Here is a 65666-nt window from a genome sequence, read left to right as displayed (position 1 = left end):
AACTCGAATGAGCAAAGTATGACTCGAGTTTTAAGGTCAACTTTAGTAGAACAAAATAACAACTAAAAACCTAGAATGTTAGCTAATTAAAATGTTCTACCAAAGTAGAACTAAAAAAGTAAAATAAGTAGGTTAAATCCTTATTACGCTATTAGACCCTTTGCTACACAATTTACCTGTCGTCCCAAAGGGAAAATGCCTGCTTTACCTGGGATCCAAGCGGTTAAGAGGATTTAACCTACTTATTTTACTTTTTTAGTTCTACTTTGGTAGAACATTTTAATTAGCTAACATTCTAGGTTTTTAGTTGTTATTTTGTTCTACTAAAGTTGACCTTAAAACTCGAGTCATACTTTGCTCATTCGAGTTCACTCAAAAAGAGTCTTATACTCTTTCAAGGTGAAAGAACCTCCTCCAAACCTTAAACTTTAACTTTAACTCTAAAAAGAGAATCTTACGCTATATATACTGGCATTGCCTTTCGAAGCAATTTTAAACGTAATCTGCCTAGAATGATCTTGGAATCCTTGGCTGAAACCTTGGTAGACCGTGCTAATTTCTGTAGAAACCCTCCGCTATCCGAGTGATTAGTTGCGGACGAAACCATGGCGAAAAAAAAAAACCTTTAGAATGCCTAAATCCTGGGCCGCTAAAACAGTCACAAAATAAAAATAGGCATAGAGTTAAGATAAATAAAGAGCTTTGTACTAAAAGCCCGATTGACTGAACTGGTGCTTCTAGCATTCGGTGCTCGACTCTAAATCAGTGTCGATACAATAGAGATGAAAAAAGTGATATTTACCAGTATATTCTATATATAGGCTGACCATGGCTCGCCACAATCACTTTTAGTTAATATAGTAAAATAGTTTAAAAGCAAAAATTTCCCAGTATATACTTTCAAGAAATTTTAAGAGTTTACTTTGAACAATAAGAGAATCATAATAACACATCAGTACTCTAACTTAATCGTAGTACTTCAATATATTTAAAAATTTTAATTGAAATCGAGTACACAATACTATTATTAACTACTAAGTATACGAACCTAAAACCACAACTCGGAAATGCAATTTTTAAAAGTGCAACGCCAGTTAATTTAAACAACGGGTGGTACCGTAGTGTAAAGCTGCTAATTAGGGTTTATGGTTGAAGATGATAATTAATACTTTACTGCAATTTTTAAATGTATAAATGCTGAAATGATAATAATTAACCGTTAAATGTATATTAAAATGCAGGTTAAAAAAATTGACAGACTTAAACGAGCATTCCTTCATCGAAAAGATTTTATTCATACTCGCGTACTTTTTCTCCCAACCTTTCTTGTGATAAACAAGTTTTCATTATAAGAATATGTTGTTAAAACTCTATATTCAAGTGAACAAGAAACATAACTTTACGCCACTTCCCAGTATTCACCCATCCAGCTTTGCGCGATCTGTTAAGGTTATGCATTTCATAATATTTCATCCACAAACTCTCGAGCACGAGCAGGAAAGCAGGAAATGCGGTATTATTGTTACGTTAGAAAAATGGACTGGGGCAAGTCTACCAGCTATCGTTAAAAAACTTTTTTCTAGATATTCACATTAGAAAGTAATGAAGTTTCTAAAAACAAAAAGATTATACCGCCCTCTGGAGGTGCTAAGTTGCCCTATACCTTTTTAATAGAATAAATCTGACTGTATATGGTTTTTTTTAAAAGAGCATCTTTTGTAATTATACAGGATCAAGGATTACTTCAATCAGAGTCTATCAGTCATGAAGGCGATCTAATAAATGAACACTCTATTTCTTCTTCAACTCTTCGAAATAAAAATAATTCTTTTCTTCGACTATTAGATAGTTACTCTATGTTAACGGAGAAACTTTGGTATGATGTTTATATACCCAAGCTGGTAAGTTCCGTTTACGAACATAATTTAATCAAATAATTTATACTAAACTATAAAATTTGAGGATTCTATTGTTGTTACAAAAAAAAAAGTTGATTTTGTTCGTGAATGGCTACTTGAGAAAATGAAGAAAAAACAAGTCAGAAATAACTATATTGAACCATAAATATTTTGTTTGAAAACATATATAAAACAAAGGAAAAAAAGGAATTTCTTTGGTTGAGCGGCCCTCCTGGCGGCGGAAAGTCTACTCTGATTAAAGCTTTAGCTTCCCAACTCTCTATTGAAGTGTGTAGCTTTACTCATGCGGTTCAGCTTAGTAGTAAAAAAATCAATTCTTCAGATCGCGAATTTGGTGAAGTTACTTTCCTATAAAATTTTAAAGTTTATATAAATAATTATGTTTACTTAATTAATAAAAATATTTTTATTATCGTTAAACACGTTTGATTGTATTATTTATTGAAAATTAATTTGTATACATACAGAAAGGGAGTTAATGTCATATTTTTTATTTAATTTTTAAAAGTTGCCAGATTTCTGTTGTTTAGTAAAACTTAATTTTTAAAGCTTTTCGCTCTTCACTTGCCTGCTTTGCTGAATTTTTAAAATCTCACGAACGATTTTCATCTCTCGTGAAAGATGACGAAAATCTTTTAGTAATTAACTTTTAATATTTGTCTTTTTAAAATTTTAAGGTAAACTTTTTTGATTTTAGACTCTTAAAATTTTATTGTTCGATGATTTCCCAACTCTTCATTTTGAGAATTGCTTTGAACGTTTCCGAACGAGTGTTTTTAATTTTATTAAGTAAATTTTGTTTTAATTTTTTGTTACATAGTTGCTGCAATATTGTTTAAAATTTAATTTTACTAATTTTTTAATTTCACAGTAACTTTCTACAAAACTTTTTAGGTCATCCTCGCATCCTTTAATTTTTATAATCAGCGACGGTGTATTTTCTCAATCAGATCTTTATAAAATGTTTCCACTTACCTGGCGGACTACTAGGATGGTCGTTGAAGTTAGGTTTTCTGTTTTGATTCTACTTTCACTATTTACTTTATAATTACTTTTTATTTAGCAATTAAGTTTCTAATTATTTTTTAATTTTTTGAATCCGTGAATTTAAATTAGATTTAATCCTGTTTCCAAGACTGTACTGAAAAAAACGTTAAGGAGTTTTGGTAAAGATTATAATCTAAAAATCCCCGTCGATCTTTTGGATGAACTTTCTATGTTCGGCGATGTTCGAGCTGCGTTTGCCACTCTTCAGTTTTTACTGATCGGTAAATTTTATTATAAAATTTATTTCAGCTATTCGGACGTTTACGCGTTTATTTTTTTTGGCTCAATACGAATAAAACTGTACGTTAATTTGATATGTTAATTAAATGGGTTAATTTTTTTTAAAAAAAATTTAAGATCCTTTAGTACATTGTACTATATTTTTGTTATTAATAAATAAATATAAAATATTAATAATTTGAGAATTTTAAAAGTTATAGAATAATAAAAAATCAAAATAGACTTAAAGAAAGTTATTTATTCAAATAAAATTTATACTTTAAAGAAAAAATTAAAAATTATAATTTAGTAACGGGGAAGTATTATAAAAATTTTAAAAATAAATATTAAATTATTAATACTAATTTAAATATTATATTAAAAAATTATATAATATGAAAATTTAAATAATAGAAAAAAGATTTTATTTATATATAATTTTGTATAAATAAACTTTTTTTTCTAAATTATAATTAAATTTTTTTTCTTAAGCGTTATAGTTAAGTGCGATCCTTATTTTGAATTCTCTATAAATTTCAAAATTGACTTGCTCTAAAAAATTTTATTTAAATTAAAATTTTGAATGTAGGCAAAAATTTGAATGCCGAGCTAGAAGATTCTCGTCAAAGTCTCGCTTTTTGGTTTTTTTTACAACTTGAATTTTAAATTTAATAACGTCCATGTTTCTTAATTTCATAACAGTGGAAGGACTTTAAATAAAACGCTTTATCAGCTTTTGGGCTCGATACTTCACGCTAAACGTAACCTTTTTTTTACTTTAGAAATATTTTATATAAAAGTAGCTTGGAGAAAATTACATCTTTCTTTTCTACATTTAAAAAAAAAGTTTTTAGGCATCTTTAATTACTTTTTAATTTTTCATTCTTAAAATCTTTTAAGTTGGCAGTTATTGTACTAAAAGTAATTTTTAAAGCAGCTTTTCTATATCACGTGCCCCTTTTTAGCTTTTTTTTGTTTATCTCATAAAATAATACGGTTTTATAAATATCTTTACTGTCATGTCTATAAATAACTGCAGGAATAGAACCCAGCGAACCTCCAGTTTCCTTCTTTTTGCGACCCGAATTGGCACGCAACCCGCTGAAGTTGGACATCGATGTTCTCGCAATTTTTTTTTATAATAAACCGCTTTTTATGAAAGTAATTTAATATAAAGGAGGCGCTGAGAAATATGAGTGCGTCCCCGGAGAACCTCTGCTTGCACTTGCATGAAAATATGTGCAACTTTTCGGACGACATCGAGTCCCTGTGCAAAGCGGCTGATTACTTGAGCCACGCGGATATGCTCGTCCAATGGCAGGTTATTGTTAGTGGCATCGCTCTTTTTCACTGGCTAATAATTAACCCGCTAGCACAGCTTTTCGCGACTTATATCTCTTGAGGTGGCCATGAGAGGGACGCTGTTTGCAAATAGAACGTCTGGAAGGCCCCGCGGATGGGTCACCGTCCGACCACCTGCCTGGTACAGTTTATTAATTGGGCCTCTTTCCTGTTTCCACAAATGTTTTGGTGCATGACTAGGTACGAGAGCACGCGGAAGGCTGTCGAAAATCACATGCTCATCCTTGACACGTGGCAATATTCTTTTTCAGAAAATTCGAGTTTGTGCTATCATATGTCTGCGTAACGAGTAAACTTTACTAAGTTTTTATTTTGTGTTTATCAGATGCTGTTCTGCGCAAGAAACAGCTCTTCACTGAGCTTGCCCCTTTCGGCGGCTTGCTTTCACGTGCTCCGGGTAGTCCGCTTGCTTGTGCAGCTACTTCATCATTTAGCATTCTTTCTGAATTTGCGCAGTTTCTGAGCACTTTCGTAAGTTGACCTCCTTCTCGAAGTCTTGGTGTTCGGAATGCCACGAATCCGAGAGCGAGCCCGCCAGTACGGTTTACCCCCTCAAAAGGGCACAAAGCCAGCGCAGGGCCAGCAGAGTCTTATTTCTAGTGGACGATGACATCGAAGAAGTTTAAGTAAACATTGCAGGTAGAGGTCGGTCTTTATTGAAGAAGCGCAGAATAAAGGAGATATCATTTCCCCCTTTTTAGCTCTGCTAACTTTTTAGGGGAAATAGCGAAGTCCAGAATACGCAGTGATGCCTCGTTGTTGGCACTTGCACCGACCACAATTTGGCTGTGCGAACACGCGACCCTCCATATGATGCCTCCTCCCTCCAGCTGGAGCAGTTTGCCATAACATTCTCCTGGTAAAAAGAAAGAAGCATGCTTGGTTAGGAGTGCGCGTGGAGCTCAAGAGCGCATGAAATGCCTGTTTTCACGCTCCACAGCCGTAAAGATCCGTCCATTGCGCCGCTCACTATTTTAACGTTGTCGAACCATAAACACGTGATTGCATTCTCATGGCCATTGAGGACATGCAGGGTTTGGCCTGTTCCACGTTTGTATGCTTGAAATAAGAAAGAGAGACATTAGGAGTACCTGTTTTGACGTCCCAAAGGCGCAGCGACTTGTCTGCATTCCCGGAGAGCAGAAGATTTCCTCTGAGTTGCAACAGCCCCACCAGAGAAGAATGCCCGGAAAGCACGCTTAAGCACTTCCCCGTCTCCGCGCACCAAACTCGGATTGTAGTATCCTGCGACCCCGATACAATCGTCGATCCTTTCATTCTACATTTCATAATCACAACTTAAAAAAAAAAGTATTCAATATAAATATATATATTAAGTACTGTAAAGAGTAGACCCTATTAGTATGCCCAGTCAGCACATGCAAGCAGCGGCCACTGACTGGATCCCAAACGCGAAGAGTGTGGTCATAAGAGCCGCTTACTACTATCTTCCCGTCAAACTGAACGCATCGGACGGATTGTGTGTGTCCTCTAATTTAGATCATTACATAATCTGGAGGGGAAATTTTTATTGGTATACCTGAGCAGAAGCAAACACTCTCCGCTTAGTATATTCCACACTCGTACGGTGTGGTCCCGACCCCCACTCACCAGCATGTCGCCTGAGGCATCCAAGCACCGGACAGTAGATGTGTGTCCATACAGTACGTGTAAACATCTTCCTTCCTGAGCGTCCCAAATCTAAAAATATTTAAGCTCAAAGAAAAAATTAATCGATATAATAATCGTAATTTTTTACTCTAATTGTTTGGTCGGTCCCACCACTAATTACTAAATTCCCTTCCACGTAGCAGCTCCAAACTCCACCCGTATGGCCTTCTAAATTGTGAATTAATTCTCCAGTCTCAGTTGACCAAATCTAAAAGATTAAAATCCTTTAGTTGTGTAACAAATAAGCTCGACATTTCCGTACTTTTATGGTGAAATCCACAGAACCGCTGATGATTCGGTTTCCATCAAGCTTTATGTATGTTATAATTTCTTCTCTAGGATTAGTGCGTGTTTATTAATTTTTTTTACTAGTCTACTATTAATAAGACCTATGTCCCAATAACTCGCGGGTAAGAAATCTTTTGGAGTACCAATTGGTAATAATTGCGTATTCTTGAACGCACAAGGTTTTCCAAGAATTCTATGTGGAATTATAAAGGATAAAAAGCTTTTCCATAAATGAATAAGAACTATTTACGTTAGTAAGTTTAGTCTGAATGGGTAGCCCCCCACCGTTTTCTGAAATTAATTTTTCATAAGCAGATTTCCAAACCCTTTATTTAGGTGAATATACATTAAAATCTAGTCATATCTGTAAAGCTGAAAGATACCATTCACAGTTAGTTAATGCTGCCCACAAATGATTCACTTGAGAACTGTAAATTAAAGATTTTACCTCCAACTTGGAAATTAGGAAGAGAGCAAGATCTTTGGGAAGCTCAGAAATGAAATCAACTTTTCGTAAATTACTTAGAGTGGTATTAATGACCTTAAGACTTTCTGAATCACATCTAAATTTAAACACTTCAATGACATTTCGAAAATTATTGTGAAAAATAAACAAGGTACGTCCTTAATATTTTAATGTTCTAGTTACCTGAATAATAATTCGTGTATAAAACTGATTTTATCCCTAACGTCTAAGTTATCGAAGTCTTTAAGCCAAACTCTTTGTTCTTAGCGCAACATAAAAAAAGTTAGTAAGCTATTAACTATATAAATAATTAAAACACCGTAACATGGTTTCTTATACAAACGCCTACACTTCTTCCTAATCCTTTTCAAGTAGGCTTTTCTTAAATGGGGAATAGAGGACATTTCAAACTATTTAATAACATTTCTTAGAGCACAAAAATGACAATGAACAAAAAATTTATAAATCACTAATTTTGGAACACTTTATTTGTAAACCTTGGTCTCTCCTGGAGCTCGATCGGGTTCATTAACCGAATTTTCGAGCATTCGAAGTGTAAACGCAACAACTAAGATTTAAGTTTAAGTTAAAGCAATCAAATAGGTATTTCTCTTTCTTCTTTAATTTTTTAACGAGGAAGTTAAATAACATCCACCACTTCCAATACTTTTTTCATCCTTTTACATACTACTTTAGAAATAGATCTTACTCATTCTCGGAATCCCAGCACTCTGTATTTAGGGCGCTGAATAGCAAATGCTTAAGCATGCATACACATTTACCTTCAGGCCTCACCTTTATCATAAATACAACAAAAATTCATGAGGCTACCGCGTGCGCGGTTTTATGTTTAGTAACTGAGCCTTTTAACGGTAATTGATTGGTGTTCTTAGAGTAGTGATAGCATTGCGTTGAACTCAAGCTGGAGGTCTTTATGTAAAGCATTGCTAGGAACAAACCGCGACGATCCCATTATGACGCGTAGCAATTGTTTTATTACAATTTAAACGCTTACGCTATTGCCGGCGAATAGTAGTCGCAGGCAGCAGATTCGAATAGCATTGCATACACAATACATGTAGCTGTCGCTTGTGGCGGAAGGAGAGTTCGCTTTTTTTTGGCATAATGTAAAAAATACAGACTTCAACCCCCGCTATGACTTCGCCTCTACATCGATGGAGGTCCCCAAGTATATTTTTAGGGGTTTTCACAGAATTATTTTGGCTTATATCCGCCTAAGACCATTTAGTGGGCTACCTAACACTTAAATATCATATTAAGTCCCATCTTCACGTATTATATAGGTCGCTTCCACCCTGTTTCTTCTGAAATAATTAAATCACACTTATTTTTTATAAAATTGTTCTTTATTTTATAGTTCACTAAATCTGGCTAGAACGTTAAAGGGCATTGATAATCTCTAAGGTGATCATCCTAGTAAGTAGTTGTTTAAGAATAAATGTTAGTAAGACTACATTTAACAATTAAGGGCGGAAAAATGTAAATGATGATTTCTAGCTAATATTATAAACGGATGTTAGCGATTTTGCGTTTAAAGAGGGGACATTTAGAGAGGCAAAGATAAATTTAATGACCCAAACTGAAAAAGTACATAGAGGTAAACTGTAATTAGCTACTGGCTTGATTTGTGAAAAAAGTTTCTAATAACTGAGATAGCAGTATACAATAAAATTTATCTTCCCCAGACTTTATTCAATATATTAAAAACGGGGATTCCATTTTCTAATGACTAGAGTTAATAGATCATTAAATACATGATGTTGCTATTTTATTAAAGTTTCTTTGTTGATTAAGGGCTTATATACGTTTATATCTTTAAATTAATAATAAAGATTATTTAATAAAATAAGTTTCTTATTATTCTAGTGACCATAAATCAGTATAATAATTTTTTAAAGCAAATTTATACATTACATCTAAGTCAGTGAACTGAGCCAAAAAAAAATTTTTAATGAAGAAAGCTGCTCAGTTGTTACAAAATATCAAAAAGAAAAAACCCAAACACGTACGTAGGCAGGCCCACTTGGCAAAAAATATTATTAACCTTTCTAAACGTAACACCAGATACTTACACGTTCCATATCATAAACGTTTAGAATAATTCGATATTAAAAAACTCTTAAAAATGTTTTCTACAGGGTCTAAAACTGACAGAAAAAATACTAAAATATTTTGACAACCAATGGTTAAATTCGACTATCTGTCAACCTCCAAAGATCAAGTCCTGGTAATGCTTAGTTGCGCAGTGCAGCTTTCATGTTTACTCCTCTATCTCTTTTTAAGCACATCGATTGTCCGTACCATCTTCACGGTCTCTGTGATCGTCCGCTATGTCAGTTTTCGCACCTTACCACCTTCGAAAATTCTAATAGTAAAAAAAAATTGAAAATTTCTTCTAAGAACGAGTGTCCTCCGCCTCTTTCACCGACCCCCCTCTCTAAAACAACTTTGCCATTTCTTACCCAAACTTTGGAAAGCGATAATAATAATAATAACGATAACAATAATGATGATAATGATGACAGCAATATAGTAAATAACAAAAATAATAACTTAGATAATAATATTGATTGTAATAATATTAATAACAGTAGTAATAGTAAACTTATTGCTAGTACTACAAGCAATAATATAGTTATTAGCAATAACGATGATAATAATTACAGCATTAATGATAATAAAATAAGTAATAACCTTATCAATAATGATATAGATATATGTACTGACAATATTATAACAGCTAGTACTAACAGCAATAGTGAAACAGATAGTAACAATCGTGTTGATATTAGTAGTAATAATAATAATAATCCTGTTACTAATATAATTACAAGTTATAATACCGAAAATTATAATAACTATGGTTGTTCAAAAATTATTAATAGCCACTCAACTCTTTCACCTTTAAAATCTCCCACTTTGCCTGTTTTTACTTCTTCAATATCCATAAAACCGCAAGTATCACTCATCTCAGGAAGCAAAGTTAAGTATGGTGTAAGACAGAAATGTTACGAAAAAATTATTGAAATTTTAAAAAAACAAAATCCTTGCTATGGTAACTCGTTTTACACATAATATTTAATATTATTTCACCGTTTTTTTCTATAACTATTACGCTTGCTTAATTTATGCTTTTCTAGATGTACAAAAAATTTATCAACTAGCTTTGGAAAAAGAGTTAAAGATATACAATAAATCTTCACGATATAATTATAATCTATTGGCCTCTACCTTGTTTGAGGAATTGTCTAAATCCGAAATTTCCGCGAGTCTCTCTCTATTTCATGTGTTTTATTAGAGAATTATTTGAGTCAATAATGGTCATGTTATAAACTTTAGATTTGCCAACTAGCAAAAAAGTGCGCACAAAGTCGGTTTATAATCGATTCTTAAACTACGTTCTCACGGCCGAACAGCTTGAGGATAATAATTTCCCCACTTATATAAAAAGGCGTCTTGCTCTCAAAAGTGAGAAAGAAAAATCTAGAATCGAATTCATGGGCAATAATTAGTTATTAATTTTTAAAAATGTTAATAAATTATTATAAAATATTCAGATAAGGAATCTACTGAAAATCTCTTTTCGAAAGAGCCTCGAGATTGCTCTCGTTGTCACAAAACCTTCAGCTATGCCGAGGTCTCCCAAAGTTGTTTATACCATCCTGGCCCGCTGTACTTTAAACGAGGTCTCCTTAGTAAAAACTTTTTTTTTTTAATTAGGTTTTCTTTATTCCTGATTTAAATATTTCTTATTAGCTTGCATAATGTGTTTGATAGTAAAACTTTTCTTTCAATTTACGTTTTTGGGCTACTTAATTAAGGTTTTTTGGAGTTAGGGTTAAGGTTAAGTTGATTGACTTTAGTTAACTTTCTGTATATACGTACATATGCTACTTGTTAACCTTTAAAAAGAACTTGCTCTACTCTTGTATGAATCGTCCTTGTTATGCTGCCTTATGAAGTAAATTTTAGTTTGCATTTATTTGTAAATTAAGACTGCTTAAACAAGCTTTTTCATATTGTTTAATTATAAATTTTTTGTTTCTACGTATACTTTTTCTTAATTTAAGTTGAAATAAATATTTACAGACTCTTTAATTTTTTTATTTAATATATAAATTCTAAAAACTATCTATTAGGTATTTTAATAAAACAAATACATTAAAAATGCCAAATTTATAAAATTTTTTTTTTAAAATTTGTTTTTATAATTCGAAATTTTTTACTATTTTACTTCAATTCATAAACTATAATTAGAACTTTTACATAGAGTTATAAATTTAGCCAATTATCTCACTTTTATTATAAGGTATATTTTAATTATTTGTTTATATACCCATAGATAAACTAAAAGGCATCCGTGAATTTCGTTATGCTTGTTGCTGCGCTGGTAAATTTTTTTCTGTCATTGAGTAAAGATTTAGAAGTATGGCTGTGAAAAGCTACAGCTATACGTTATTAAGACAAATTTCAGAAGATTAATAAAAATATATCACGTTATAAGGAAAAAATATTAAGTGCTTACTAAAAAAAATATAGAGAAGAGTAGCTTCAACTAGCACCTTATTGGTATTATTGTAGTGTTAGCAGTATTTGCATTATTACTATTATTTTTAGTATTTTCTTAGTGCAGGATATGAAGGGATGCCGGTTTTCAAACTATCATGTGTGGGAAAACAGCAATCCGGATTACTCTGAATTTGTATGTACCGAGAAGAGGCTTCTAGAGAAACAAGAAGGTTGCGTACTTTTTTATTTTAGATTATGTTTGTTTTTTATATATATAAGCAGGTGCCTGCAGAGTTTTTGCCCTCGATTGCGAAATGGTTTTCCTAACTTTTTCCCTCTAATTTATAAAAGTAGCACACTTACGGAATATTATAATTTTAAGTGCTACACCCGTAAAGGCAGTGAGCTCGCTCGTATTACGATTCTGGATGAGTTTGAAAATTTAGTGTACGATAAGTTGGTGCTTCCTGCAGAAGAAATTATTGACTACAACACAGAAGTAATATATACGCAATTTCTTATCTATAATAAAAATTTGAAGAAAATTTTAGTTCAGCGGCATAACTTCTGAGCTCCTTGAAAACGTCACCGTGAGGATTGAGGACGTGCAGCGGGAGCTACTCGAATTTATATTCTCCGATACAATCCTCGTTGGTCACTCTTTGGAAAATGATCTTCTTGCTTTAAAGGTAAAGTTAGCGGTAGGTTGGGAGATGCGTTTCGATGTATACTAAACTTTTTCAGATGTGCCATGAACTTGTTATTGATACGAGCATCCTATTCCCTCATCCCCACGGTAAACAATAATTTTTTAAAAAGAAAAGTTAGTTAAGTTTATAAAAGGACAGCCTAAAAAAAAGTCATTAAAGCATCTCGCTGAAGAAATTTTAAAGAAAAGTATACAGAATCGAGGAAGTTTCGGTCATGATTCTAAAGAAGTATAAAAAAATTAATTTTAACTTTTTATAAGATTAATAGTCATTTTGGTTATACCAAGGACGCCCTCGCGGCCTTTCAGCTTGTTATGCATAAGTTAAAAGAAGATTTACTGGAAGAAAAAAGGAAAGAGATAGCTAATAAAAAAAAGGCCAATGCTAAATAAAGTTTATAAAACAACGTGCACCCTTTCCTCCTTGTAAGTTTTTTTGTCTGTATAGACGAGCCGCGCAGACGCCCCCAGATACTCAATCTATATAACTTCTCTTTTTTTTCGGCGATACTTTAGGGGAATTGGCTTAAAGCACTTCCAATAGTGGAGTAGGCCTGCTTCAAGACTCCCTTGTAGCTTTAAAATATTACCACGGTCAACAAAATAAAATAAAATTTTTTACTTTATTATTCAAAAGAATTTTAAGGGAGCCTAAAGTGGGAGTCTTTTAACATAAGTTTATATAAATGTTCGGCTAACTGAGAAATACGGCACAGTTCTTTGGCCATATAGCGCGGCTTTCTGTTGTCTATATAAAAAAGGATAGTAGAGTAACTAATAGACGTATATCATAATAATTGTAAAGATGGGACAGAAGAGTCTGCTAAAATGAGAGTAAAACACACTCTTTGTGACATTGGTAGCTTAAGTTTATAATTAAAGGACTCTCTTTCACCTTAAGTAATTATCTACAAAAAATTAAAACTATATGTCCTAATAATAAATGTTTTATGCCCTATTTTTATAGTGCAAATGACGACATACCTCCCCCAAGTAAAAAATTTTTAAAGATCAAAAAAAATTAGCGCCCCTAATTTTTACCCAAAACTAATCAACACCAGCAAAGGCGTCTGCTGAATTAATAAATGCTGAGGACGAGCCGTGGCCATTTTGGCGCGAAATAATGGCCTCTTAATCGGCTATATCTGCAACGGTTAGGCGCACGTGGAATAAAGAATGCTTAGAAAGGGAATTTAAAGGTTAAAACTAAAATTCTTAAGTGGAAATTTACTTGCACAGAAATGGAAACGTTGCTTTCATTCCTTCCATGCACTTTTTGTTATTTACCTCGTTTTATTATTGTTAAGAGTAAAACCTATCTTTATACGAAAAAAACGCAATTAATATAAAATTTAGTGTTACTGAAAATTGACAAACAAATATATCAGTCTTTCAAGTAGAAAACATTAGAACTTTTACTGTGTTACGCTTTTGAGAGTAATTCTTATGAATATTCAAACTCGTACCACCCAGAAAATAATTTTTAGAAATAGAATTCACTTAGCTTAGCAAAGCGTTAAGTATAGGATATAGAAATATGAACTTATGGAAAAGACAACGCTTTATATCGGATAAAAGGGGCGTATTGTTGGCTTCTAAAATTTGTGATTCCTCAAGATGAACTGTTATTACCTAAAGTAATAGAATTATAAGTTTTCAATTTTATTTTTTTATTATATGTATAATATTGCATATAGTTCTAATAGAATAAATTATATAAAGTCATAATTTAGAAAAGAAAGAAGTAGAGATATAATTTATTAAAGGAAGGAAAAGCCAGCAAAAGAGAATTTTGTTAATACTGCAGCTAAATACAGATCTCACATAACAGAAATTTTATTTTTAGTTATATATAAATTTCAAGCTACTATAAAAAAATCCTAGAGTAAACCTCCTGCTTTGCTCACTAACAAAAAAAAAAATTAATTTATTGTAATAAAGATTTTCTTGGTCTCTGTAATAGATTAACAGTTTTTAGAAAGAAATTTCTATTGGCTTACTTGATATGAAGGTTATATAAACTGCCGAACATTATTATATGATAACATAAAAGAAAACAAGTTTTCTGTATATTTTGTGGTGTTATTCTGGTTACTATGATAAGTTAACTGCTATTACTATTTATTAAAGTGTTTTTTATTATAATTATTATTGGTATGAAGAATTATTATTATAGATTGCTATTATTGCTATGAGGATACCTCAAGTATTCACTATCCCTTAGAAACTTAATCTTCTACAGTTCAATTTCTAGATGTAGTGCATAAAATGAATTTAGTAGTTGTAACTTTTTTAAGTTAAAAAGGTTCCTTGCACATTTTTAGTTCTTTCTATCAAAAATTTTTTAACTTCAAGTAGATAAATTTTTGCCTTACAAATTCTGTATTTTGTAACCGCGTGCGCAGCCAAAAAGTTGGTAATCTTGTATAGTGTTTGCAGAAGTAGAACCTATTACGAACCGTCCAAGAAGTAATATATAAAGTAATTTTAAAAACAAATTTAAAAGTATAAATTTGATATACATATATATGTAGGTTGGTATTTATATAGCTAATAAATAAGTTTGATCAATAAAATAGGTTTGAAGTAACGGCAAACTTTTGTGCACAGCCATTTTAGGGATATAATAAAATAAAATATAGCCTTAATTGTAACTAGTAGCAGTAGCTAATAAATTACTATATTGTCAACTGTATCCTTTTAATCATATTCTCGCCACTATTAAGAAACAAGCTATAAAATGATTATAACTGTAAGTCAAGGGGATACTGGGCATTACATATAAACCACGAAAGGATTTGTGATCACAGTAAGGATTTGTTTTAAAACCTTGTAGCCTTTTTTTAAGGCGCACAAAGAGGGACCAACAAACTAGAGCATGCGCCATAATAGACGTATAAAGGAGTTATATGTATTGCTTTTATTTATTTATATTTATATCGTTTTGACAAACCACAGTAGTTATAATTGCTATGACTTAAACTGCTTAATCTAAGTTTTCTCACAAGGAGGTTAAGGAACAAGGCCACCCTAACAAATTGAAGAAGACCTCTCGTGCCTTCTCTCATAACGTAAAGACAGAGACGTCTTTGTAATTTGAGCGTTTACCGTTTTTTACACCAAAATCTTAAATAATATTATATTATCATCTCTGATAATTATTCTAAAGTCATTACACACTCGCTTTTCTAAGATATACCCAAAAGATTGTTTAGGTCATTTGTAATTTGAAAAATGTGCAGGGGTATAGCACAAGAAGTTAGTTAGCAAACTGTTGGGTGTTCTTCAACTTGAGTAAAACATTTTGTAGCGCTCCGTTTAAGGTAAAATAAAAAAGATTCAGTTTCACATTCATGGAGTTAAGAATTTCGCACAAAACAAGGTGCGCCTGTAAACATACTAAGGAGATTGATTAAATCTGAATTCTGTTTATAAGGCCAAGTCGAGGGGTGAGAGAGATGTGAAACTAAAGTCTGAAAATAGCTTTACAAGTTTATTTTTCAAGATTCAAAGGCTTCTTTTGCGTATAAAAGGATAAAAAACCGGTTATATTCTTTTTTTTTTAACAAAATTAATAAATTTCAATTATGCCTGAAGCTAATTAAACGCCAAGGTATTACTTGACAGCACCAATGGATAGACATTTGCTATAGCGTTAAAGCTTTAAATTTCCCCTTTTTCCTTTTTTTAAAATGATCGCATAGTATTTTGGAGGGTTTACCGTATTTTTTCACTTTGCAAACCATTCTTGAGTGTATAAAGATAGGAATTCACATATTATAACAGATGGCAGCCTCGTTAAAGTATATATAAAGCCGAGGAGACTTTGTTGGAAGAAGCCCTGAGGGAAGACAGTTTTAAGGATTCTGGGGTGCAAAGGAACGAATACAGCACGCACATAAGGTATTCTGGAAGCTTGTATATAATTAATTTATTAATGTGCTTCATGCCGGTTAAAATCTAATACCATAACTCTTGATTTTTTGTAATTAAAAGCTTTTTATTGCTCTCTACGACCCTTAAAAATTGCTGTGTTGTAGAGTGTCCTCCTAGAAACCAACTGGTGTGAAGGGGACAAGATTTGTAGGATTTGTTTAAAAAACCAGGCTAGGCTAAGCTAAGAACAGTGTTACATACGGTGCAGCTTACGCTCATTAGAAGCGATTATGGCCGAAGGTGAGACTACCGGCGTTGTGGCTCGAGTTTTTTGATTTTTTGTATTTCATGGGATTGAGAAACTGGCTGCCGGGAATTACCAGGAATCTGCTGGAATATTGGTATAGGATTATTTAAACTTTTTTTCAGGTATAAACATATTTTTGGTCAGTAGAACTCTGAGGCTGCTAAGCATTACCTTTTATTTATAAAGCATGTAATAGTCTTCATTTTTCCCGTTATAAGTGTACTTTCTATCAGTATACGTTAAATTTTTATGATAACAACGTGACCAGCAAAGAATATTTTCATCAAAATTAATAAATCTTGATATAAAAAAAATTAAAGAGGGACAAAACATAACAAAAAACATGTTGCTTACATAATAGTCATAGTATCGAAGGCGGTAGGCTTAAATTTAATTATTAGGTTTTTATATAGGAAACTCTTATTAAGAGAGAATTAACTAGAAAATTTTTTATTATAGAAGTACTATATTTCGATAGCAATTATTTTTTTCCTTTATTTACAAATAAATCTACTAACGTACAACTATAGAGAGATACTTTGACTCGTAAGTACCTTGTTTATTAAACTAAATATAAAGTTAATATTTATAAAATGGAGGCGTCTTCCTAGTTTCATATATAATTATAAGCATATCATCGTAACATTAACAAAACAATAGGCAAACTGTATTAAAAAATACTTATATATTATGAAGACTTTGCAACTCAGAAAAAAATGAATCCTTTATCGAGTAAAGAAGAATATTACTCAAATCTTTGATAGTTAATACTATAAAGGATTTCATTCAACCACAGTTCTAATAATTTCACTTAAAATCGCATATATTTTTAAATTTTTTAGGGACGAAAAACATTGTTTTTCCGATGGCTGTAAGTTGTTTTATAAACAATTTCCTTTATTATACATTACAAAAGCATTTAGCCATAAAATTTAATAATAAACAGTGATATAAAAGTTTTTCAATTCTATTATTGCGCCAACCTTTATTGATGAGATAGAAAAAATTCCTAATTTATGAAGTAAAATTCAAAGTGAATAAAAGCTTCTGAAAGGCAAAGGAAAAAAAATCTAAGTAATATACTATTACACCTCAATGTTACTAAAACTATACTTTTATTTGTTGTTATATGGTTAAAAACGGTTTTGAAGGTTGTAGACTTACAGAAAATCAAACTTTTGAATCCTTTAAGTATCCTTTGGTTTGCATCTTAATATCTTGGCGAAAATTATTACGAAATCGATGATAGTTTCAGTATAACTTATGAAAACACACATATTCACAAACATGCAATGCTACTGAGCTCTTTAGATTAAAAAACATGAAAAATAAATGACCAAAATCAAAATATTATTTTAACTTCTGAATTATTTTTAGCTACAGTTATTAAACTTTACTACTAATATTAAGAGTTTTACTGCAGCCTTGACAAAATTAATCTACTGTTTATATAAGATAATATCTTACAAACTTTCCAAGTCGGTTGCAACATTTTCGCTTGAAAAAACTTTTTAAATTGCAATTTGATAGGTTCCTTTTCAATTTCCGTCACAGTTTAGAAATTTTTTTTATTGTGAAAATGACTTTTGTGTAAGCATAAAAATATCACTTTTAGCTATTAAGCTTCTCATGCGCTTTATTAAAAAAGTATTTTAAACTATGCTAGAGATTAAGCAATTATTACAAAACGTAATCAATAGCCTTTGTTAAAAATTTATTCTTAACTTGGGCGCAACCTCCAAATTGCAAGTATTTAATGTATATATAGAATGCCGTGGTTTTTAGTAAACAATTGACAGCCTGAAGGGGCGCAGCACTTGGGGAGAAAATGAGCGATAAAAAAGTAGAATCATCCAGGATAACATAGTTGCAAACAATAAGTAACAAGGTTAAACAGTTATAGTGTTTGAAATTTTCTTGTGAGCTGCAGATATTTACAATACCCTGTTCGCCTTATATACGAAATTAGTATTATAACTTGCCCACTAAACATTATTAAAGTTCAATCTCCTTACAGTCCTACACTCTAAATGAACGCCAAAAAATAAAAGAACAAGTCCTCTTTATTTATTAAAGTTAAAATAAATATATATACCCAATTTTAAAAATAATCTTGATAGATTTAGTCTACAAGTTAAATTAATTAAAACGCAAAGCGCATACCCTCAGTTGGATGTAACCAGTCCTCTTTAACTGCGCAAAGTGAGTGAATCATACCAACCATATTTAGAGTGCTGAAATAACTTTACTAATGTTTTTTAAATTTTTTAAGATTTTTTGTAAGTTATGATTAGGAATTTCTGTGGTTTTTTTAAGTTAAGCATTTAAGGTTAAGGTTTTAAACTTTAAAATTTACCTCTTCACCCATACTTTTATAGGTTTTTTGATTAATTTTTAAAAGTGCCTATTGCGTATATTGGATTTAATCAATTACATCTCGACTAAATAGTATAATCGCAACCTGTATTCAAATAATTCGCAATACCAGCATTTAACATAACCTAATAACGCATAATTTTTTTTAAAATAATTTTTATTTCTAAATTCAACGCGTTATAAATGACAACTTACTTTGTATATCTAAATGTAACTCTGCTCTTAACACCTGTGGCGTTATGATAACGAAAAAAACAAAACATACCAGCTATTTTTTTTATTTTAAAATCAAAGCTCTTTGAAGCAACTTTTATTCTAATTATATTTGTAATTTTCTGCGAACATCTGTAAATTTAAGATTGTGTCATAAAGCTGTGAAATGAACTCAGGTAGTTTCTAATAATATAATTACTAAACAATTAGGTGGTATTACTAAGATGCGTTCTACTTGACGATCTGCTAGTTAAATAAAAAGAGAAATTAAGGTTGCAATTGCCTTTCTGTGGGCTTGCACAACTAACTGCGCACACAAAGAAAATACTTGCAGCAACGCGTTTCACTCAATAGCAATATATTTTAAATAGTACAGAGAAATAAAATAAAAAAAAGAGCTTTGTTTTCTCAATTTTTGTCTTGTTAAAAAGAGCAATAGAGTTTAGTCGAATGAACTATCCTCTGTGCGCTCACAAAAATTTTATCAAAATTATGTAAAAGAATTGCCGATCAACTGTTTTAATTTTTTAAATTTAATAAAATGTTTTATATGCGAATTTTATTCGGTCAGTAATAATTTTTAGTATAAAATATGGTGCATCTTAGACTGAGCAAATTATATGAACTACTACGATTTATCCTCTATACGCTGTGATTGATTAAATATAATATTGGCCAACTAATATTCATTTCTTAATTTAAGTTGAATCCGTAGTCACTGCTCCTTTCGCAGGTAGCTGGCTTTGATGTATACAAAAAGATAAATTAATAAGAGCAAAAATTATTTTACAAAAGTAAAATTTAAGACTTGCGACTCAATACGTTACTTAACCCCTCCTTTTCACTAATCGGTAAAGCGGAAGGTCTAAAAAATAGTGAAAAGGTAATAATTAGAGTAACTACGACCATAAGACAATATAAGAATGCAAGTCGGGTAAGGCTTAGGCTGCCATGGTTGCAAGTATTACTGCAAAAACCTATGTCGGCCGAGCAATACTCGCGACCCCGACATTTATCGCCTACTCTAGACCCTTTCGTTACTTCGACACACTCTCTTACGCTTTCGTGAGGACAAGAAATCACCTAGAACCCTTTTAACCACTTTCAATGCTACAACTATTTAGTGAGAGCAACAAGAGAATTACTCCTCTCACCCTTAAGCTTTTTGCAGGGGTTTTTTTAATTATCACACTCATCACCAAGAAGTGTTAATACAGCTGCTCTATCGCCGGTCTTCGATCTGCAGTTGACGTAAAAGAATAATAACAACGCATGAACCGTCAACAATTTATTTTACAAGTTTGCAAGAAAAGTCCTGCATTACGATAATTATTAGTTAATTTATAGACAAATTTTTTGATCATGCCCGAGACTAAAATTTAATTCTATACTAATTGGCAGACTATTAAGGTAGAATGCATCGTACTAAAACATGAATTTGTTTAATATTTTTATCATGTCAACTATGTGCATTTTTAGTTAAATGATTTCTAATGAGGAGTCACGGATTAAATGAGCACTTAAGTAAAAGTTTGAGTTAAAGACTGCATATACTTAATGCGTAAGAGTAAGTTATACTAGTTATAAACATGTTAAAAAGGAACAGGGTAAGGTCTTATACGTTTTTAACACTCTCATAATTTCACTACTGTTTGCTTATTAAAACTGTAGCGCCTTTGTTGTCAAGTAATAAAAAAATAAGCAAAAAAATCCTTTTTTTCTTGAATTCTTATGTACTATACTCAAGAGATGTTGCTATTATCAATGTGTTATTGCAGCAGGTATCTTATGCGCAGTTACTTGTGTGAAGATATTGCAGTCATAGGTTTAAGATTATTTGACCTGATTTTACATAGAGGAACACCGCATTTTTTTTTCCGCACTATGGAATACTAAAACTCCATCGACTGCTTATAGCCCATCTGAGACTTCGCAGTAGCGTTAGCTTCTCTAAGTCGGGTTCGTTACCCTTTCTTTTTGCTGTTTATAAGGTTTAATATTTTAACTCTTCTTGAGTTAAGACTGACAAGCTGTTTAACAGTATACCCGGTACCATAAAAATAAACTTTTCTGCAGAAGTTGGAATACGGTCCTTGTTACCTCACTTATAGCACTTCATAGTATATTTTTATTCTTCTATATCTTTAACGTTAATTTACTTTTTGTAAAAAAGACGACCCCTAAAATAATCTGTACCACTGGCCTACCTTAATTTATTAAATTTTGCTTAAAGGCAGCCCTTACCTTCTAACTAATAAAATTCTTCAGCATTTCAGTCAGCCTCTTCTAGTCACTAGTTTTGTTTAACTTATCCTATTCTATTCAGGACATGTTACCCTCTTAGCGTCTTGGAGAATTTCTTATAGGTTGATAGCATTAATAGCGCATTCTCTAACTGCATGCATTTCTCTCTGGAGCTTTCCTCTAAAGCAAATTATAATACCATCTTTAGATCAAAAAGTCATTAGGGTAAACTCTCCCATTTCACGAAAACAAAATAAAATTTTTCTCTAATTTTAATTTAGTTGTAAAGTAATTTGTATCTTTCCTGTTTGCTTTGTCTTAAGTACTTAACGATAGGTTCAAATCAAAAAAGTAAACAAAGCAAAAGCAACTAACCAACTTAAGAGAACTCCCATATTACAAATATTAATATAAAAACTCATTATTTGCGCGTTCAAAGTTTAAAGAAACATCAGAATACGTTATAAAGTATTGCGTTATCTTCTTTTTTCAACAAGGCTATATAAAGAAACTTTTCCTAGACAGATTAGCTATGTAATATAACAACCGGATTTCATAAATGAAAGGGAGCCTATATCTGGTTCGTATATACCCTGTTTTCTTGTCATTTTTGGCTTTGTGATAAATTTATATGCTGTATTTATATATTTATATGCATCAGTATATATATTTTTACGTCGTTTTCCACTCCACGAGTAAATTTTTAAAATTAATATTTTTTGGAGCTAGCTAAAAATGCAAAAACATTTAAATAGGTTTAATTAACTTGTCAATTTGTGCGTTTTTAGAACTTCTCGCACTATTTTCTTTAAGTAAGCTCACTTCACTTTTTCTATAAGTATACCGGTCAAATAGGGCTGTTCAAATTAAAGTTTTTTTATCTACCTAAAAAGAAAAAATATTGGTTGTCATCTAAACTTGAAGGACAGAGTAACTTAAACTGCAACCAATTGATAAATTTAAAAATTAGGAAATGGAATTCATTATTCGTACTGTAAAAAGTATGGTACTAGACTATCATCCAGCTCTATACCATACTGTCCCTTTTATAAAAACTAAAATTAAAATGTAGGCCGCTCAAACTATATAGGTTTGTAATACTTTCTTTTGGTATATTACAATCCGACCTATAGTTTAGTGATATAGTTTGTTAATCTAAATACGTACCTATGAGTGATTTTTGTAGACTTTACTTATTAACTTATTTTATATACCTGATCAACTTTGTATACCAAAACAGTTTCTTAGTTGGGACAATTTAAGATTTTTTTAAGTGTTCTTATGCATCCTAATCAAATGGAAGCTTCTTATATGTTCTTTTCTTGATAAACTTTTATTTTAAATCTCCATAATTTTAATATTCTTTTGTCGAGAGATTTTAAATGCTAAGTTTAATCTAATCCTCAGAATGCAAATAATTAAAGCATTTACGCGATATCTGGATTAGCTGCTACGAATTGTAACTTATATAAGAGTAAACATGTCAGCACCAAATGCGCAGTCATTAGTCATATAAGACACGAGAGCCTAACAGCCGGAAAATTCAACCTTTTGTTCCTTTTTGCTTACCTGACTTTGCCGATTATATGTATGTTCAGTTTTCCACTTAACTCTTTTTGCGGACTTCTCAGCAAGATAAGGTGGGTATAAATCTAACAAAGAAAAAAAAAGTGGCAAAATTGTTTGTTTTTAACCATGCAAGTTTACTTTTTAGCAACACCTCGAATTTTGTCTTTTTTTGAACTTCTTAAAAAAGATGTTAACATTTCGACTTCTGATTCTTTTTGCACACCCCCTGCTGAAGTCTCCGGAACTACTGTTGCTGAAGTCTATTCTAACTTGCAAACCTTTCTGGAACATTTTTCAAAAAAGTTTTCAGAAGTTGAGTGTTTAAGTAACACCGTTGACGTTGAAGATCAAAAAATTTTAACTCTAGGTTTTAATACACGAGCTATACATTACTCCCCATTAATATCTAAGGATATAATAATAATAAGCAATAAACCATGTCCAAAGGTTGCAGTCTCTTTTGAGTTGTTAAAGTACTGTTGGCTTTGTGCTAAAGCTCTAAACTTAACTAATTATTATCTTTTTGAGTTGCTTCTGCAAAGTGAAATTTACGAACCTCCTTCCTTTGAAACGAGCAGTTCTGTATGACTACACTAACACTGTTAGACAACACTTTATATGTTCCTACTAAAATTAAAATAGGGCTCCGACGAAGACAAACTACGTCTTTTAAGAAGAACTAACGAAGAGGTTTTCACTTGGCTATCGACGTATTTTTTATCCTGTATACGAGTTCTAGTTCGCTAAAATTTTTAAACAATAACTTATAAAGAAGGGAGTTGTTAGCTTTGCATTTTAATTACTTTTCTTTTTCACCTAAGAATTTTTAACTTTTTACAAAAACTTTAAAGGAGAGTTTTACGTAGAGATTCCTACTTACTTTATGCAAATTTTTATCTAATAACGTAATGCCACCCACTACATTGTTGCTAAATAAAAGCATATATAGAGCTTTTGCAAGTCAAAGTCTATATTTATAAAAAATATAACTGTTCTCTTTATGTTCTTTAGGAATATCACTTTAATTATAAAACTTTTATATTTAATTATTTAAAATTATGGCATCTTTGTTGAATAATTTACACATAATAGAAAGAATATCAAAGAATGACGAGAAACGTCAACGTTAACCTAATTGGTAAACAACATCTTATGGACTTTCAAGATTTAAAAGTACGTATTGCTATTACGTTATATTTCATACACATAATATTATATTTTTCGTTTGTATGTTTGTTTCTTATGGCAAATTTACTCAAACAAAAAAAACTACAAGCCTCCTTTCTATTTCAGACCGCCAAACAACAATTATTTTTCGTAGTCAACCTCCTCGTTACCGGTTTTGGTGTGTTCTACTTCCTCTTTTACGCAAGTAATGATCTACTAAACTACCCGCTGGTCACTTTATTTTCTTTATACTTTACTTTTTAATTATTCTTAAGTTTTATACTTTGTTCCAGTTTATAATGCTTTTAAAATCATAAGTATAATTTTTTTCTAACGTATTTTCAAACACGCTATCGAGCATATAATAGGCTACATAACTATTTTACTTTTGCTTGACTGTGAATTATAGATTTTTTAACTTCTTAGAGGGTTCTGTTTTCCGTTTTGTGCTCTCTTATTGCTTGCGCGGCAGAAAGTTATATTTATCTTAAGCAAGAGTTTTATAATGAGGCTCTAAATGAAAATTAGAAAAATCGCGTATGCTTCGTATTTTCCTTGAGTAGAATCAAAATTACTCGGATTCCCAGATTAAAAAAAAGAATTAGTAAAGAATTGTATAACTACTGTAGCTTTAAAGAATTGTTCCTAGAGCATAAAAAGCCTGTTTTGCCTCGTTATAATAAAATAATTAATCTATTATTCAAGTCTCTTTAAAGCTCTATAAAATTAATTCATAACTCTTCTATAGTAAGACTGGCACCTTCTATGTGCCATCTATTGCTCCTTGTCTACCGAAAACGACAGGCGTTTTTCTTAATCAAAATAATATTTAATTATTTTAATTTTAGTCTTTTAACAAAGATATAAGCAGACTGTAAAAAATAAAAATAAAGATTTACGACCCTACAGGGTGTATATGTCCAACCACTTAATAAAATTGCGATTCACTCTTGTGATAATTTACGCAGTCTACTAGCGAACCCTTATCTAATTTCTCTATAAATAATTATAAAAATTGCATAAAGGAGATAGATATAAAACTGGTTGCCCCTTCGCTTTACAAGTGAGCAGCTACACAGTGAATTAACAAATTATTTGATAATAAATGACTCTGGTGAGTACAATTCATATAAAAAAGCCCTAAAACTTACATTTTTTTGAAAAAACTTTAGTGCTCTTGAAACAAGTATTTATCGAGCCACAAAGCGATCTGGACTAAAGAGTCATAATGCGCGTCGACAGAGTCAATCGGATGTGAATCTTCGGGGTACCAGAAGGTCTAAACAAAAAGAGTTTACTATAAAAAAATTCAGAAACTGTAAATAATTTAAACCTTCACAGGAACACTTCGGGCCAAAAGTGCATAATAAAGCTGCAGGCCTTGTGAAGGTGGGACACGCCTGTCTTTCCCTCCTTAATTCCGAGGTGAGTGTATTTATAAAAGTAGGAAGAAGTTACGGAAGAACCGAGTGTAAAGAGAGTCGGAGTAGTCACGCACGAGAGATCATTAGCAACAGGAGAATTTTTATAAAGGAGGGAAATTTCCTCAGCGGACGGGCACGTGCGGTACGGCAATCCCACGGCAGCGTAAGCCCAATCGGGGATATCGCTCGTGGCCACTTGACCGACAAGGTTGGTTACTGGATACCACCATAAAAGCTAACAAGCTATGCGATGGGGAGGGAAAACAAAGCCACCGCACCGGGATTGTGCAAGACGCACGCTTGATAGCATTGAGGATATCTGCTTATGCAATGCGCACCTTCCAGACACCAATATTGGGAAATGTACGCATGACAGTAGAAGCATACTGTACCTAACCATCCGCCATGACTGCCGCCTATAATGGCTACTTTTTTCCTATCTACATCTGGATTAAAAAATAAAGGTAGTTAGAAAAGTAAGGCGAAAATTTTCTAAAATCAATAACTATCAAGACAAACAATATTGCAAAAGATACTGATAAGCAGAATTTGAATAAGCAGAATTTGAAAAAGTGAAGGCGCACCAAAATTTGCGCAGCAGTACTCCCTTGCAGCTTGAACATCCTCCACGTCAAGACGGCCATACTCTCCTACGAGAGAATTTAAAAAGTGGAGCCCAAACCCCGTAGATCCTCGATAGTTGACTATTACAAGCAGCAATTTTATTTTCCGGTGAAAAAAGAGAGTGAGAAGAGCAACACCGTAGCAAACGATGTAACCAAGATTATTTAAGAAGGCGTTTCTTTCGTCGAATGCCGCAGAATAAGCAGAGTGAGGCCCACCGTGCGGGCAGATTATTAAAGGGAAAGGTCCACATTTTCCTAAGTTATGGAAAGTAACACCGATTTATAACATGACTCAAAAGAAGATACCTTTTGGAGACGTTACAATAATTTCAAAAGTTTCTTTAGGGCTATGAGGTAACGAGACGGGATATATCCCCCACTTAATATCTTTAATAATTTATTAAATAATCAAAACAACCAAAGCATAAAAAAAGCTCTTGCCCAGTTGCTCAAGGTCGGTCAAAGCTTTGCTGTCAAAGGTCAATCTTTCATCTTTTGAATTATCTGTAACCTCAACGGGTTTTTCGAACTTTAAAACTGGTCATTAAATAAATTTCTCACTTTTAATAACACCAAGCCTGGAGGAGACGAGGGCGTTGAAGAGGAAAGCAGTAAAAAGTTGCCTACCGCATCAAACGCACCTTAAGCGTAATTTTGTTTTAGGAGTAGAAAAAATAAACTATTATATTGCCAATCTCCTTAATTATTCCAATTTGTCCCCAATGTTAACCATCAATAGTCAGGTAGTAAAACTACAAAAAGAATTATCTATGGAATTGAAGTACGAAGGGAAGATATGGAGGCGGCATTTGTTGTACACCGCCAAACAGTTGAAGTGTTGAGTTCAACTAAAAGAGCCGCAGATAAAGACCTCCACTGACTGGTTAATAAAACTGACATGGGGCAAAGGGGGAGGTTTGTGAATTTTCTTTGTGTAGGGATGCTAATAATATACTAGCTTCTTTTTGCTTTGAAAGTTGCACCCAACAACGTTGAGGTAGGGAAGTAACGTAAAGGCCTGGAAAACTTTCTGGGTAGGGCGCTGTGTAGACAGTGTCAAGCACTACTCAAGAAAGAGATATTACTTTGAATGCAGTGATATACAAAAGTATAATGATGGTACAATAAAAACTTACAAGAACTGGCCATGAAAAAAATAACTATAATAAGCTCCTCTAAGGATAAACCCTGGATTATTCTAACGTATACCTATAAGAATTTCTTTAGAGCGCCAATCCAGCACTCCGAGGCAGTGAGCAGTGTTATGCGAGACGCACTCCTTCACAAACAGAAAAGCCAGTCGCTCATAAGATGGATTAAACCTGCCAGACCGGGAGGCAAAGATGTCCGGCGTTAAATTTTTCACAGAGAGAGCTATAGTAAACGCACAAGGGTAAGTTTTAGAAAATCTGCAAATCACTATATAAGCAGTAAATGCGGAGTTTCTGTTAAAAAAAGAAATTTTGTAGTTCTATTGCACTAAAATCAAGATTGTTCTAATATTGCACGAGTCAAGTATTTAATTTAATATTTCTATGAATTAATTTTCTAAATTATATAATCACTTGAGGATGGGTGCTGCTCCGTGGAATGTGAAAAAAAGTATAGTCCATGTCGTCTATTATAGCTGAAGACCAGAAGTGCCAGTACAATAAAATGAGAGGTAACAAGGGGATATCAAAGATCAGAGGCCAACCAGTATAAAAGCCCTAAGCGTTTAGAGGAGGCATCTAGAGGCACTCCCGTAAAAACGAGGCCAGAATTGTCAGAAGTCCAACTAGCATCCCCACTGCAAAGATCTTCCGGTATTCCCTCAACTTCTTCGATGCAGCCCCTCTCAATATCCACTACAAATAGTCGTGCGAAAGCCTTTTTATCGTACAATTCACCCCTATGATATTAGCAAAGTAAAATACTGATATTAATTTCAACTAATAAAGTCGAAATGTTATATGCAGTTAACAAAGGATACCAATCTTCTTTAAAATGAAATTTACTCTTCCTACTAAGGAAGTCTTCTTTATCTTGCCTTTCTTCTTGTAAAATTTGGTTTATTAATATAGAAATTTAAATTTAAAAATATTTTTTTACACGCTTACCCGTTTTTACACCTGCTAAATCAATTTTAGGCCACCACAGAGACTTAAACTTGGTTTGTTTCTTTTCTGCACAGTAAACTATTTTTTTTGAGTCACTCGACCAATTAAAACAGCCAAAAAATGAATCAGTATCTGTTGATTATAAAAAAAGGAATTAATTTTTTAGAGTTATTTTTTTAATTTACATATTGGGCCGTGCAGCTCGCAGGTTGCAATAATTGTATCTTTCAACCTATTTTCAGTCCAAATATCAAATGCATATCCCCTCTTTTTATCTTCTAAACCTATAGCTTATATAAAATATATATTTGAGTAAAACTACATAAACTTATCTCTGTACTATGACAGTAGTTTTAAAATAAATTAACATAAATACAAAAACATAAAGAAATAAATAAAAAACTAGTTTCACGCGCGATAGCAAGAAACTTTCCACAGGGAGATAAACGCTCAAAAAGCATATTTTTCCTTTCAATAGGATATACTTGATGCCCATCTGTACTATAACTAACTGTGTAGGTGCGATTTTTGCTAAGAACCAAGTCAGCTTGGGACCAAGTTGCTTTAACCATAACCTGCGAATCTCCATTACCACAGAATTTTAGGGTATCTCCATGATTAATACATATAAAAGCCTCTTTTACTTTAGAATATAATGATAATTTTTTTAGCTCATTTACGCAAATATAAAGCTTTTCTTCGGTAAACTCGCTTTCAAGTTTACGCATAAGTGGTAAGTGAGTACTCGGAGGTGGACAGGCTTGCTTGGCTTCACATTGAAACTAAGCTAGGAAAAGCACCAATGAAATTGCCATGTCTATTAAACTACTCTGTTTTGAGGAAAAATTTACGATTGGTATTATCGTTTCTACTGTTCCATAGTTATAAGTACGTAGCATGAATATTTTTCCTTCAAGCTGTAGTTTTCTAATTTACCTTCCTTTTGGGCTACTTTTGTTAATTTCAAGAGTTTTCTTACTTGCATTCTCTTTAACTTTGTTAAAACTGTCTACCCCCAACTCGTTATTTATAGAGTAATGATTATACAATGTAACTTTTAAACTTTTTGTTTTAGCTTCAATAAAATATTAAAAACTATTTTTTGCAGAATTTATTACAATTTAATTGCGCCACTGTTTGGAATCACCGCTCGATTAAATAAAGGGTCAAAACCTTTTCCGCCTAGGATACTGTTTATATGTAATTCAGTTAGCTTTTTAGATGCAATAGCCTCTCGGATTTACTTGAACGCTTTAGTTTTTTACGAGGACCCTGTTTTTAAAAGTATTACCTTCTAGATTTTGCACTATTATCTGTTTAATTTTTAATAAGCAAACAAACTGCGCTTTGAAAAACAGTTGAGGCGTTCAAAGAAGAAAAATATCTGCATCCTTTTTGAGAAGAAAAAAAGTAGCGAAAAGTTTAGTCCTGGAAGTAGTCATTTACCACTAGAAGACCTATTTTTTGAAAGCGCTTCTCTGGTAGTGCCTGTTGTAATAAAGTAACGGGTCAATACTAGAAATATTAAGATAGAACTTAATACTGAATTTGTTTAAAGGATTTATACTTCAAATTGGCTTTTATGTAACTTTTGTGTAAATAATTTAAATCCATGGTGGGCTACTGCTCTCCTTTTGTTTGCACCTTGTATGCAGTACGAATTTCTGTTTCTCCCCTCTATTAAACCTTCGGAGAATAAGGTCATAACTATCTTTTAGTACTCCCCTTCTTATATAAGTATTGTTATTGCGTAGCAGTCTTTTTTTGGCTTTCTGCCTTACAAGCAATTAATTTCTAAAGAGCTTATTCGCTCAGGTAAAGGTGGGAAGTTTCTTTTTAAGGGAAATAAAAGTTTTATTTTTGTTTAAAAAAATGTTTTTTTATTCTATAACTTTAGAGACGCCATCACTAAAGAATTTTGAAAGTGTTAATAAAAATAAATTCCCCGATGTTAGTTCAAAAGAGGCTATTAAGCTCGAACAAAAGGTAAGACAAGTTTTGGAGGTTATTCCATTTGCTGATGGTAATTATTATACTATTCATTCTACTTTTATTTTTAAATCCTTTCATGTTTAGAATTAGCCATAAGGGATGATCTTCTTAAGTTCGATTCAGTAAATGATACCATAGAAAAATGTTTATCCGGCTTACTTCCCGCGTTATCTTCGGTAACTTAGAGTTATCTTGAGGAAATATTTTACTCTTTACCATGAATGTTAATTTTTTAAAAAATTTTATTATCTTTACGCTAGAATATTTCACCCACACCATCTGGCATAAATTGCGAAGAAACACAAAATTTTAGTATAATAAAAAAAAAGGAAGATCTAAAGAGGTTTTCCCGAGAACGGTATCTAAAGCGAAAAGGAATCTCTTTTTAAGTTTTAGATCCAAACGCTAGCTTTATAAATTTTGTTTAGTTCTTCCGCCCCTGTGATTCTACTTTGAACTTTCAGCTTAAATTTTATAATTCTTAATAAACATTGTTTTTAATATCTTTCATTGGTACAGTGGTATTGACCTAAATTTCTACTTGACTCACTCACCGAATATAACAATTTATTTTAAGAGAAATAATTTTTTTTTTACCTTTGAAAGCTCTTGTGCCAGTGATGGTTTGAATGCATGTCACTCCTTTAGCGGGAGGCGCAAGTTCCCTTTAAAAAAATTTAAGTAGCAATCTAATAAGCCTTTATTAAAAGTGTCGCTGCGCATGACCCATAAAATATAATTACGACGTAATTATCACACCCTCCTCGTCAGCGCCCGAGTAGGCGCTTCCCCGCTCCCCCCTTCCCCTTTCATTTGCACTTGTAACGCTGCCTGTCTTAGCCGGTCGACGCTTTAAACCTGCTATCATGCCACAAAAATGCTTAATATCTTTTTACTCAGGAGGTGGGAGGAAATTACTTGTGTGTAAAAAAAGGAGGGGTTTCTTGAGATTTTATTATTTCCCCCCTTTTTTTAATACATAATATATCCAGATAGAGCTTCTGGATAGTCTTCGAGCGCAGTACCATAGCAGCTCATCTGCGTCTTGATGCGAGACACGTTACCTTGATTCTAATTGTAGTTTGGGCTCATATGTTAAGTTAAATGGCATAAGTATTAATTTTATTTGCTAGTCTGCTGCTTTCTTTGTAAGTAATTGACGGCTTTAAAGTTTTGAAAAAGTTCGCTTAACTGGTAATAGCCTGAGAAACCCAAACTTATGGCCATAGGAAATATAGAGTTGCCAACAACTACCCTTTTTTTGAAGATAATAAAGTATAAGCGAGCCAACTTGACTATACACCTTAGCTTTTTATACATCTCGATTAAAACCATCTTGTAATTAACAAATTTGTGGTGTTTATGTGTAACTTAAAAGGCTAGAAAGGGAAAGGAAGAGAGGGAGGGATAAAGTCTTTTTTAATCGATATGTCTTAAAATTACTTAAAACAAATTTTTTTATAGCTACGTCTGCTAACTCGGCCGAGCGCAATAAAAGCTCTATATATATTTATATATCAGAACTCGAAATTTATTACCTTTTTTAACCCTAAGGGAACCGTCCACTTTTTTGGGAGTGTAGGAAGTCTCTTAAAATATATAAAATAACTGCGAGGCCTCAGCTAAAGTAAGGCGGGCCTTCGCTTATTAACTTATAATAACAATGGTCAAGATTAGGCTATTTATTTGTGATAAGCTTTAAAGGTTTTTAAAATATGTTTTAATAGTATTATTAAAGAATGCCGATCAACCTAAAGACTTCGAACTATACTACAACGAATTCTACGTTAACTTTTTTGCCAAAAGTTTTATTCGCGCGGTCCTCTTGCCGTTTTTGAGTGTGGCGTGCACACCTCTACTTTTTACTACGGATTTGCTATAAATAACTCACATATTTACATATTACTATTCTTTTTGCTCAACGCCTACCTAACGAACAGCTATATATACCTGCACCTACCTATATATATATATATAGATTTATATTTTAAATTTAAGGTATTATTTTAATAATTACTTTATATGTATTAATTGCTTTTTGAACGTTTATACTGTGTTCTTCTTCCACAAATACTGAATATGATCTAATTAACAACTTGTTGGCTACCAACGCGACTTTAAAAAATGAATTAAAATTTTTGGAGGCAAAACATTATCAACTGGAAAATAAAAAAATTCTTAAAAAACACTAAAAAGGCGCAAAGAACCTTTTGTACCTAAAGTAAATTCAAATATTAATTCTTTTCTTGCGCTACATCTTCTAGACAAACCTTGGTCATTATAAGAGGAGATATTGGAAGATAGTGAGCTACATGAAACACCCACAAGTAGCGATAATAGTATTTATAATAATTTCATTAAATGAAATAATAGTAATAGTAGCAATCCTTTAAAAAATAATAACAGCAGTCATAATAGTAACCATGATAATAATAATAGTAATATAAATAATAAAAATAATATGTAGAAAGTTAGTAATGATAGTTGTAATAGTAAGAACAGTATAAACTTAAAATTGCCTTCACCGTCCCAACTGACAGAGCAACAACCGTTTACCCAACCAGAACTGGATGGAATGGAAACTGACACGACCTCCTGAAGAAACAGCCAAAACACGGGAGACCCCGAAAGAACCGCCGGCACATAAAGTAGAAATCCCCCTATCGTGCTCGTTGACAAGAAAAAGTGGCCTACGTTAATGGATTTCTGAACGCTCTGAAGTGCCCTCCCGCCCGTGATCTCCGCGACCACATTCTTTTGTTGCCGTCAACTGCCGAGGAATACCGCAGAATAGTAACACTATTACGGGAGCGCTCTTGGCAACACTACTGCTACCAGTTACCCGAGTACAAACCCGTCAAGATCGTTTTTCGAGGTTTTTACACCGATCTACCTATAGTCGACATAAAAACAGCGCTAAATGTCTAAGGATTTTCACCCCTCCGCATTGCACGACTTTCTACAACCGGCCCAAACGGCATTAAGCGGCCGCTGCCGCTGGTTCTTGTACACTTGCCGGAAAAAAGAAGGGCCCGAAGACTACGCATTGCAATCATTGTCATCTGTAATTAAGCGTTGAACCACTTCGTGAGAGTGATCGCACGGGCAGTGCCCCCTCTGTCAGCGTTTCGGCCAGAGTGCACAGAAAGGTACTATTCTCTCCACCTTGCGTCAAGTGTGGGAGAACCATATAACGATTCAATGCGAGAAATCCCGAGAGTTGCCCGCCCAATGCGCTAATTGTAGCGAGGCCCACACTGCAAATTACCGAAGGTCTTTAAAATATCTCCGAAAAATCGTTTCTCCGCCACCGACATGCCTACGACCCACGGAAACTCAACCAGTAACGCCGACGATTTCTCTTGCAGCCACGATGGGACAAAAATCTCATGCACCGCAACCCCCGCAACAACAAAGACCTCTTGCTCCCAACCCATTGGTCAGATACTGGCACCACTCACAACTGCTCTTAAAATATGTCTTCGAGCGATTAGCAACCCCACGACCGCAAATAGTTGTTAGAACAAACCCGTCCATTACTCCACCTGAAACTCTTACAGTGGAATGCCAGGGGTGTATATTGCATAAAGGACGAATTGCTGCAGCTGTGGCAGAGGAAGGACGTGGATGTCGCGCTGTAAAGCGAGATGCACGTGAAAAAAGTGGGAGTTCGACTTGTATTCTGCAACTACCCAATGTACCGTCTTGACTGCCAGGTGAAGTAGCAATACTTGTGCGGCGAAATCTACCGCTCCACCTGATTGCACACCCAAACCCAAAAGGCATGGAGGCCATGGGGATCTATCTCAACTTGGCTGACACGAGATCGATTGACGTGATATCCATCTATAAACCCCCGACACGGGCTGCTCTGGATAAGCTGCTACAACATGGCTTGCCGTCGTTTTTTTGTGGTAACTTTAACTGCAAACACGCTGCTTGGAACAGGCGAGTTGAAAATTCGAATTTGAGGAATACGCGGGTCCACACAACTTTTTTTTTTCGCCTGCTAGCACCTCAACGTCCGAAGTACATGGCTAAAGCGGCACTTCAGAAGTCCTCACCATAGCCAATTTTACATCAGTCGGTATCAACTGCAGAGCTACATGAGCTCTCATCGGGCCACCTGCTCATCTTACTCTGAACACGGGCAGGCCGGGCTGGACAAAATCTACAGTTGCGGTTGGAGCATCGCTATCCCCCAACCTATCTCCCTCTCCGGTTCCCTCTTTTATTAGACGACGCAGTCGATAGTTTTGAGGGCGTACTGACAGCTGCCCACCCTGCCCGAAGTCGCGTATCGCCCTGGCGGTCTACCGGATTATTTGATGAGCCTTATTCTCAACGTCGCCGGTTAATACGCCTGGCCGCTGCTACACAGAACACCGACGACAAACTGATGCTAAAACGTCTTTACCGCTACATTAGAAAGGAGCTGGCCGCTTTCCTAAGAACCGCTGGAGGCGATACTGCAGGACGTGTCTGTAGCGGCAGGGGAAGGGAGGCCATCTTTTTGGCGTTTCGTCAAACGTATTAAAAACCGTTTCCTCCCACCACTTTCGCCACTTAATAATGGCGTGATAGGGGCGGAAAGCGACGAAGACAAAGCGACGCTTTTCGCCCCGCTCATGTGTTCCTCCGATTTGGGCAACCTTTGAGGACGAAGGTAAAACTACGCAGGCTCCCCCTATTATTGTAGACGGACGTATTAAACCGAGCTCACCTGATGAATCTTTAATATAGTTACTGCACTTCCACTTAGGAGAGGACCCGATCCTCATGGTAATACTAACGAAATGCTAAAAAAGCTGCCGCCGGTGGCGATTAACCATCTCTCCTACCTTGCAACTTCTGCAATGTCGCTTGGCTCCTTCCCAATGCGATAGAAAACGGCCACTGCCGTGATGCTACCCAAGTCTCCGCGGACTTCAGCGGTGGGCAAAACCGTGGAGGCGGTTCTACTTCACAGACAGGAAGAGTTTGCATAAAGACACTAAACGCTCCGAGCATTCCAATGTGGATTCCGAAGAGATAACAACTTTGGCGCTTTGTTGAGTGGACAACTCGGAACATCAAATTTATGAAATCTACGGGTGTTACTTCTCGATGTTGAAAAGGCCTTTGACTGCGTATGGTACGAGGGCCTCCTACGCAAAATACGCACATTAGGTACTCCGTTAGTCCTCTACAGCATACTTGCGTTGTCCACGTGGATGCACCTTTCGAGTGAGAGTTGGGGCTGCGCTGTCGCCCTACCATCGACTGACAGCTGGTGTTCCCCAAGGATCTCTGTTCTCGCCCCTTACTCTTCGCACTACATATGCGAGATATTCCGCTCCCTGCGAACCTTATGCCCGTGTTGCGCTCTATGCCGATGACACTGCAGTTTGCGTGTCCTCAAAGAGCCCCTCATTATTACAGCAACACTTGCAGAGTTATTTGGAAACATTTGCCGACTGGTGTAGGCAGGAGGGGAGTGAACATAAATGAAACGAAGAGCAAAATCCTCATCTCAAGAAGCTGTATCACGCTACCCCTGCCTCCAACCCTCGAAAGTGTTAAGGTCCCATGGGCTCTCAGGCCAAATATTCGGGTGCCCTCATCGATAACCGACTAACTTGGAGGGCATACGTAGAGTTCATTACGACTAAGGACAAACCAGCAATTCACGCACTCTACCCGCTGCTGTGTGCTAAAAGCATGTCCCTGCACAATAAAATGCACCTTTATAAAGTATGCGTGTGCCCTATTATGACCTAAGCATCTGTTGCTTGGACACATGATAAACCGACGACGAGTGCACCCCTCCAGACGCAGCAAAACAAGCTCCTGCGACCAATGACCGACGCAGATTATTTCGTTCGAAACGATACGTTACTTGACTTGAAGCCTTTTTCCGAAATGCAACTTCAGTTTCTTGAACGTGTTAGTGGGCATCTAAACCACCAGTGGATTCAAAAACTTACAAACGGACCCTGGAATGACTCACGCCTTCGAAGGCCCCGCGGTGCGATTTAAGCGCACAATTACACTTTAGTCATACCTTTAACGCACAGGAAGAAAGAGTGCTGAGAAGATCGGCCGTACTCTGAATACGGTCTAACCTAATAATATAAATTATTTGCAAGATTGAGTCTGCGCTCTATATCACCGACCGTTTGCATAATTCATTAATAATAATAAAAACTTTGCATTAAAGTAAAAAGCGCAGGCTAGGTAAACGAACCCTTACTAATGGAGTGAAAGGGGATTTTAGTTAATTTTAAGTATTTCAAACCGTAAAGCTTTTCTTAAAAATTTGAAAAAAAGAAGCAATACTCTGTACTAACAATAGAATTTACAACTTTAAGATTGTTATCATTATAATGTAAATAAATGCGGTACAATAAAAATAAGGTTACCCCCTGTTAGCATTGTAGATTTTAAAACGTAAAGATTGATAAACACTTTCCTTTGCACTTGTATACAACGCATACAATGTGTATACCCCTACGTATTCCAGATATACTAAGCATAAATCCAGGGACCGTAACTTAAAATGTTTAGTTTATAGGGTCGTATACTTTCAATAAAATTGAATTTCGTTTACAGTCAAATGTTTAATAATAGCAGAGAACCGTAAATAGACGTGAAAATCACTCATTATTAGATATTTTGTTAGAAAAACATTCTAAAGACAATCTTCTATAATACATAAGTTGTGGTAATAATATTATTTGTTAAACAACTTACAAAAAAATTACTAATACACTAATCTTCGGTTAAAGCAACCCAAAGAGAATACCAACAAGGTGTCGTGGTTTTCACTAATAAAATGATATAAAGTAGCTCAAGTCAAAAAACTACTATAAAAAAAAAATCAATAATCTGTTTTGTTGAGATAATATGAATAAAAAATATTTAAAAAAACTTTTTATTATAAACAATTATTCGTTGTACTCAACCTAGACTACGACTCTTACCGTCTTTTTCAAAAAAAATTTTGTAATCATAATAAGTGACTATTGTTTCATTATTATAAATCGTATATACACCCCAGGGCAGTAAAAACAAAAAACTATTACGACATACAACCAGTGGAACACGAAAAATATATAACAAGCCCCCGCGCGTGCTTAAACCCGTCGAGTTGCTGTCCTGCACTTTTACTGATAAGTCGACGTCAATGACTCCACTTTTAGAGTATTATGAATGTTAAAAGCTCCAAAGTAAAGGAAGAAAAAGAATTTTCAAACGTAACTGAAGATGAAAAATTCAAAATATTAGATGTCGGCACCAGATTAAAGTGCTTAAAATCTTCTAAGGATGGGGATACTTGGCGTGCGTTAACGTCTTACTTTTATAAAAAACATTTACTTTGGTTTTATAGCTATAATTTCTTACAGAGCTTGCGGAAATAATATTGTCTAAAAATGATTCTGGGTCTATTACTTATTACGTTCATTATCTTGATTGTACTAATTCTTCCTCAAATGCTTTTTTTTGAAATTAAAGCTGAAATTTTTTAGTTAATAAGAGGTTAGATGAGTGGATTGGTACAGAGAAAATGGACTTTTCTTCTATTTCATCTTCTAAAAAGTCAAAATCTTCCGGTAAAAGTGAGTAATCCATATATTTTGTTACTTATAAATTTGCCAATGCCAAGTCATTTTTTTATAATTCGTAGCTGTGAAATCTCGTATTCGATCGACTACAAAAGAACTCAGTGCGGTATACAAAATTTATTTATGTAACTTTAATTTTTACTTCGTTTTTTTTAATAATTATTTTAATATTGTATAACTTTATATATGTATATACATATTTAGCCTGAAGCTACGGATAACAAAAAATCGCCTTCTTTAAGAGGATCGTTGTCTTCCGTAATTAAAGGAACTGATGCAATTGTAAAAGTTAAAAATCTAAGCGCTATTGGTTTTAATTTTTTTACTTTGTATTTATATTTTAATTTTGGCAACTTTAATAAATTATATATTATTTGCGTAACTTCTTATAGCATCCACTATTACCTTTAAATTTCTGCTACACTTTTAGAGATGGGTTTGTACATAATTCAGCCGTGGTACTTTTCTCCATATCCCGAAGAATACTCTAAACTTAAAACAGTATTAATACTTTGTGCCATAAAGCCTTTAATTTACTGATTTTACAAAAACAAATTTAATTTTTTTTTATAGTTGTACATTTGTGAGTTCTGCTTGAAGTACGTTCCCTCTAAGTTTTGCTTAAAGAGGCACAGAGTAAGTTATACATTTATACTAACTTTTATAGAATTTTTTAATGGATTTATATATTTTTTAATCTTATTAAATTTATTTATTAACATTAGTTTTTTGTGATTTTATCAATTTAGAATTACTTAATAAGTATTAAATTAATTTTATAATAAATTTTTTATATAAAAATTTAAAAACAATATCTACTGTATAGATTTATGCTCTTCTTTCTTTTTATATTTTTTAATTCATAATTTAAAAATATTGTTTATTATAAATTTTTCAAATTTTCTAATTTTTTTTGTTTTGTTTGTAAAGACGAAGTGTACTTTACGCCATCCGCCAGGAAACGAAATTTACCGCAACGAGACCATTTCTTTTTTTGAAATTGATGGAAGAAAAAATAAAGTTTGAAATAAATTTAAGAATTCAAATATTATTAATAGTTTGTTAAATAAATTTTAAATTTTATCAGTGAAGTTTGAAAAATTATTTTTGTTACTTTTTTTATAGTTATGGAATAAATTGTATTTATTTTATATAGCTAGAAATTATTACAGTTGCTTTACCTTAATTAACTGAATCAATCTTGAAAATTAATTTATTTATGAAAGATAGTAAATCGAGTTAATTTTATAATATATTAAATTTTTAGAAGTAATTGACCGAAAATAGATTTTAAAAGTTTATAAATTTATTTTTAATTATTTGGTTATATATACTTGACTTTTTTAGTAAGTAATTTTGTTTTGCCTTTTAATTTTTAAATGTAATAGTTTACTTCACTCGTTAGTAATAAAGAAAGTTTTTTTAGAAATTTAAAATTTTTTTCCAATTTAATTGTGAGGAGAAAATTTTTTTTTAGTTTTTCAAAATAAAAATGACCTTTTTTTTATTTTTTATAGTTTGCTTTTCTTTTAGTTAATTATAAATTTAGTTAAGAAAACCGTAATATAGAGTAAAATCTATATATAATAAGGCTTAAACAAAGAAACAATAGAGGCTCGCATAAATGAGTGGTACGTAAATAGCGCTGTTGACCTCTATTCTAAGTGCTTATTGGGTCTTCGTTGGAACTCGAAGGTGCTAACCTGTTGAGTTGTGTCATGGCCATCAGTGCCGGCTCCCTGTAAAGTATACAACAATAGATTTGGGTACGTAAAGTACATCGATACAATAGTGCTGTGCACTAGTATTTGTAGATTCAAGCGGCGCCGCCCTTTAGTCTTATGGTTTATATACTTGGTTTTAGAATTCATTTATCCTTTTTTTTGTAAGCCAACAGCTAATTTAAGTCCCTTAAATTGACGCTATTACTTTATATATTAAGAAAAACTTGACTTTTTATAGTAAATGAAAAAAAAATTAAGTTTATTATTTAATCTTTTCTGTGAATTATAAGATTTGTATACTTATTAATTAAAATAATAAATTTGGATTATAATTTCTTTAATGAACTCGTAAACTTCGTTTTTATAATATTAAGTTTACATTATTCAATAATAAGTTTTTTGCATGTTATAAAAATATTTTTTAATTGTTTATTGAAATTTTTGTTCTATTCTTATTATAAATTTATAAACTTTATTAATTTTAATTAAATTAATTCGCAACACGAATAATAAAAAACGAAATAATTTTATAAAAATTTATTTAACTCCTATATAATTTTTTAAGCATCTTTTTTTTTTTTTTGAAATTTTTCAGTTTGTTAAAAACTTTACGAAAGCTTAAATTAATCAATTTTTTTTATAAAAGTTAAATTTTTTATAAGATTTACTTTTATTTAAGTTATATTAATGCTTTATTATTTTTTATATTGACGAAGTTTATTATAATAACTTTCAATAACTTTTTAATTTTCAAAGTTACTATTTTATTTTAAGAATTTAGTAAATTTTTTATTTTATTTTTATAAAAAAATTTCAGTTTATAAAAAATTTATATAAGATTAATTTAATTATAATTAATAATTTTAAACTAAAAGTAGTAGTTATAATCTAATATACAAATTAATTCTTTATTTTTTTCTATATATACAAATTTATTATAATAATTTTATAATAATTTAAATTTTTAAAAGTTTTATCTTAATTTCAAATCATTAAACTTTTTATTTTTTTATAATAAAATATTCATTTTACTATACATGTACGGCATTTTATTAAATCACAACTTATAAATATTTAAACTAAAAGTTAAAGTTAATAATTACTTTAATATATTAATTTAAATTTTATTAAACTTAGATTAATGTTTTATTATTTATTATATATACGAACTTTATTATAATAATTTCAATTTTATAAAAAGTTATTGTTTTATTTTTAATATTCGTTCAACCTTTTTTATTATTATTAAATATTTTCAAGTTTTTATTTACTTGAAAGTTTTTTTAAATTTTATAATTTTCTTTATAAATTAAGTATTTTTTATAAATTTTATATTCATTTTCGTACTTATATATAAAAATCATTATAACACTTTACATAAATTTGAAGTTTTGATATCTATAACAAAATTTAAAAATTTTTTTTTATAATAATGTTTTAAAATTTTATACTGCATATTTATTTCATAATAAAATTACTTTAACATTTTTATATAAATTATAATAATTTTATTATAAAAGAGATTTATTAATTTTTTTAATTGTCACGCACGACTCTATATTAAATTTTATTGTCGAAATTTATATAATATTTATAAGTAAATTTAAATTTTTATACACTTTAGTTATATTACTAATTTATATTAATATAAAATTTAATGTATAAGTCAATATTAAATTCTTTCTTAATATTTTTTTTTATATTTAATGAATTTATAACATATCTTTATTATAAACCTATTTCTTTGTGGATTTATATATTAGGAAAATTAATTTTTACTTTAGTTTATATAAAAATTACTTTTTAAAATTTAGTTTACTAAAAAGAAATAGAAAATTAAAATAATTATAATTATATAATTTATTATATTGCAATTTTAGTAAATTTATTTCTGTTAATTATAATTTTCACTTAAGCATAATTAATATTTAAATTTTCAATTTCAGTTTGTAAACAAAAATGTCGTCCATTTTTTAATAATTATTTTTTAAAGCCCGAAAGTAAAGTTTAGTTTTATAAATTTAGTTTTATAAATTTTCTTTTTATGAATTATTTTATCTTTTTATAAAAGTACTTTTTTATATTAAAATGGAAATTATTTTTTTGAAAAAAAAAGTTAGCTTTTTATAACTGTTAATATATAATTTTAAGATTAAGTTTTTATTAAAGTTTTAAAACTATTTTAATTTCATTGAAAAATCATACTTTTTTTTTTACAAATTTATATATTCAGACTTGAGTTAGAGCATCTTTGGTTATGATATATATTAATATTATTACCTAAAAAAAATTAAAAGTATATATATACATAAAAGTTATGTAATGATTTTATTAACTAAAGAAATTACCTTGTTATATAAAATCTTTATTTATTTAATGATTCATTATTATATAATTTAATCTTAATTTTCAAAATAATTATTATAATTGATCTTAATATTAATTTATTTTTTTTTATTTTTACTTTTTAGCCGTATTGCCAGCGGCTTTGCTTGCTTGCGAAACTTTTTTTAGATCACAAGACCCTCTACTACGACACAGACCCTTTTCTTTTCTACTGCATGACGGAGTGGGACGACTACGGCCTTCATCTCGTTGGCTACTTTTCTAAAGTTAGTAGCTGAAGTTAATTAATACTAAATTATAGATTATAAATACTTCTATAAATTTAAAATTACTTTAGAATTTTATTTTTTTTTAAAAAAAAATAATTCCTAATTTTTTAATTTATTTTTAAATTAAAGAAACCGTTATTTATAGCTACAAAATAATTAATATAATACATAAAATTTTAATTTACATAATTTATAAATCTACTAAATTATAACGTTTATATTATTAATTTTGTATTTAATATCTACTTTTACAGATTTTTTATTCACAGAATTAAAACATTTATACTTTTCAAATTGTATATTCATCATATTTTATTATACATTATAAAATCTTAATTTAGAAGAAATGCAAACCTACACATTAAAACTAACACACATACTAAATTATTTATTAATTTTAATTAAAAAGTTCCGAAGTAAATAATTTTATTCCACCAATTATGGAATTCTATTAGTTGAACTAAATTTTATTATAATAATCTTAAATTAATTTTTTTCAATAAACTTTTAAAATAAAATTATAAATGTTTTTAATAAAATTAGATTTTTAAATTAATTTGTTTTAGTTTTGTTTGTATATGAAGTATTTTATTTTGGTTTTGATTTGTATTAAAAAATTTTATTTTGAATTTTTTTTATAATCTGAATTGTTTCAACCTAAAATAACAGATTTTTTTTAAAAGTTAGTAAAAATAATAAAAATTTAAATATAATTTGGAAATTGGTATTAAAATTTATAAACTTTGTAACAGTTACAATTATAACATATAATTATTTTTTTTAGTAATTATAAATTTTTAAAAAATTTGGATTACGAGTTTTAAACTTTTTACTAAATATATAAATATTAAAAGTTCTATTTTTTTTAATATTATATCTATATTTTATCTTGTACAATTAAAAAAAAGGAAATTTTGAGAATTTAATAAAACTTATTCAAATATATTAAAATTTATATTAGAATGATTTAAGAAAAAATAAAATTTTTATTCAAAAGTTGTAATTTAAAGAATTTATAATTTTTTATAATCAAACTTACAATACATCAATTTATTAATAAAATTAAGAAATACGTATAACTTTCATTATATTTAATTTACTTTTTGGTTTAATAAAGGTAAAGTAATGGTTTCAAATTTTTATTGCATCTTTAAATAAATGATTTAAAAAAAATTTAACAGGGAAATTAAATTAATGGAAGTTATATTTACTACAGTTTTAGTATTTTCGAAATTAAATTTCAGGAAAAAAAAAAAAAGAACTGAAAATTTTCTGCCGCGGAATAAAGATATTTTATTAAAAAAATTTATGAAATACATTGAAATTTCAAATACGGCTGTTAAAATTTTTTAACATTATTTTTTTCTGCTTATTTTTTTTTAAAAAGCTTGAAGTAAATTTTTAAATGCATTTAGAAATAATTATAAAAATGTTAGTATGCAAAATATATTCTTAATTTATTAAAATATTAATGAAATTTAATTACAAGCTTTTTAAAAATATGTTTTGGGCACTAATTTTATTAGTTTTTGGATTTTACAAAGGAGCATGGCTAAAAGCCTTTTTATTAAAACCAGCACCAACTTTATAAAATTTAATAAATGTTGAGTATAAATTATTATGTGAATAAGTTTGGGTCATTTCTAGTAGAATTAATTTTTAATACAATTGCAGTGCTTTTTTTTTAATCAAAATTTATATTTCTTACGAACTTATCTGTTTTAACATTTATTTTAATGGAATATTACTAGGAAAAGGGCGTTTTTAATATTTTAGCTGGGTATTTTTTATTATAAATAATTATAAATTTTACGAGCTTAATGATTTTGCGAATATTTTATGTAAATTGCTAGGAAAAGGAAAGTAATGAAGACTATAACGTTGCATGCATTTTGACGCTTCCGCAGTACCAAAGAAGGGGTTTTGGAAGAGTGTTGATTGAATTTAGTAAGAAAATTTAATTTTTTTTTATAGATTTATATAAAACTTAAATTGAGGTTATGAACTTTCAAAGTTGGAAGGAAAACGTGGCTCGCCGGAGAAACCTCTTTCCGATCTCGGTAAAAATTTTTAATGAAATTCATAGTTTTAGTTCATTATACAATATTATAATTTTAATAATAAATTTTTAGTAGCGCAATTTTAGACCAATGATAATTGTAAATTAAGGTAATTCAATAGAAACAGTTATGCACTAAAAGAATGCAATAAATTTTAGATCTATAAATTAATAAATTACTATAATCTTAATTCAGCAACTCTTGTAATAAATATTTATTTTTATTGTAGGGCTGCTTAGTTACCGTAGTTATTGGAGCCAAACTATTGTGGAACTTCTTTTAGAGAGAAGTATAATAATAATTATTATTATCATTATTATCAACGTTGTTGTGCATAATTAATATTATGTAGGGAATGAAAGCATTTCCATTAAGGGGATTTCCATGGCCACCAGCATAAAAGAGGAGGATGTAGTGGGTACTCTGCAGTATTTAGGGCTGATTCGTTACTATAAAGTAATATTTTTATGAGCATTTCTTTTTTTTTTGGTTTATGTAATTTTCTTTTTGTAAAGGGAGGTTATATCTTGTGTTTAACTGAAGAAATACTACAAGCGCAGAAGAAATTTATAAACCGTCGTAGCATTCGCATTTCGTCCGAGAAAATTATGTGGACGCCAACTCCCTGGGGGAAGCGTAACCGTTGAGACATCTAATAAAACAAATGTTAAGAAATAGTTTTTATTATAATAATTATGTTTAGTTTTTTTGTTAGAGTTTATTCGCTTCCCAGAAAAAAGTGGATACAAAAGTTGTGTGAATATTTTTGATGAGTTTTAATATTTATTTATAAAACTGAGTCAGCGCACTCGTTAGTAGAGTTATATAATGTGTTACAAGACTCGTAGCTTTGTGAAGCGTCGTAGGACTGTACTACTAAAAATACTAAATTAAGATTATAAACTATAAAAACTGTTACTCTGAAGGCTTCTTTTTTGTGTGAATCTACAATTATTAAAAAGAGATTAGTTAATGTCTCTTTCTTTAAATATTAACGAATACTAGTGTGACCTTGCGTACTTTAGTTTTTTTGACTGCTTCCTTTCTTATAGTATCGTTTAAAGTTTATAAGAATTATGTAAGGAAGAACAAGAAAAATAATATTTTCATTATAAGAAAAATACTTTGTTAAAAATTCTACAGTGCTCTCACTGTCTTGCAAGTGAGACAAGTCAAAATTTAAGCCCTGAAAATAAATTGAGAGAGAAACGGAAGTAAAGTGAGCCTTACGTCGTATATGTAGCGTACCACCTTGAGATGTTCCAAAGCAAACCTTTTATTTACTTATTTAAAACATAGTTTCAATTCAGTTACCATCTGATTGCCGTTTAGTAAAAGTTTGCAAAATATTGTATATTAAGCAACTTTTCTTTAAAATATATTTCATACTAAGATCATCTATGGCTAGTCTGTGAAAAAGCGTTAAATTCCTTGTTCTTATACTCTTTCCAGCCTTATTTATTATGGATAAAAGATTTATATTAATTTTCGTATCATTGTAATTGCACACCTTATTCTAGAAAACAATAAAAAGACCATTGCAAGAATATTAGTTCTGAAAAGAAATAAGTTTTAAATTCGCTAAGGAATTGGTAGCAACGGTGAGGCTTAAATCTCTGTTTTGTATTGTTAAGTAGTCTCAAGGTTTTGAAAACGCTTAACGTGTTGATAAAGGGGTGCGCAATAGATTTGTTATAGTCATTTTTTGTTTTACTTAATTCTTTAAAACATCAATTAGGCTATAATTAATACTTACCGACAATTAAAAAATGCAGAAAAAGTTATATTAGATTTTTATAGAATAAATAATAAAATAACAATAGAAAATTTTAGAGGAATGGTTTATTTTTCTTTAACTTAATTGTATTTATTACAAAACATAAACATTTAATACTGTAAGATATATTGTAGTCAAGTATTTGGAGTGGAGAACAAAAATCAGCTGGAGTCTACAAATTTTGCATACATTTGCAGCTCAAAAATTATTCAATGGAATAGCTGAAATAACATCCCAAGTAAGCGACTATAACTTTCTATCTACACGAGGTTTGAGAATCTTAAACTGCTGGGATGCTGCTGGACTTCTTGTTATGTCAGTGGAAAACGACAACTCGAGTTTCCGGCGTTTTTGTTAAGAGTTTTTATCATAGCTGGCGTTTTAAACGCATTGCTGTGCCTGGGTAAGTATGTAATACTCCTTGTATAATGCTCATTTTTATTTAAAGAACCAAAGAGCATAATTTTTTTTTATTAATCTATATACACATTTAGTTTAACACCCCCAAGTTTGTGCACCAATCTAAGAAGTTCGGTACTTGCTGTGCCCAAGAGATTTCACGTTGCAGGCCGAGAATTCCAACCAAATAATTTACAAAGGAAAAGGAAGCATGGTTTTTTAGCTCGTTTAAAAAGTGAAAGTGGGAGAAAAATTCTTGCAAGAAGAAAAGCTAAAGGTAGAAGAACGTTGTCCCACTAAATTAGTTATTATTTGTATTAAAATTTTGATTGAAAAGTTATACGCATTAATTTTTATTATAGTATTGTTTCATGGTTTTTTTTCGGGGGTTTTGCTTCATTGATTCTCTGCATAACTTTTTGATTGATCTTAACTTGCTCTGCTAACTGAAGATTAGCTTGTTTCAATAATTCCTTAATCTCGAAATGTTCATATCGTTGGCTATCGTTTTATAAAGTTAAAAACGTAGACGTTAACTATATATGGGCATAAATAATTATCTCTAAGCCACTTCTGGTGCATTCTGAGCATTGTGTTTGCGTTTTACGAAAAACCTCCCACCTTTCTATTAGAGGAATAGGAGGAGCACCCTATTTTTTGAGAACTCGACTATTTGAGCAGGGCTTTTATGTGAGAAAAACTAAAACTTTGTTTGCAGCTTCCTTCTTGGCTATTAATTGTTCCTCGCAATTGTTGTACTGCTCCACCAGTTTGTGCACCCACTTGCTGTGAGTTAAGACTGCAGAGGTAAGGGAGGGGAAGCCATCTGTTCCTGCTATTATGTAGCTTTTACCTCTGTTCTCCAGCAGACCAATTAGTTTATCCAGCTGTTGGACATCCTCGTAAATGAGTTGCGCCTACTTAAGCCTGAAAGTTAAGAAAGGCCTCTAACTTATGAAAGCGCCTACAGTTCGCTTCCCTTCTTTTCTGTCCTCCTCAGCCATCTTTGTTAGAGTATTCTGTACTGCAATAAGCTTGTTCTACGAATATTTGGAACTTTTAATAGGCTATTTTGTAAAAATTGTTTCGTGGTAATATTCCTTGAACCTTCTGTAGAAGCTTTTTCTCGAGTTTTAAATTTTTAATCTAAAAAATAGTATAATAAAAAGTTGTGATGTTACGAGCTCTTTTAATCAGATTACGTTAGCTTTTTTAATTTCTTCCAGTAGAGATTGCAACTGTATTTCATTAAAGGCGCATTCGCTACCATCGGCTATCTATTTATATTATTACTTTTTAATAATTTTTCAATTTAGCAAGACTGAGGTTCATTGTGTAAAATGCGTCTTAATCTTAACGTATTGTCTATCTTTAAACTTTACCCAAAAACTTCGTTACCTTCACTTACCACTCTATAATTTTAAAGAGATAAAAACTTTGTAGGGATATATATATAAATAACTTTGAGTTTTCCACAGTTACCTGTGCTTGCTCTACTTCACTTTCACTTTGGTATACCCGTAATGTAGCCTCGAAGCATGCATAATACAGTTTTTTAATACTATGCTTATTTGATAACTATATTATTAGTAATAACTTCCTCTATTCGTCTTTTATCGTTGGCCTCTAAGCAAAGTTCCAGGTCATATATTTTGGTTTTCTTAGTAAAGTATGAGTGGAAATAAAGTAGCTATATAAGTTAGGGTGGTGCACCAATTCCGATTCTGTTTCTTGGAGAGAAGTAATTTTTTTAGAATACAAGAATTCTTGTGCTTTAAGCTGTTCCTGTAGTCGCCAGGAATTGTGTAACCACTAATCTCACAGTTATATGAAAGGCTTACAAAAATATTAACTTTTAAAAATAGGTTTTCTTCGAGGACCTCCATAGAAAAAACAAAAAAACATGTTTGCGTGTTTAAATGTATAAAAATTAATATTAATATTGTAAGCCAGAAGTGGTGTCATTTTTTTTAAACCTTTGATAAATCAACACTGAAGCGATCCAATATTTTAAAAATATCGAGTTTTTCAGGATATAAAAAGCTAGGGGTATGGTCTTCAAGTAACTTTCCGTTTACAAGTTCTTCTCCAACTATATTTTTGAATTCTTTATCGAAGTTTGTTGAATCGAAGGCCACACCGCCCGTATGGCCCTGGTCGCCTACCATAATAATTTACAAACCGCGGGCCGCATTGCAAAGAGAAAAGTTTAGCGGACGGGGGCTAGAGAGTAGAGTAACCTATTTATATGCAAATATGAAACTGGCGCCACTATTAAGTCGCTTAGAAAAGTTGGGGATCCGCCGTCAAACCACTTATTTTGTAAAACACTTCATAGTATTAAAAAGGTGAGTTTGCCAGTCTTCATCTTTTATCTTTTAGATTGTCTAAATTTAATTAGAAAAATACTATTTGTTTAGAAATTTCCATGAAAAAGCTTTACTTAAACACTTATTTACTGTGTTGACCATAAGTTGCTAATAAAGTACAGTACTTCCTAGTATTCAAGCTTTTTTGTGTTAATTTAAACCTTATGTTAAATTCCTGCTTTCTTACTCAAGTTATCTGATAAATTATAAAGACTAATTCTAGCAATTAATAGAGTTAAAATAAGACTTTTAAATGGTATAGCAGAGACAAATATTTATATAATAAAATATAGAGGACAACCTACTAAGGACATTTTTTTAAATGAAAAAATTATTGTCCTCAAAGTTTTATTTATTCTACGCTTATGTGTTATTGATAACTTATTGCGTTTTCTAAAAATCAATTAAAGAAGTTTTAAAACCATTACTAAGTTACTATCTTGTAAGCCTTTATAAGTTAAAGTACTTTTTAAAAAGAGTAATGTATAAAAAGAGGAAAGGCTCTGAAAGAAAACCTAGGGCGAAGTGTTTTTTAAGTCAGTGAATTAGATAAGGGATAACTTAACTTTTAAGGAAGCGTAGACTAGAAGCTAAAATTTATATACTTACAAACTGCACGAATTTCATTCATACGAACGTTGGTCTTTTTTTTTTTAAAAATATTTTGTAATAAACTCTGGTTAATCCAACCATACTATTTACGGCGTGTCACAATACAAGTACAAGACTACAGTTTCTTTGAGAAGTGTTATATATTTTCGTATAACAGCTAAACTTTCTCGAAGGCCAATAATAATTTACAATACCACCTTATTTACCTTAAAAAAATTTGCTCAAAAAAGGTATAGAAAAATCTTATGATCTTTAAAAACTAATAAAAGCTTTTTCGCGAATTAGTAATATTTAAATTAAAAATTATATGAACAATTAAGCTTACGGGCTTTAACACTTGCCCATCCTTATAAATTTCAATTTCTAAGTTATTTTTACTAAACGCGTGAATCTTATTACCTTTAATAAATAAAATTATGTAATACAATGGTAAAAGCATAAGAAGTTCTTTATTATCCGGACGAAAGTAAGTAGGAGAGTCCCTCTTTTTCGAGAATTGATTCAATATCAGAACTATAATATGTTTTTGCTTTTAAAAGAGCATCAACTATCCTCGTGCGATTAACCAACGTGTTTACTTTATTAGATTTTATTAACTAATAAAAGTAAAAAAAAGGTAAACAATATAAAATAGCATAATAACTACATCTACTTGAATAAGCTTTTCCAAAAACAAAGTTGAAAACTCTTCAAGGCCTGCAAAATTTTGACGAGTCTCAAGAAATATGTTAAACAACTATTTAAATTAAAATAAAAAATAAAATTATAAAACATTAGCAATTTAAATTATTATAGTAAGATTTAATAAATAAAAAAAGTCCTTAGTGACTTACATCAATGGCCATAGAAAGCCAATTTACGTTATGATCAAAAATTAGCTGGCCTGAAAAGGTACCGGCGGATTCATCTGAATTTTTTTCAAAGTTTTCTAAACAATTGAAAAGAACGTCTTTGAAAATTTCATAAGAAATTTGCTCAGCCCAAACCGTATAAATGTTTAACATCTCGTGACTGAAATAAGTAAAAGAGCACATATATAAAAAAGGTAAAGAAGAAATTTTGAAGAATCGCGAAATTTACTTCATCATGGCGAAATCCGTATAATAATTAGAGTGAAGTGAAGCGGAAAGATCCAGTCGAAATACTTTTAAAATCTATATTTATATTAATCTGATGTAAAAATAAAACTTTCCTATAAAGAATACCGATAAAGAAGAGTCCAGAGATAAAAGTTCACAAAAATTCTTTATAAGCCCTTTAAAAAGTAAAATTTAGAGTTAAATTTATATAGAAAAGTGAAAAAATAGAACGAGATGTCCAATTTACTTTTACTAAAAATTTAATAAAAGTGCAATAAGTTGTACAATATTGCTCTATGAGAGAATTGGTGTGCAATAAAAAAAACCAATAATATTTTATAAATTAGCTCCGGTAATAATGAGCCCCATCAATAATTAGAATTTATAAATAACTATTAAAAAAGCATAATAATTAAAGTACTGATATAAAAAACTCAATTGTAAATGGAAGAGAGGAGTTCACCCGGACTCGTAAAAAGAAAGTTAATTTTAATACAACCGCAACAAATTGAAAATTTCATAATAACGAGAAGAAAGTATACACAAAAAAGAAAGATTTAGAGATTCCTTTATAAATTGACTACAGAATTCTATAATTGTTTTATTATGAAACTTGTACAAAGCAACTCTATATATTTATTTTAAACTACGAAACCTTAATTTAGTTATTGAATGGAAAATTTAGATAGAGTAATTAAAGTTTTATATAATTCTATAAAATAAATTTTATTAAAAAAAAAAAAAAGAAAAACTAATCTATCTAGAAAATTTATTAAAGATTATAACTTTTTGAAAGGCTGCATAATGCACTTAAGCCTAGTAGATCAGCGTAAAGGCTGATAATTTAAGAATACAAACGAATTTAATTTATAATATAATAAACTTTTTCATAAAGTTTATTATATAAAAACTAGACCAATTAAAATAAGATAATAAAATAAATTTCTATAAAGTTTAAAATAAAATATAATTTTTAATATTTATAAAAGAAAAATAAGAAACAATCTTAGAGAAATATAAACGCAAAGCACTGTTACTAAATGTCGAAACTTTTTTAAAATTTACTTAAAAATCAAAACAATTATTACTCGACACCTCCTAAAAAACCGCTTTACACAGGATGCTAATTTCAAATTAAATAAAACAAGTGCGTATGCAAAAAAAAAAAATAAAGCGTACAATTGTCCGATGCTGTACGATGACAGCCTAAAGACAAAGAATTTGTTATTAAGTTTTAAAAAACGATAATATCATAAATTAATGTAAAGGCGTATATGTAAAATCAATTGACAGTAAATTTTTTTTAAGTAATCAAGTACTAATTGTAATTTTTTCAGTTGCAAAGTTTATATTTATAATATTATACTAATGCTATTTTATTATTATAACATAAATTTTTATAAAAAAGATTTATATAAACTTTTTTTTCGTAGTTGTTATTATTTTTTAAATTTTTTTACTTTGCGTGACAATTATAATATTACTAACATTAATAATATATGCTATTTTATATAAAATTTAAGGATTTAAATTAAATAATCTCCATTTAAAATTATTGAATAAGGCGTTAAGAAACTTAGAATAAATGTCTAAAGTTCTAAAAAAAATCCAAAGAAAAGCTAAGATTGGTTAAATTTCGTATAAAATTGGGTCTACAAAAATCTTCAGAAACGAGTGCCTGTTATCATTTTTCCAAAGATATTGATTAGTTCTCTTCGATATTCAAACTTCGAGTTAAACTATAAAAAAAAAAAGGCGAGGAAATTAATTTTCTATAAAAATATTCGAGTTGATAAGCTCACTTTTTTAAGGCTGGTAACTGCCGAAACAATAAGATTAACCAGTTTAAAAAAACCTTCCCTACTCAAATTTTCTTTCCTCCTTCGGCAAAACGGAATTCCAACATCTCTAGTTTAAAAAAACAAAACTGAATGCTAATTTAAAAATAAGTTATTATTTAAAACAAATCTATAAATTAAAAAAGTAATAAAAAATTAAAGGTAAGTATGTAAATATAACAAACACTTCTTATAAAGTTTTACAAAAATTATAAAGGTTTAAAAAATAAAAAAGTTTTCTAGAAAAACACGGCCCACAAAGTTAATTATTCTAAGAAACAGAATTTGATGACCTTAAATATACAAATTCGCTACTTGTCACGGAGGTTTCAGAGGAAAAATTTCGATTTAATGTTTCAAGACGTTCCAAAAGTTCGGAAATATTGAGAGCAGTTAAATCTAATTATAACTATTATTATTACAATTAAAAAAGTAATTTCTTCATACTCCATACCTAAGACTTTTCAAATATAATTGAAATGAACTAACTGTTTTAAACCTTATTTTTCGTTTTTTAATAAAAATAAAGCTTACAATTATAAGGATTTAAACAGTGGAGTCGAAAAAATACTAAAAATTGAATGTAAACAAAAGCTAAAATATAGGGATTCGATAAGGGCTGGTCCAAACCCTCGTCAAGATGTTCGAGAGGCTCGGTGGTCGCCACAAGGAGTTCGCGGCCGTTTATTGTAAAATCCCCGTGCTCAAGGCTTTTTAGAATTCTATCGATGTGAATGTCGTTGCAAATATGAGGCGATCCCAGTTCAGTGACGTCCTCTTTCTGCTAAGAAATTTAAAAAAAGCAGCTGTGACAAATACAAAATAAAATAAAAAATAATAAAACTTTTTTTTCTTTATTAATTTCATCTTTAAGATGCGGATCACCACGGGGTCTCTCAGATTTATCAATTGGGGTTTCTTCGTGATTATTAAAAAGATTGGTTCTTATATTATCCTTTTTCTCTTCTTTAACGTTTCCTTTAAGCCCGTCAGAAAAAGAATCTTGAGGCAACGGCTCCAAAAAGATGATCTCTTTAAATCGACTGTCAGCAAAACCGACTGGCTCCCCAGCACGCGGCCACGCTAGTCTTCCCTTCCGCACGCTGGTAACAGAAGTCTAGAGATTAAACTTTTTTTAAATTTCTAAAAAAAGAAAAAGGATCAAATATTAAAACTTTTTCTCCCGAAGAAAATTTCGTGCAAAGAATGTGAGCTGGTTTTTCTTTCAGAATCTCCTTTCGACGGCCGGAATGTTCCGGAAGCTGATCGAAAAAACTAATAAACCGTAACTAAAGTTGTTCTGAATTAATCTCATTTCGATTTCGCACAGCACCTCGAAGCTTCGCTTTCTAATTTAGTATATAAGATCCAGAAGCTCTGCCTCCCCAATCTACGACACTCGGACTTGGCATGATTTATACTTAGATGGAGGGCATTCTTGATGCTTTCGATGCATTTAGAAAGAATGGAAAGCTCAAAAGTGTGTAACGCTTCAGCCTTAAGATATATGTAAACGTAGTTAGAAACAAGCCCTTACAAAAATTTAACTAAATTTTGTTAAGATCAGAATCAAAGGTAAAAACAGGCTAATTCCGTACTAGAACTTTTAATAAAACCAGTAAAATACGAGTAATTCCGAGCAATAAACGGAAATGGAAAGATCTTTGGAGGTGAGTTTCTCTTCAAGTATGTTTATTATTTTGTGATGAGAGCAGAACTTCATAATCTTTAAGATTTATATAATTTTCGATTAATATATACCACTCAAAGGAAAATATAATACTTCTTACTTGCTTAATAGCGTTGAAAGCAGAATATACAAAAATCTATTTTTGTTTAAAACAAGTGTTACTATTAATTCCGTGATAGTGGAAATATAAAAGAGAAATAATAGAAAGAACAGCAACAAGTCTAACTTTCTGTCTTGTAAGAAGAGGAATCAAGCAGTAGACCGTTGCTTGTAACAAAGGCTCAAACCGTCTCCCTTTAACAATTTATATTTTAATTTTAAAAAAAAAAAATATTATAAAGCTAAAAAAACAAACCTAAAATTAAGGCGACATGGGCCGTAGCTATACAGGACTCCCTACTAAGTTGAGAACGTAAATCTCTGACCTAACCAATTTAAACATAGTGGAAAATTTTAATAAACAAAAACTTGTTATATTATAAAGAAGTTAACGAGCACACCACAATAAGAAAATCGGCCCATATTTTGCTAAGAGCGGGTATAAGGTTGTTGTGCTGGGCGTATCCCTTAATAATACCTCTAAACCTGAGAAGAGCTAGACAAAAAAAGAGATAAAAGTGTTGTATAAATAAAATCTTTGACAGAAGAACCAAGTTTTCTTTGCTCCCATGCTAGGGCAGTATCTATAAATACGGTAGACAAGTCATTAAATTCTTCACTGAGACACTTATTTGTCTTATTAGAAAGTTTTGTAGACAATTAAAACCAACAAAGTTTAAAGGAAATACTAGTCTATTATCAACCAAAACAGGTTCTATAATGTCCAAGTTTTCAAGAAGAAAATCTTTTTCGGATTCTTGCTTTATTTTATCCATTGCAAGACAAACGTGAGAAAGAAGAGCAAAAACTAAATGTTTACCAGTACTAAACCGCTTACACCCTCAATTATCTTTTTTTATAACTAAAGCATTGAAGAGAGAAGGGCTAGAGCTTTGTTTCGGTCTTACCAAAGGGTTCGGAGTTAAGAAAAGTTTAGGTATTGCCTATATTAATATTATTTTTATATTTCCTATTCATATTCATATATGGCGTTAGTGTAGGGCTCTTGTCTGCTTAAACCGTTTTCCTTTACATTTTCTATGAGTGTAGAATAACTAGGCATGAAGCAGAATGAAGAGTAAAAATTGCAATAAGTGTATAATAGAAAGCAAATTCCGTGCTTACCCATGTTAATGAAAGTGTGTTAACTTCTATATTTAAGCGTTAATCTACTCATTGCTTAAACCCATAGGGATATAAGAGAATAATTAATAGACATGCTTCTCTATCAAAAATTTACATAAAAGCTCAATTTTTTTTTTTTAAATTAAATAAAGCGTTTAATCATTGTGAGATTAAATTTCAATTTTTAAATGCGGAAAAAAAACCTCGGGGAAAGGAGAGGGGGCGGTTAGTTTACACTCTCAGAGAATGCATTTAGCTAGTTGCGGTCCCTAAATTATTATTCATAAATGCCTTTTATAAATTAGGAAAAGGATTGTAAGGCGGATAAAAAAAAGTAAAAGTTTAAAAAGTTTAATTATTAACATAATATTTATTATTTAACCCCCAATTAATCTTGGCTCTTGCATGTCATGTTTATTACGCATTCCCTCTCGCAAGCTACTTTTATTGGTTGATAAGCATTAAACAAAAGTTTTTGTTAGCAATGTAGATACTATATTGAGCATTGTTTATTAAAAATAAATTTTAATTGTGTTACACCACCGTTTTCTAAAGGCAATGAATCTATAATCTTTGGAGGACTATTTCGTAGTAAAAAGGTAGAAGACAATTCCCGTGAACAACGGGATACTTTCACATAATAAAATTATTTAAGTCAAAACTTGCAGCGCTATAAAAATAATGCTCTTCGTTTTTTTTTTTTTTTTTTTTTTTTCAGATTTAATTTTAAAATAGATCCTACGGAATATAAGAAAGTAGGTGACTAATACTCCTGTTACTTGATTAGAACTTTTTATAAAAAAAAAATTAATTGCAAAGGAAGTTAAAAAAGTAGGTTTCTAATACCCCTGTTACACGGTGAGAAACTTTTTCTTAAAAAAAAACCAATTGCAAACTATTGGTCCACAAAAGGTATATATGTGAAATGCTCACTAATTTGCTCGGTAGTTTTTTCCAGTCATGTGTGGTGTACTGGCCGTCTTGAATGCCTGCGGGAAGCGGGCAGACTTACGCGCTCTCGCCTTGCGGCAGGCTGAGCTTTTGAAACATAGAGGACCTGATAGTTATGGCGTGAATATTCAGAAAACTATAAAAGGTATGCAATAATTTTTAACTATAGACAAAGCTATTGCTAAACTTAGAACGTCTTAAGTCAACTTGCTTTTTAGCCTTCATTTTTTTTATTGATAGAAAACTTATACTTTTTACCTTTAGGCTATAATTGCTTGGTGCACAAGCGTTTGGCTATTATTGACTTGGAAACAGGCAAATTTATATTTTTATAGACGTTAAATTATGAAAAAGGCACTATTTTTATAATAAATTTATAAAATATAAATTCAAAATACACCAGGGGATCAACCCTTGTTTAGTACTGACAAGTCTTTATGTCTTTGCGCGAACGGAGAAATTTATAACTATAAAAAACTCTCCTCTCTTTATCTTAGTACTGTAAACTTTGCAACTTCTTCGGACTGTGAAGTTATCGTTCACCTGTACGAAAAGTTTGGCAATGACTTTGTGAAATATTTAGACGGCATGTTTAGTTTTGTGATTTCTGATTCGAGAACAGGTAAATGTTTTAACTTTTTTGGTTCTTTTCTCTTCTGACAAGAATTAGGTGAATATTACGCAGCGAGAGATCCCATCGGCATCACTTCTTTCTACTACGGCTATGATAAAGAAGGGAAAATGTGGTTTGCTTCCGGTATAAGCCACTTTATCGTGTTACTTTTTTATAACTAGTTTTTTTTTTATAGAATTAAAGGCTCTACAGGACGTTTGCGTTAAGATTAGTGAGTTTCCTCCTGGCTGCTACTACAGTAGCGTGAAGGGCGTTTTTGTTCCTTATTTTAAGCCTCTTGTAAATTTTTTAAAATGCTTTCTCCGAGCTATTTTTATGATGTTTGACTTTACTTAGTGGCACTCAGAGAATTTCTTACCGGAGCCTCAAGAACTCCATCTGGAGGTAATACGCGAAGCCTTAACTGCCGCAGTTAAAAAGCGGTTGATGACTAGCGTACCTTTCGGTGTGCTTCTCTGGGTTTGCACTGTATTCTTTTTCCTAAGATCGTTCGTTTGTGTGCCAGGCGTGTTACTTTCGGGGGGTCTTGACTCCTCACTCATCGCTTCTATTGTCTCTCGTTTTTTTAAAAACGGTTGGATTTTTTTTAAAAAAAAAAAAGAAATTTACGAACTAATTTATTGTACGCGCAGATACCGCTAAACTCCACACCTTTTCTGTGGGTTTTCCTAACTCGCCTGACGTCAAGGCTGCGAAGGTGGTGGCCGACTTTTTAGGCACCAGCCACCACTCGTTTCAGTTTTCCCTGCAGGAGGGATTGGAGGCAGTGCCAGGTTGGTACACACTTATTACCGAGACTGACGCACTTTTCAAATTTATTTTTTAACAAAGCTGTGATTTACCATTTGGAGTCGTATGACGTGACTACCGTGCGGGCGTCCGTCCCGATGTTTTTGATGTCCCAGCGCATTAAGACATCGGGTTTTAAGATGGTTCTTTCTGGTGAGGGCTCTGACGAAATCTTCGCTGGGTATCTTTACTTCCACAAGGCGCCCAGCAAGGTTTCCTGACTTTTTTAATTTCTTTAAAGTTTATTTGCTTTAACTTAGTTGTACAGGAGGAGCTTCACAAGGAAACAGTCAGAAAAGTTAAGGCGTTGCATGCGTATGATTGTCTGCGGGCTAATAAGGCCACTCTCGCTTGGGGCCTAGAAGCACGTGTCCCCTTTTTGGATACACAATTTCTTGAAGTCTGCATGAGCTTGGGTGAGCCTTCCAGAGACTTGTGATGTTTTTTTTGATAATATTATAACTCCTGCTTATAGATCCCGCACACAAGATGGTCAATCCTCAAGAAGTAGATTCCGAGGGGAGGAAAAAGATTGAGAAATACATTCTCAGGAAAGCGTTTGATTGTCCAGAACAACCCTACCTTCCTGAAGAAGTTCCCTTTTTTTATATATACAAAAATCTATACCCCAGCTAATTAAGCGCAGATCCTCTGGCGACAGAAAGAGCAGTTTAGCGATGGCGTGGGCTACGGTTGGATCGATTTATTGAAAGAGTTTGCGGAAAAGGCCATCACCGACAGGATGCTTGCCGACGCAAAGTTGAGGTAACCCCTCCCCCCACCCTGGCCTTGGCCTCTTCGCGCTCTGGCTGGCGCATTGACGCTTCTTTATGAGGTTTCCCTTCAACACGCCGCTGACGAAGGAGGCCTACTACTACCGCAGCGAGTTTGAGCGCCACTTTCCCGAGCCCCAGACGGCCGAGCTTGTACCTGGAGGCCCGACGGTTGCTTGCTCGACTTCCGCCGCAGTGGAATGGGACGCGGTAATTTATATCCTATCGCTCACCGCTACGCGTGGTTAACCGGCTGCTACACGTGGTAAAAGGCCTGGATAGCGAATCTTGATCCCTCGGGCAGAGCTGTGTTGGGGGTCCATGGCGCGAAGTCTAAGGTTCCTCGAGTTTGATGCACCCATTAGTTTTTAATAATAAAGATCACCAGTTGTACTTTCCCGCTCTTGTTTATGCAAGCTTTTTAGTAATCTTCCACACTTCCTATGGTGTATTGTGGGTAGACTTGGAGTGGGCCATGCGGGTTGTGTATACCTGATAGACACTTCTTTCGTAATTTTGAACGAATTGCGGTATACTGCTGGTGTTAATCGGCTCAAAATGCAATTCAAATTCTAATAGCAGTGTAAAAAAGTAGTCGTAGCACGGGCTCCCCACTGATAAAGTTTCCTTGACAAAGTTGATCCTTGTAGCGGAAAAAATTGGTTTCAACGAGTCTGCAAATTTCGGTGGGCTTACCTTTTTTCCAAAGACACGTAAAGAGTTTTTTCCGTGCCTTCAAGAAAGTTATTAGCTTGTTTAACGAAGTGGCGGGTGAGCTCGTTGTCGTAAATCACTAGCAAAAAGTTTTTTTTGGTAACAAAGTAAAAATTCAGCCAAAAAGAGGTACCATCGCCCGCCACTAGAACATCAAAGTTCTGGTAAAAATTCGCCATCTCCTCTCTTTTCCAAGAAAACTTTGACTTTCTGCTGGAATAAAAGCGTCGATAAGGAAAGGCCATAAATAACGTACTTCATTTGGTTTATGAATTTTTTGTCGGTGATATCTTCAGCCCAATCCATTCTTCTAACCTCGACTGCTGGTGCCTCCTTTATTGGTGAGTAGAATATTATACGAATTTAGTAGTTTTTTAGTCTACTTACAATTAAGCCAGAATATCCACACCAATAACTGTTTTTGATAATGTTCCTGAGACAGTTTTCGAGAACTTTTACCTTTAAGTCTTAATTATAGAAAGCTTTCAAATAAGGTACAAACTAGATTTTTGATTGGAAACTATAAACAATCCAATCTTCCTTCATATTCAACTCGAGCAAAAAAAAACTGGTTTCTATAAAAATCCAATAACCTGTACAGTTTGCGTTTGGTATATAGTCTAAAGATAAATATAATAACTAAACTTGCACTTTTTAATTTTACTGAATAATTATCGGTTTGAGTTAAGTATATATTGGTCAATCCGCAACAATCACTGTACACAAGGCGTATAAGTTCTAACCCGTACAGTAAACTTTTTTAGCAAACGCTGACAGTACAATGGAAACAAGGCCGGTCCCTGCTCCGAGTTCTAAGACACTTTTCCCATAAAAAATTTCTGCTAACAAAAAAATTAATAAAGTAATAATATAAAGTAAAATATTAGTATAAAAAAAAAAAAATAACTAAATTTTTAATCTAATTTGTTTTTCTTGGACTGTTTGTTTACGTATCGCTTAAAGCTTAACAAGTGGTGCAGCCTACCGGGTTTGTGTAGAATTAGATCACACATCACCAAGCTCCCTGCCCATATCTAGCAATTTAATATTTTTATTTTTTATTTAAAATTTTATTAAAATAATTATCAAATACATTACCTGAAGCCCGACCTTCTGAAGGCTCGTTTTCTTACAGTTACAGAGAGTTATTATGCTAGGAAAGCGCCAAACCCCTTGTTAATTTCTTTTTACGAAAGCTAAGTAAATACATGTCATTAAAAAGATACTAGTATTTGACAACTGAGTATCGAGGGAGCTTCGACAAAGTTTAAGTGTACTGTAAAAATATTCTATTTAAAGTTAAAACAAGTTATAGTTTCACAAAATATCTTTAAAAAGTACTTTCTCTATGATTTACGGGATCTTTGTTATTATTATTATTTTTTTTTCTGGATCGCAATATACCCATAACCTTTAACTTTACTGAGCACAAATAATCCAGTTAAACTTGTAATAGTAGATCCTCAACCTTTTTTAAGGCTCCAAGCCCATTTAGTAAAAGCTCGGTTTAACTGTATTGTTTATATTAATGAGGGTTGAGTCATTAAGAAAACATTTGGGTCTCTAGGTTTGTTTTTTTCATTAATATATAACTTTTTCGGGACTTTTATCGAGTTAAAAACTTAAAATGGTCGAACTCTCAAGCGGAAGTAATCGCAGCCCAAGTACATTCCAGTCATGAATCGATAATTTCTTCAAATTTTCTCTAAGTGGGCTCCGGTAACGTTCCCCATCCCATGGCTCGTATATAAGCTCGCTCCCTATATACTACATTCCTAGTTGTCTTTTTTTCAAAATTGCTCTAAGCTTTTTTTAAGTTTAATTTTTTGTTTCTTCAATATTATCTATATATTAGCTCTAAAAGAATTAAATTGGGGGCGCTTACTATCTTCAAAGAATCTTACGGTCATGAGGTCGTAATACTAATGACCAAGAAATTAAACAATATCGCAGTTAGAATAGTATTTATGCACTTATATAGCTCGGTTAGGGTTATTGCACATCTCTTTTTCGTTTTTTAAAGGCGTTTTTGCAATTAATAGTGCAGCACGCATATTTTGGGTTAGTGACCAATTTTTAGTATATTAAGCAACTTCTTTATAAATAACTGTTACTATTTTTACTATATATTGAAAGTACATGTAGGAGCTTCTATAAGCGTAGTTATGAAAAATAAATTTTATTGCTCTTAAGTATTATGAGTTAAAAAAACTTTAGGTTTCAACGGTCATGGTAGACTATCGAGGAAGTGTTTTATTAAAAAAGATATCCAAATATAATATGATGACTTATATTTTACCATAGTTTGCTAGAGTTATCAGGGTTGACATGAATTAAATTTTTTAACTAAGTGGTTGTTAAAATTACATTAATGTGCAAGGAAAGATTTGTGGTGCTCAATAGGTATTCTTACCACGCCAAAAGGTTGACATTTACCTAAAGAGGGCAGAAAATTGTTACTATGATATCGAGTTCTCTTTGCCCGCCCCTCTGATACGTAGTCTCACTGTCTTCCTCCGGTCAAAAAGGGTAATGGTAAGGGATCGGCTTGCATGGTACAGAAAGACGCTCGCCTTGTTCCGCTTTCAGTAACCTGTGTGTCTTCACGCAGGGAATTTTGCCACCAGTTACCTGCCTGCCTAGTTAACTTACCTAATACCGAAAATAGTGTGCCATAAAGACTTCATAAATTGCGCTAGGGTAGTTAATTTAGTGCCCTAATGAGCAAATAATTAGGCGTTAATTTTCGTAGATTGGCAGCGTCAGCTCGTCAGGCAAGAAACGCAATCTCTCCACGGGTTGCCCCGGTCAATGTGAATAATGCGTTATAAGGGTATACGGTTCGATGGTCGGGACGGCACTCAATCCAACATGGCGCCTCCCTAAGGTGCTCTCTAAAGGTACGGACGTCGTAAACAGGTCTCGAAGAATAATTTTAGTTCGCAAAGGTTATCCTCGGCGTAGATAGGCAAGTAGTTCAATTATACATTAAACATATCAATATTCGTCGAAAGGCGACTATCCTTTGAGACGGCATTACTTACCTCATGCACTAGGGATACTCGTTCCTATGACATTTATTCCAAATAAAGTTTAATAATATTGTTAAATCTCCATTTCATTCTGTTAAATTTAGATGCACAGACTTCCAAAGGGTAACTTAGTTGTATAACGTTGCAAAACCACCATACTTCACAGAGGTTTATGTCATGTGTCTTTATGTAAAGTTTTTAACTTTAACCCTCGACTAAGTAAATTTTGTAGTTTTACTTATTAACGACGTGAGCGTGTAGAGCAATAGTTTTGGTTTAGTAGGTCTATTTTAGCTAATTATTTTTAAAAGTTAGTAATAACACATGCACGCCTAATAATGCAACAAGGATCTGTAGGTGATCTATCATTAGGAGAAAGATTATCTAATTTTCGTTCAAGATACAAGAGTTTTTTGCCTTCGTGTCAAAATTTTAAAAACACCGATCCTGATCTTGAGCACATTGACTTTTGGGGAAAACCTTGGGACTGGCTTCCTTCTCTTGACGTTTTTTTAAAGTTTAGCTCGAAGGAAAGAATACCTCGTATATTTAATGTAATTCTATAACATTTACAACCAGAGTTTTTTTTTATTTTCTTTCTTTTCTTCAGCGTCTTCACATAGGCCAGTTAGTTGAAGGCTTTATTGAGGATAATTTGTGGGACGTTACTTTATCAGCTTTAATTTTTGAAATTTTTCCGATTTGTGCTTGCGGAATTTCGAATTGTAGTGAAAAAACTGGTTTTTCAAGTTCTAGACGCCCTTGCCGTGTTAACGACTTAGAAGGCCTCAATATAAAAGTAACAAGCAATATATACCTGTGCGACTTAATAGTCTTCTTTTTAAATTTTAAAGCAGATATTCATTTGTAATGATTTATCAGAAGTTCGGGCAAACTTTAGCGTACACAAAAAATTTTTAGAACAAAGTGAGCCAGGAGATCTTTTTAGGGGTTCTTTCACTAACGTTAGCCACTTTCGCCTAATAAGTTACTTCCTTCGAATATTAATCGAGGCTCCATTATTTATTACGAATTGGAAAGATTGGAAATTTGGGTCACTAATTTCGATTCTCGAAGCGTTCTTCCTTTGGTAATAGAACTTTAAGGAGGTTGTAACGCTGATAACTCTTTTATCTTTCTCATGGAGGGTTTTTTTACTCACTGTTTGGATTACAACGTTTGTTACAGGTACCTCAGCTTGCACTCTTTCTCTACTATTAAAACGCGTTTCTATATAAAAGTTATATTTATTAAAATTTTTCATATCTTTACTGTATTGTTACGATGCTCGCTTACAAGAAATACCTTATTTGAATAGGGATTTTGAGCGATACCAGGAAACCTTAACACGTTCACATGATTACCACAACTCTTTGTATTGCAGCGAACTTTTGTCAACGCTACAAGTCTGCAGAGAAAAGGACACCTTCCTGCTAGAGTCAAAGTCCATTTTAATTTATTTACACCCAGACGTCTTTTTTTTAAGGTTAAACTATCTTTACAAGGAAAGAATACCTAAAAGAAGACTCCTTTGAGGAACTGCGGAAACGTCAAAACATGGATTACGCCAATGAGTGGTACATTTACCCTTTTTGATCTTCAACTTTGCGAGGTACTCATATCAAGGCATTCTTTGCAAGCGTAAAAAGTGGCGTTGAGAGATTTAAGAGCGATGACGCGAAAGCTGCCTTGGGCTACTATTTAAAGGCTCTTGGTAGCATAAATTTCATAGCCTTTAACTTTCCTTGCTGTTATCTTTTAAAGAAATTGAGCCAGAGCACGCTGATGCCCTTGTGGCTCGTGGGGCCTTGTACGCTTTCTTTGTTATTAATATTAATAGTCTTCCGCTCACTTGCATGCAGACACGCCAGCCAGTTTGACTTTAAAGCTGCCGAGAAGGACTTTAAAGCTGCTCTGCATCTTGACGAGTCTCACACTAACGCAAAAAGGTTCTTTTATAGTCAACTTTTCACTATTTTTTTGGCGTTCGACCCAACTTTTTTTTTTCTGACAAAGATATTTAGCTCGCGTTTATGAGGTGCAGGCCAGCCGACAAGAAGATAGGGGCGACTTGAGGGCAGCCGTGGACCTTCTGCTGAAATCTCGAGCGCTGTGCCCCCAGAATGCATCGACATCCCAGAAACTGGAGAGACTGGAAGGGATACTGTTGGAGAAAGTTTTACTGCCGGCAGCGTGTTTTCCTCTGATCTGTGACGCATTCAACGTGTAGGTGCGAAAAAGAGGACAAGAGCACGCATCGTCGCTGAAAGAAAAGTTGCTGCGGCTTGTAAACGACCCAGGCAGTATTGTAAGTTTATTATAAGGCTCTGCGTCTGGTTTACTGGGAGCTCCAAGCAGCACAAGTCCGTATTACACCGCAAAGCAAAAAGGAGAAAGAAATCAAAAAAGAAGTTTTATGAAAAAAGAAAAAAGCGACGTCAAAGCTCAAGTAGCAGTCCCTTTTCGACCTGACAATTCCACATAGTACTTAAATAAAACACGGTTATTAGGGCAACCAAAAGTATTATTAGCCTTTTTTAGGCGAATTTTAGGAGTATTCAATCCCTTTTTAAAACATCTTGAGACTTATTTGCTAGATTATCGAATTAAAAAGACTAAAAGCGAAAGATTGCCTTAAATTACCTTTTCGCAGTAAGGACACGTTCCAAAAAACATATGAAATCGCCGTTGCGTCGTTGAAGAAGTCTTTAACCACTAAATTAAATAGGGGACCGATCAACACGGGCTCATACAATGGTTTAGTTGCAGTATTAGCCGGACGACCTCCAAGAGACATTGTGGGTGAAATGCTTGGCGACATCCCGCGTACTCACAAATCTGCCAGTCACCGCATTATTCCAAGGTGCTGACTAGCACGTTATGCTTTTCTCACTTTGTCGGGGACGGCATTCTCCAGGTAGAATGAGTAGCAAATTCCGCAGTCCTTGCTAAGATTTACTTCCTTTTCGCAAGATTTTAAAGGTAACTCCTCCTGCAATACTTGCTGAAGGTTATTGTATAGACTTTCCTCGCCACGCCTGCACGTGGGCGAGAGTTAAGCCGGCTAACACTACTATCGGTGTGCGTAGGTCGACCAAGCGTAGGCATTTTCAAAAAACTTTTGCCGTAACTGCACGACTTCTGCTTCGGGGCCGGAAAAGTGCACAACGGGAATGTTTCTGGGGAGCTTGGGGTCAATTTCCACGTGAAGAAAGCGTTGCTTTTCTTTTTTTATAAAAAAAATTCTTTTAGTGCGGTATAAGTTAAGACTTAAGTTTTTTTTAATAAAAATTTATTATCGAAGAAAATATTATATGTCCAATAGTTATATTTTGGGGTTATATAGGTTTAAAAATAACACAGGCCTGCTCTATCTATGGAAAATTAATAGACTTACTTAAAGCAATCCGGCGGTGTCGGTCAGCAAAAGTCGGCTTTATTGGCTCGACGACCTTTATATAAATTTTAAAAAGAAAAAAAAGGAAATTAACATGTAAGTGCCCAAGTCTGACTATCCAGCACTTGTAAAGAATCCCAAAAATCTTGGTAAGAGGCAATTGCCTACGTAAAAAAAGGTTATTACTTTAAAAAAAAGATGTTAAAAAGCTGTACTTCTTTAAAGAGCTTAAAAATTTTAAGTAACGAAACTACTTTGCTAGCTTGAAAAAGAAAAGGTGT

The 65666-nt window shown here is 32.2% G+C and overlaps 9 protein-coding genes and 6 long non-coding RNA genes across 24 annotated transcripts; 9 read left to right on the top strand and 6 right to left on the bottom strand.

The window, feature by feature from the left end:
• Positions 1 to 1514: 1514 nt before the first annotated feature.
• LOC135143621 (uncharacterized) lies at positions 1515 to 2545 on the top strand. Its single transcript, XR_010282857.1, has 5 exons — positions 1515 to 1644; positions 1731 to 1901; positions 1963 to 2037; positions 2097 to 2253; positions 2469 to 2545. It is a non-coding gene; the product is annotated as an uncharacterized LOC135143621 (long non-coding RNA).
• A 308-nt stretch (positions 2546 to 2853) lies between these two features.
• Positions 2854 to 5236, top strand: LOC135143605 (uncharacterized). Its single transcript, XM_064075497.1, has 10 exons — positions 2854 to 2927; positions 3036 to 3187; positions 3775 to 3826; positions 3888 to 3946; positions 4225 to 4304; positions 4363 to 4506; positions 4559 to 4668; positions 4728 to 4807; positions 4873 to 4944; positions 5004 to 5236. The coding sequence occupies exons 1-10, from the start codon at positions 2881 to 2883 to the stop codon at positions 5171 to 5173; spliced, it is 966 nt and encodes a 321-aa protein (XP_063931567.1). The 5' UTR covers positions 2854 to 2880; the 3' UTR covers positions 5174 to 5236.
• LOC135143604 (F-box/WD repeat-containing protein 7-like) lies at positions 5203 to 7534 on the bottom strand. Of its 2 annotated transcripts, XM_064075495.1 has the most exons (13): positions 7470 to 7534; positions 7292 to 7382; positions 7156 to 7234; positions 6890 to 7069; positions 6757 to 6832; positions 6608 to 6699; positions 6481 to 6553; positions 6307 to 6426; positions 6088 to 6248; positions 5889 to 6038; positions 5639 to 5826; positions 5469 to 5588; positions 5203 to 5403 (listed from the first exon to the last, which is right to left on the bottom strand). In XM_064075495.1, exons 1-13 carry the CDS (start codon positions 7518 to 7520, stop codon positions 5231 to 5233), a joined length of 1554 nt encoding a protein of 517 aa, XP_063931565.1. In that variant the 5' UTR covers positions 7521 to 7534; the 3' UTR covers positions 5203 to 5230. The 2 variants fall into 2 exon arrangements, with proteins under 2 accessions (XP_063931565.1, XP_063931566.1); XM_064075496.1 differs by lacking the exon at positions 5203 to 5403 and having other exon boundaries at positions 5486 to 5588; positions 5903 to 6038.
• Positions 7535 to 9901: 2367 nt separating this feature from the next.
• Positions 9902 to 12617, top strand: LOC135143610 (putative exonuclease GOR). The gene is made up of 12 exons (XM_064075506.1): positions 9902 to 10048; positions 10134 to 10262; positions 10333 to 10494; positions 10551 to 10679; positions 11336 to 11383; positions 11622 to 11732; positions 11785 to 11819; positions 11885 to 12001; positions 12054 to 12191; positions 12247 to 12298; positions 12346 to 12440; positions 12500 to 12617. The coding sequence occupies exons 3-12, from the start codon at positions 10491 to 10493 to the stop codon at positions 12602 to 12604; spliced, it is 834 nt and encodes a 277-aa protein (XP_063931576.1). The 5' UTR covers positions 9902 to 10048; positions 10134 to 10262; positions 10333 to 10490; the 3' UTR covers positions 12605 to 12617.
• Positions 12618 to 22815: 10198 nt separating this feature from the next.
• LOC135143612 (uncharacterized) lies at positions 22816 to 25499 on the top strand. 4 transcript variants are annotated; one of them, XR_010282852.1, is made up of 9 exons: positions 22816 to 22867; positions 22984 to 23378; positions 23439 to 23506; positions 23889 to 23969; positions 24090 to 24194; positions 24989 to 25077; positions 25136 to 25240; positions 25305 to 25352; positions 25411 to 25499. It is a non-coding gene; the product is annotated as an uncharacterized LOC135143612 (long non-coding RNA). The 4 variants fall into 4 exon arrangements; XR_010282853.1 differs by having other exon boundaries at positions 22827 to 23378; positions 23439 to 23486; XR_010282851.1 differs by having other exon boundaries at positions 22827 to 23378.
• LOC135143611 (acylamino-acid-releasing enzyme-like) lies at positions 25071 to 28804 on the bottom strand. 2 transcript variants are annotated; one of them, XM_064075507.1, is made up of 19 exons: positions 28516 to 28804; positions 28298 to 28402; positions 28113 to 28244; positions 27986 to 28049; positions 27710 to 27904; positions 27579 to 27640; positions 27223 to 27387; positions 26969 to 27076; positions 26799 to 26906; positions 26575 to 26654; positions 26455 to 26524; positions 26320 to 26400; positions 26149 to 26268; positions 25972 to 26091; positions 25780 to 25833; positions 25666 to 25725; positions 25430 to 25603; positions 25297 to 25376; positions 25071 to 25242 (listed from the first exon to the last, which is right to left on the bottom strand). In XM_064075507.1, exons 1-19 carry the CDS (start codon positions 28682 to 28684, stop codon positions 25132 to 25134), a joined length of 2058 nt encoding a protein of 685 aa, XP_063931577.1. In that variant the 5' UTR covers positions 28685 to 28804; the 3' UTR covers positions 25071 to 25131. The 2 variants fall into 2 exon arrangements, with proteins under 2 accessions (XP_063931577.1, XP_063931578.1); XM_064075508.1 differs by having other exon boundaries at positions 27986 to 28046.
• Positions 28805 to 29236: 432 nt separating this feature from the next.
• Positions 29237 to 29786, top strand: LOC135143620 (uncharacterized). Its single transcript, XR_010282856.1, has 3 exons — positions 29237 to 29396; positions 29445 to 29613; positions 29671 to 29786. It is a non-coding gene; the product is annotated as an uncharacterized LOC135143620 (long non-coding RNA).
• A 229-nt stretch (positions 29787 to 30015) lies between these two features.
• Positions 30016 to 30506, top strand: LOC135143619 (uncharacterized). Its single transcript, XR_010282855.1, has 3 exons — positions 30016 to 30135; positions 30189 to 30280; positions 30365 to 30506. It is a non-coding gene; the product is annotated as an uncharacterized LOC135143619 (long non-coding RNA).
• A 6796-nt stretch (positions 30507 to 37302) lies between these two features.
• Positions 37303 to 44754, top strand: LOC135143599 (histone acetyltransferase KAT5-like). Its single transcript, XM_064075487.1, has 14 exons — positions 37303 to 37424; positions 37490 to 37558; positions 37613 to 37702; positions 37771 to 37814; positions 37913 to 38018; positions 38139 to 38209; positions 38282 to 38344; positions 38639 to 38728; positions 41904 to 42044; positions 43901 to 43994; positions 44045 to 44107; positions 44337 to 44396; positions 44460 to 44563; positions 44623 to 44754. The coding sequence occupies exons 3-14, from the start codon at positions 37651 to 37653 to the stop codon at positions 44752 to 44754; spliced, it is 1020 nt and encodes a 339-aa protein (XP_063931557.1). The 5' UTR covers positions 37303 to 37424; positions 37490 to 37558; positions 37613 to 37650.
• A 4984-nt stretch (positions 44755 to 49738) lies between these two features.
• Positions 49739 to 50517, bottom strand: LOC135143597 (uncharacterized). The gene is made up of 5 exons (XR_010282847.1): positions 50470 to 50517; positions 50345 to 50418; positions 50098 to 50275; positions 49917 to 50000; positions 49739 to 49860 (listed from the first exon to the last, which is right to left on the bottom strand). It is a non-coding gene; the product is annotated as an uncharacterized LOC135143597 (long non-coding RNA).
• A 1490-nt stretch (positions 50518 to 52007) lies between these two features.
• On the bottom strand, positions 52008 to 54713 carry LOC135143598 (uncharacterized). Its single transcript, XM_064075486.1, has 14 exons — positions 54660 to 54713; positions 54522 to 54606; positions 54372 to 54466; positions 54227 to 54296; positions 54098 to 54165; positions 53972 to 54007; positions 53809 to 53907; positions 53515 to 53678; positions 53357 to 53456; positions 53026 to 53298; positions 52812 to 52965; positions 52475 to 52580; positions 52146 to 52251; positions 52008 to 52082 (listed from the first exon to the last, which is right to left on the bottom strand). The coding sequence occupies exons 7-14, from the start codon at positions 53902 to 53904 to the stop codon at positions 52008 to 52010; spliced, it is 1074 nt and encodes a 357-aa protein (XP_063931556.1). The 5' UTR covers positions 53905 to 53907; positions 53972 to 54007; positions 54098 to 54165; positions 54227 to 54296; positions 54372 to 54466; positions 54522 to 54606; positions 54660 to 54713.
• A 1342-nt stretch (positions 54714 to 56055) lies between these two features.
• Positions 56056 to 58601, top strand: LOC135143601 (uncharacterized). The gene is made up of 14 exons (XM_064075490.1): positions 56056 to 56191; positions 56311 to 56361; positions 56450 to 56668; positions 56717 to 56803; positions 56856 to 56959; positions 57017 to 57125; positions 57186 to 57254; positions 57313 to 57453; positions 57512 to 57681; positions 57738 to 57885; positions 57945 to 58063; positions 58116 to 58234; positions 58305 to 58452; positions 58515 to 58601. Exons 1-14 carry the CDS (start codon positions 56056 to 56058, stop codon positions 58593 to 58595), a joined length of 1701 nt encoding a protein of 566 aa, XP_063931560.1. The 3' UTR covers positions 58596 to 58601.
• Positions 58435 to 60646, bottom strand: LOC135143602 (methyltransferase-like protein 22). 4 transcript variants are annotated; one of them, XM_064075492.1, is made up of 12 exons: positions 60298 to 60607; positions 60183 to 60245; positions 60055 to 60128; positions 59942 to 59990; positions 59700 to 59798; positions 59344 to 59423; positions 59213 to 59289; positions 59090 to 59166; positions 58939 to 59035; positions 58735 to 58885; positions 58628 to 58683; positions 58435 to 58575 (listed from the first exon to the last, which is right to left on the bottom strand). In XM_064075492.1, exons 1-11 carry the CDS (start codon positions 60362 to 60364, stop codon positions 58651 to 58653), a joined length of 867 nt encoding a protein of 288 aa, XP_063931562.1. In that variant the 5' UTR covers positions 60365 to 60607; the 3' UTR covers positions 58435 to 58575; positions 58628 to 58650. The 4 variants fall into 4 exon arrangements, with proteins under 4 accessions (XP_063931562.1, XP_063931561.1, XP_063931564.1 ...); XM_064075491.1 differs by lacking the exon at positions 58435 to 58575 and having other exon boundaries at positions 58591 to 58683; positions 60298 to 60519; positions 60579 to 60646; XM_064075494.1 differs by lacking the exon at positions 58435 to 58575 and having other exon boundaries at positions 58591 to 58683; positions 59344 to 59415; positions 59737 to 59798.
• A 1609-nt stretch (positions 60647 to 62255) lies between these two features.
• On the top strand, positions 62256 to 64494 carry LOC135143606 (tetratricopeptide repeat protein 14-like). 2 transcript variants are annotated; one of them, XM_064075500.1, is made up of 13 exons: positions 62256 to 62542; positions 62599 to 62787; positions 62846 to 62939; positions 63002 to 63078; positions 63136 to 63176; positions 63307 to 63432; positions 63494 to 63565; positions 63629 to 63702; positions 63753 to 63798; positions 63851 to 63937; positions 64005 to 64164; positions 64219 to 64296; positions 64347 to 64494. In XM_064075500.1, the coding sequence occupies exons 1-13, from the start codon at positions 62327 to 62329 to the stop codon at positions 64458 to 64460; spliced, it is 1374 nt and encodes a 457-aa protein (XP_063931570.1). In that variant the 5' UTR covers positions 62256 to 62326; the 3' UTR covers positions 64461 to 64494. The 2 variants fall into 2 exon arrangements, with proteins under 2 accessions (XP_063931570.1, XP_063931569.1); XM_064075499.1 differs by having other exon boundaries at positions 63629 to 63798; positions 64013 to 64164.
• LOC135143607 (uncharacterized) lies at positions 64432 to 65496 on the bottom strand. The gene is made up of 5 exons (XR_010282848.1): positions 65386 to 65496; positions 65084 to 65213; positions 64773 to 65026; positions 64632 to 64703; positions 64432 to 64581 (listed from the first exon to the last, which is right to left on the bottom strand). It is a non-coding gene; the product is annotated as an uncharacterized LOC135143607 (long non-coding RNA).
• Between the last annotated feature and the right edge of the window lie 170 nt (positions 65497 to 65666).

This window comes from Zophobas morio, unplaced genomic scaffold, assembly GCF_036711695.1.
Source record: "Zophobas morio isolate AGI-343-1 ecotype UQ-CSIRO unplaced genomic scaffold, CSIRO_AGI_Zmor_V1 ptg000066l, whole genome shotgun sequence".
In the NCBI taxonomy this organism is placed as follows: domain Eukaryota; kingdom Metazoa; phylum Arthropoda; class Insecta; order Coleoptera; family Tenebrionidae; genus Zophobas; species Zophobas morio.
This window is presented reverse-complemented; position numbering and strand designations above follow the sequence as displayed.

Coding starts and splice junctions, on each gene's coding strand:
- LOC135143605 (XM_064075497.1), top strand. CDS start 2,881: ATGTTTCCACTTACCTGGCGGACTACTAGGATGGTCGTTGAAGTTAG. Junction 3,188..3,774: donor TCTTCAGTTTTTACTGATCG/GTAAATTTTATT, acceptor TTTTGAATGTAG/GCAAAAATTTGAATGCCGAG. Junction 4,305..4,362: donor CGCTGAAGTTGGACATCGAT/GTTCTCGCAATT, acceptor TTTAATATAAAG/GAGGCGCTGAGAAATATGAG.
- LOC135143604 (XM_064075495.1), bottom strand. CDS start 7,520: ATGCTCGAAAATTCGGTTAATGAACCCGATCGAGCTCCAGGAGAGACC. Junction 5,827..5,888: donor AATAGGGTCTACTCTTTACA/GTACTTAATATA, acceptor TATGAAATGTAG/AATGAAAGGATCGACGATTG. Junction 5,404..5,468: donor GCTGTGGAGCGTGAAAACAG/GCATTTCATGCG, acceptor TCTTTTTACCAG/GAGAATGTTATGGCAAACTG.
- LOC135143610 (XM_064075506.1), top strand. Junction 11,820..11,884: donor TTGCCCTCGATTGCGAAATG/GTTTTCCTAACT, acceptor TATAATTTTAAG/TGCTACACCCGTAAAGGCAG. Junction 12,299..12,345: donor CCTATTCCCTCATCCCCACG/GTAAACAATAAT, acceptor AGTTTATAAAAG/GACAGCCTAAAAAAAAGTCA.
- LOC135143611 (XM_064075507.1), bottom strand. CDS start 28,684: ATGGTTAAAGCAACTTGGTCCCAAGCTGACTTGGTTCTTAGCAAAAAT. Junction 25,834..25,971: donor GTACTGCTGCGCAAATTTTG/GTGCGCCTTCAC, acceptor TTTTTAATCCAG/ATGTAGATAGGAAAAAAGTA. Junction 25,726..25,779: donor CAGTCATGGCGGATGGTTAG/GTACAGTATGCT, acceptor GGTGTCTGGAAG/GTGCGCATTGCATAAGCAGA.
- LOC135143599 (XM_064075487.1), top strand. CDS start 37,651: ATGGACTTTTCTTCTATTTCATCTTCTAAAAAGTCAAAATCTTCCGGT. Junction 43,995..44,044: donor AAGAGTGTTGATTGAATTTA/GTAAGAAAATTT, acceptor ACTTAAATTGAG/GTTATGAACTTTCAAAGTTG. Junction 44,397..44,459: donor GGAACTTCTTTTAGAGAGAA/GTATAATAATAA, acceptor AATATTATGTAG/GGAATGAAAGCATTTCCATT.
- LOC135143598 (XM_064075486.1), bottom strand. CDS start 53,904: ATGAAGTTCTGCTCTCATCACAAAATAATAAACATACTTGAAGAGAAA. Junction 52,581..52,811: donor TCTCGAACATCTTGACGAGG/GTTTGGACCAGC, acceptor AGTTATAATTAG/ATTTAACTGCTCTCAATATT. Junction 52,252..52,474: donor AGCGAATTTGTATATTTAAG/GTCATCAAATTC, acceptor TTTTTAAACTAG/AGATGTTGGAATTCCGTTTT.
- LOC135143601 (XM_064075490.1), top strand. CDS start 56,056: ATGTGTGGTGTACTGGCCGTCTTGAATGCCTGCGGGAAGCGGGCAGAC. Junction 57,255..57,312: donor CTCTCGTTTTTTTAAAAACG/GTTGGATTTTTT, acceptor TTGTACGCGCAG/ATACCGCTAAACTCCACACC. Junction 57,682..57,737: donor TCCACAAGGCGCCCAGCAAG/GTTTCCTGACTT, acceptor TTAGTTGTACAG/GAGGAGCTTCACAAGGAAAC.
- LOC135143602 (XM_064075491.1), bottom strand. CDS start 60,364: ATGGGTATATTGCGATCCAGAAAAAAAAATAATAATAATAACAAAGAT. Junction 59,424..59,699: donor TAAAAAAGTTTACTGTACGG/GTTAGAACTTAT, acceptor TCTATAATTAAG/ACTTAAAGGTAAAAGTTCTC. Junction 58,886..58,938: donor TACGTGTCTTTGGAAAAAAG/GTAAGCCCACCG, acceptor TTCCGCTACAAG/GATCAACTTTGTCAAGGAAA.
- LOC135143606 (XM_064075499.1), top strand. CDS start 62,327: ATGCAACAAGGATCTGTAGGTGATCTATCATTAGGAGAAAGATTATCT. Junction 64,165..64,218: donor AAGGGATACTGTTGGAGAAA/GTTTTACTGCCG, acceptor TTCAACGTGTAG/GTGCGAAAAAGAGGACAAGA. Junction 64,297..64,346: donor TAAACGACCCAGGCAGTATT/GTAAGTTTATTA, acceptor AGCTCCAAGCAG/CACAAGTCCGTATTACACCG.